This window comes from Lactuca serriola, chromosome 6 (genome assembly GCF_051521515.1).
Source record: "Lactuca serriola cultivar US96UC23 chromosome 6, Lser_US96UC23_V15, whole genome shotgun sequence".
Lineage (NCBI taxonomy): Eukaryota > Viridiplantae > Streptophyta > Magnoliopsida > Asterales > Asteraceae > Lactuca > Lactuca serriola.
This window is the reverse complement of record NC_136413.1, coordinates 24,705,119-24,766,066: the sequence shown is the minus strand read 5'-3', so window position 1 is coordinate 24,766,066 and position 60,948 is coordinate 24,705,119. Positions and strand designations below refer to the sequence as shown.

General features: G+C 36.5%; 1 protein-coding gene across 1 annotated transcript; it reads right to left on the bottom strand.

Moving 5' to 3' along the window:
- Positions 1–18,294: 18,294 nt before the first annotated feature.
- LOC145059586 (scarecrow-like protein 23) lies at positions 18,295–19,912 on the bottom strand. The gene is made up of 2 exons (XM_079007415.1): positions 19,012–19,912; positions 18,295–18,932 (listed from the first exon to the last, which is right to left on the bottom strand). The coding sequence occupies exons 1-2, from the start codon at positions 19,910–19,912 to the stop codon at positions 18,295–18,297; spliced, it is 1,539 nt and encodes a 512-aa protein (XP_078863541.1).
- Between the last annotated feature and the right edge of the window lie 41,036 nt (positions 19,913–60,948).

Sequence of the window (60,948 nt, the reverse complement as noted above, 5' to 3'; positions counted from 1 at the left end):
CTCCTTAATGGAACACGGATGTTTTTTCATTCTTAAGTGTGTTAGACATTTTTTTGTGTTGTTTCATGTGTTTCATTAATTTTAATTTACTAGTTTTGATGAGTAGGTGGTTGGTTGGCTTGTAACCACCAACTTTGTAATAAAGGCTTCATATAAGCCAGGTTTTTGCATAGAAAAAAGTTACACACGAATTTTTTTTATCAAAGAACCTTTGTTCACTTGGATTTATTGTTATTATTCACTACTTATCATTGTTGGCATGTGTTCTTGACTTGATACGAATTCAATCCAATAGGTCTTGGATTATTTTTACTGGTATACAACTTAATAAGTCTTGAGTTGATACTAATTTATCCGTTTCTTTCTACACACGTATCATTTGTGGTTTCCATTCTCTCTTAACTTATCTAGACACTACCCTACTCACTAAATCAAGCCCATACAGACATCATAAGTGGTATTAGAGCTTAGAATGGATATTGATGATCCTGAGTTCCTAAAAAATGTTTGTGAAGCCTTAAGCAACGTCCAAGATGGTGGTAATCGAAGGCAACCCCGATGTGATGAACATTAGGGCTGAGCATGGGTCGGTTTGGGTCGGTTTTGCCCCAAAACCGAATCCAAACCGATGACCATCGGTTTCTAAAAATTTGAACCCTAACCGACCCTAAACCCATGGGTTCGGTTTTATGGTTTATTGGTTTCTAAATCGGGTTTTCGGGTTCGGTTTCGGTTTATAAGATAAACCGAACCTTAAACTATTTTTCTACAATCTCATATCCCCACTTATATAGAAGTGAAGATAGTTTCTACTTTGATCCCTCAATCGACGTGGGACAAATATAATTGCTTGATAAAACTGAAGAGGGTGTATGTTCTGCTTATGTACGCGAGCATGTGTAGCTAAGTTTCAATCATGTGTCGATGTGGGATGAGTTTAGCTAGCTGCAAAAATAAAAGAAGTTAAATATTGGACACAGGTTTCGAACTTGAGACCTTTTGAAAAACTCGCAAGCTCCTTACCCACCTGAACCAACTATTCCTTTTGACATTACTTCGCTAAACATATTTATATTTGAATATAAATTATATATTTTTATAAACAATATATATAATCGGTTCGGTTCGGTTTCTATCGGTTTTACCAAACCCAAAAACCGAACCCAAACCGAAATTTTCGGTTTTCAAAAAATCTAAACCCAACCCGTCGGTTTATGCTTCAGTTTCGGTTTCTCGGTTTCGGTTTTGTCGGTTTTTATCGGTTTTCCGGTTTCCGGGTTCGGTTTTGCTCGCCCCTAATGAACATAGGGCTGTGGAAGAATTCAAGGTGTCTGAATTGCCTGAATTTGTTGATGGAACTGACCCTGAAGGCTACCTGGAGTGGAAAAGGAAGATTTAAAGAGTGTTCGAGTTCAAGGTAGTCGATGACGAAAAAGATACAAGTATGCCATTCTTAAGTTAGGTGGTGGTGATTCATTGTGGTTTGAAGGGCTTAAGGCAAAGAAAACCCGTGAAGGCAAAGAAAAAAAATTGTTCATGGCTTTCTCTAAAACGAAAGCTAAGAAAAAGACATTTTCCTTCTACTCATAGAATTTCAACTTAAAAGAAGATTGCTGATCCGAGGAAAGAAAAAATAAGTATTGGAGAATTCATTGATGAATTTGAAAAGTTGTCCTTGATGGGGGATATTGAAGAAGTTAAAGGGATGATGATGGTGTGACAGGGGTATCTAAATAAGTGTGATTCGAAATGTCTCACATAAATGTCAAATTTTGAAGTTCCTTCAGAGGACGAGCAATAGGTTTCGGAAACTTGCTTCCGAGACCAAGTTCTATGAATCATGGATGACGAAAATTGTGTGTCATTCTCTCATTAGCTTCACGATCATCAATAGAGTTAGGAAGAACATCATTTTTTTTCTTTAAGAAGCATGTTATCTTTAACTAAGTTATTTCTTTCACTAATTGAAATTTCACATTTGTCATTAAGGATGATACATTCATCCTTAGCTATTACAAGTTCACGCTCTAAAGATTCAATCTTAAGCTTGTAGTCTTCGAATCGTAATCTAATACGGGTTAACTCACTATCCAGCTTCTCACTAACTTCTATGTCTGACTCATTAACTTAAAGAATAACTATCATATCTGATTGAATTTGAGTTAGATAAGGTTCAAACATAGATAAATAAAAGTTATTATCAGTAATCATGGTTTTTACTTGCTGAATAATGCTTCTGCCACGTGAATTGTTGTCATGTAGTAGTAGTTTGTCTTAACACCCTCATCATCTGCTTCAAAACCGGAACACCAGTAGCCTGTATCACACTTAGTCATCTGTCTAGCCACAAGACACATGTTTCTCCTAGATTTTCCTTCACGCTCATCACCATATGAACAATACCCATTAATATTTCTTGAAATGGTAGTGGCATATGCCTTTTAACTTTTAGCAAGTTCTTGTGCTCGTCGAGCATAATAGGCAGAATCTTTCACCTTTGGTTTTGGACGAACATCAGCTAGAAAGTCCTTTTCATAGTGGTTTCTGAGACCACATTTTCACATAAAATCTTGGGTTTGGTTGAGTTTGGAACTTCTTGAGGTTTCGGGGAATGTTTAGGACTGTTGGGAAGATATGCTGGGGGATTCTCAGTTGGTTTAGGGTAAGGGTGATGATTGCTTTGGTGAGGAGCTTGAAAGAGGTTCTAAGTAGGTTTTTGATTCAGATTCCATGATCTCCTATATTTCATCAATAAAAGAGAAAAATCTTGTTGAAACCTAAGTTCAGAATCAACAACTTGTAGGTCAAATTTTTCTTCATATGGATAGTTCGGAACTGGTGGAACAGGTGCAATAGGTGGAACGGGTTGTGGAGGTTAAACAGGTGGAATATGTGGGGCAGCTTTGAAAGGATCTGAGACAATTGGGTTCAGAATAAGTGGATTGACCAAACTGACTAGAGTGGGTCGACCTCCAAAGAGTTCTTTAATGTTTGAGCAACATTAGATTCACTACCCTGCAGTTCGTCGAACAACTGGTAGAGCTTCAATTTATTCACAGATCCATTGCTTTGAATATAGGATTTGACATTCCTCCAACCTTTTCCAAGGTTGTTAATAAACTTTAAGTTGTACTCAAGTAGAGTAAGAACAAACCCATGTGCAGTCATGTTGTTCACAACAATTCTATACTGATTTGATGTATATGCAACCTATTCATGCATCTAGTGTGGTAGTGAAAGTGTCGAAGTCATTCACCATAAATGTCAAACACTTATCTTTCATATTCTCTGATCCTTTAAACAAGTCTTGTAGTTATCCCAAATCTCTTTAGCATATTTGCACAATGTAATGCGCTCAAAGAGAGATGGTCGAACACTAAATACCATATCAAAGAAAGTGATCCGATTTACATGAAGCTTTTTGAAGTCATTAGCAGTTAGTGGTGCTAGACAACATTCTTCTTGTCCCATGAGAGTGGTAACAACATCTTTAACTACTTTCCTGATAGGAACATGAGGACCTTCTTTTACCAACCTCCATACTTCTTCGCATTTTTCCTTGCCAAGCAAAAATCTCTCCATTCTAACTTTCTAGTGATCATAACCTTCGAAAACTAGTAATGGAGCATGCGATGGGCAACCCAGGATATTTGTGATTGACATTGAATACATTTGTTGCGTTTAAATAGATGTAGCCATTGATGTTAAGATATTAGAGCTGAAGTGCTATATGTAAGAACTTTATCCTGAACACATAAATGATTGTGATACCAATTTAATCTACAATCAACTATAATATGTTCTTATGGATTCAAAGGAGAACCACTTATGCTCTAATTCCAGTCGTGAATTTAAGGATTTGCATGGACAAGGTTTGAAAAATCAAACCTTGAATTAAATTAATATCAATGATTTCATTTAATAGAGTTCCAATTAAGTCTGGTAAACCAGTCAAGTCATGAAAATGATTAACTCAAAAAATGCTCAATATAAAATAATATGAAGTATGAACAACGTAAAGCAAAATAAGAACAAGAAGAATGTAAGAGATGATGATTGACTAAATGAATCTTTGATTTGATGGGAGTGAAAAAGGTACACTGCTTGATGGATGATCCTAATAAAAAGGTTGACAACTCTTTATATAGCCAAAGACTTACCTAAAAACAAATACTAAGAAAAGTGTGAATGGACTGAAGCGGGACTGGAGATCAGTAGCCTAACATAACCGTTGTTGTTGATGTTGTCTCCTTTACTATACTAAAAAAAAAATACTTAGTACAATACAAAATAGTACTTGATATATCAAATGCATTACACAATCAAAATACTTCCAAACATAAAATAATTTCAGACATAGTCTTCATTTCAGATAAGTTTTTACTTTAGAGTTCTCTCTACCTCGGTTATTCTTTAATCTCGTACATACTTCATCTCAGATTTCATAAGGATCACTTTCATGTTCTATAAAAACTTGGCCTCTCTGGGTCATCTGCACTTGATCCTAAACTTCTCGTAACCACCATATTGAAAAACAAACTGGGAATACATCATAAATCACATTATACCTTAACACATCACTACTGGACTACTAAAAACTTGAAACCTGTGACTTCTTAATATGCGTCCGAGTCCCATGCTTCCAGTAGTATGAAACGATACTACCTTCCACACCTAACTATATTCATCTCGAAGGATTGCTAAGAAATCCTAGACCATTAGGCACAAAAATAACTAGGGTATGCATACACCCTACATTTACTCTCTCAAGAGTATCTACCACCAATTCTCTACTTTTGTTAGCACTATCACAATCACACACCCAACTCATGAAACTTTCACTAGCATTACAGTCGCCTTGTGTATGATAATGATATATATAATGCATTAGTCAAGAGATAGTCGTACAATTGATTCTACCCTAAGCCCACAACCAAATAAGGAGCATGAAAAAAGGCTAAATTGAGCATTCCCAGTATGTATAATCATGATGCATACACTTAGTAAGTGCAAGAATTATGTCAGTTTCATATGGCACAATAAGAAACCCCCTAAGCTATCAGGGATCATAAATCAGAAAATTATATAATGCAATTCCTGAAGACCCCTAGCCTTTTAACTATCATACAATTCTAACATATCACCAATATACATATAACCTATATGGGTATATTGGGGTGGAACTTTCTCTTGAGCTCTGGATGATTGTACACATTATATCCTCCTTTTTAGTTGTTTAGAAATTATTTATGAAAAATATTTTGCAAATCCATAGTTTAAGTTTGGAATTCCATGAGTGTACATTCAAAGCCCTCAAACCATGACTCTAATACCAACTTGTAAGGTCCCAAAACCATAGTAAAATTTTTCATTTTTAAAAGACATTTTCATAGAAATCATATGTCACTAAAACATTGTTTTACAACCTTGTCAAAATGAAAATAATAATATCAGAGTATCTCTCAAAATGTAGAACTACTGGATGATGTGTACAATCTTGTCATCGCCTTTCCCCGATCATCTAAGGTACCTGAAACATTTAAATAGACATATGTAAGCCAAATCTTAGTAAGTTCCTCCAAAATATAACACACAATAATATAATACACATACAATGCATGCACACATGAACCTACAATCTGAGTAGACCACCTCTCAAGGCCTATAATACACTTGGACAGCTACCTTGGGCCTACAGTTTGACTAGACAGTCTCACAAGGACTACAATACACCAGGACATGGATGTCTAAGGCATATATTGAATTTGGTTAGGTTAAAACATCATGCTGGAACCAAAACTCAACCAATATTTAGAGCTGAAACACTAAACCTCAAAAGAACCTCAAGGATACATAAAGTTGATAACTTTATGGAATCCAATCATACAAAATAACCCAAACATGAAGAACAATTCGTAAAAGCCTAGATTTAGAAGCATAACACATAAAGATTGGAACTTGAAGACTAACAATGGTCCAAAATATGTGCTAGAATGTGAAGGAGGAGCTTGCTTGCTGGATCAATAGTCAATGGACATCTTCTTCTCCTGCATGGCACCAAAAATCACTACAAAAGCTTCAAGAATACACAAAAGGAGGCTAAGATGTTCTTGGGATGAAAGGGAGGTGACAGAGCCTGTGGGTGTGCAAACCCTACCTGTTACATCCTTAAATAGGGTCACTAATCCTGGAAATTAGGATTTTGCATGCAAGCAGCCGCCATGTCGTGGCCAATATCCTGTCACGTCGTGTCACACATAAGGAATGTGCGTTTTTAATGGATGAGACCACACGGTGGTGTTTTCCCTCACCACACCATGGCCAACCAAACTCCATGATTAAAATCATTAAATGCCTAGAACACAAAGGGAAATAAATACTTGGAATTGGTGTTACAATAGTGAACAAGTAGTATGCAAATTAGACAAGTCATTAAAGTAAAATTCGTAAAATGTAGTAATGCACATGTATTTAGGTGATCATCGACACTATCGGCCAATATGAATGTTATTGCATTTCAAATTTCAAGTTAAACGTGCAGGTTAGTTAATATTTTTAGGCAAAATTACATGTTTGGTCCTTAACTTTTTTGTATCATTGCATTGTTTTCCCAACTATATCAAACATTACAAGAACAATCCCTAATCTAAACTAAACTAGCAAGGTTGGCCTCTAGCAGTTGACACCTTTTCATTCTTCCCGATAACCTCCCTTATGTGCACGCCACATGAGAGAATTTTCGTCTTTTTGCCACACTCTTACTCACTCTTACCACCTTTATCTTATTAGCCTAAAGAGAAGGGTTTCAACATTGATCTGAATGTTTGTAAGGAAGAAGCTAAGATAATCTTGAAATATACAATAATTATATGGGATCATAAACTTGTTATTTACTTTGAAAATGAATATTCAAGCTCTCTTTAGTGATTTAAATCTACAAGTCAGTTATGGTAATTTGATCATGTGGGAATGATAAAGATTCTCTGTTATGTTGATATTTTTCGATTTTTTATTTTCATTTATTTTGTTATTTTTATGATCTAAAGGTAATCCAAGGCTCTTTATTATCAAAATGCATTGTTAGAGGCACGTCTCCAAAGCGATAGGAAGAATTTCTATTTGTGGTTGCTTGTAGATAAATATCTTATAATGTACACTACTAAAAAAACAGCCTTTTACGACGCTCATTGCGCGTCGTAAAAGGCTCAGATGACGCGCAAATGCGCGTCAAGGAAGGCCCTGTCATAAAGAGAGACGACGCGCTTTTGTGCGTCGTCTATAGACGACGCGCATTTACGACGCTCATTTACGACGCGCAATTACGACGCGCGTTTACGACATGCAATGCATATCAAGGAAGGCCTTGTCATAAAGGAAGACGACACGCATTCGCGTGTCGTAACCTTACGACGCGCATGTTAATGACACACAATGCGTTTCAAGAAAGCCCCTGTCAAGAAAGGCCATGTCATAAATGAAGATGACACACATTTTTGCGTATCATAATTTTAAATGTTTAAAAAAAAATATTATTTATAGATTTACTACTTTTCAAATTAAATAATACAATAAAAATCTCATAATACAAAATAAAATACTATAAATAACAAAGATAATTCATTTCACTAATATGTCAAATACAAATAAGTATTCCAAAAATGAGTAAATGTTATAAAAAATGAACTCATTTATATACAATTGCATCATCTAGCTTACTATGTGCCAACAACTCTCTGTGTGTTTACTTTTGCTTGAGTCTTGTTTCCTCCAAAGCTTTTAGCCATGCCAAAATATGATATCTTGAGTCTCGTATGAATAGATCGCGCGTAATAGGTCTAGCTTGTATCATTCCAAATAATTCCAATGTTGGTCTCTATACAAGCCAATAATTTGAGAACTTAATTTTACCATTATTTTATAATTAATCAAATAAGAAAACAATAAATAACTTCTGCCATATATGAAAGAGAACAAGATAAACAAGATCAGTATCGCCACTTTCAGTTGCCTTAGTCAGGGCTGTATCTTCTTCCCCAATGCCTAGTAAAAAGGAACCTGGAAAAGTGCTAATTTCTTCCCGCTAGTCTGATCGGCATGAGCAGCAACTGCAGCATAAGAAATGCTTCTGCACAATTTTAACTGAAAAATCCCAAAAAGTTAGCCGTTGACATTTTTTAGTGTACTTTAATTCTATAAAACTTTGAACAAACCTTATCAAGTATGATATATCCTAATAACCAATTCATGCAGAATAAGCCTTAAAAAGAATCAATCCACCAATCAAAACTTGTAAGCTTTTTTAAGTTTCAAGCTCCATATTTCAAGTACGTTGCTATTTTCTGCAAGTTGATGAAATAACACTTACAAGACAGCCTTGTTCTTGTTGATGATCAAATTTTCAAAAATAAAAATAAAAACCCTCTCCTAACTATTACTATTTTATCATGTGGAAGAAAGCCAATTGTAAACAGGTTACAACAACAAAGATATCATGTAATGTAACACAACATTGATCTGCATGCATTTACACACTAAAACGACTAGCAGTATTTACATAATTCCCCCACCCCACCTAAGGCTTAGGCTTTAATTTGGTTTGGTTTGGCCAACAACAATGACAACTATACCCCTACTACTATTACTACTGCTACTACTAAAGGGGCATTAGTTAATACAATGGGTTCCAAAAATATGAGAGAAATAAACAAAATCTTTTAACAAAGGAAATGAGAGATGGGAAGAAATTATGTACACACATACCTCTATATCTTTCTCCATCCATCTCCATGGCGTGGCTCTCATCAAAGACTGAGACTGAGACTGAGAGATCCTACTTTGAAATTTCAATCGAAAACAATATTGCAACCTGTATTCATCTTCCTACTAACCACCTGACAGAATGCAACTATGAACGCCATCTGCAACCAAGATTAAGAATCACCACTCATATAATGAGATATGTTATACAGAATTTCAATCACCATTTTACCCTTGCAATCTAACAAATAATATTCATCAATTTTAACGTGATGAAAAAAGTAGAAAACCAAATAGGTAATGAGTGTGTATCAGAATAGATTAAACCAGGTTTTAACGTGAGGAAAAAAGTAGAAAAACAAATAGGTAAAGAGTGTGTATCAAAATAGATTAAACCAAGTTTTTTGGTTTAATCTGTTATGTCATGCTGTATAGATTAAGTCAAATAAAGAACAGCCATGTGTCTAGATTAAGCTCGGTCAATCAAAAGAAATAGAAACAACCCCTTAATCTGGTAAAGCTATATTATATAAGTGTGTATTTCATTGACCTAATAATGCAAACACAAGTAACACAACTTACCACAAAGTAGAAAACAAGGCTTTCTTACATACAAACATCCTTGTTACAAGAACACACACAGAGAGAAAGACAACAAACACCTAGTCTGCATTTGTTACAAGGGATGGGATTGGACAAGCTCTTTAGGTCTATTTCTATGAGATAATGAGAAGGGCATTCATGTCATTTGCACAGAGAGAGAAAATTTCCCAACTGGTTCTACCTTTTTGGTTGGGAGTGACAAAAAATTGCAATTTCTATCTCATTAGTCCAACCTGTGTCTATGCAATATTGCTATGTAGACCTCTCGTGGTGCTCGAATTCTTGATGGTACTTTCATGACTCAAGAACTATGCTTTTTAAGACAGTCAAAAATAAAATATGCTGTGATTTCAAAATTAGTTTATTGATAAAATAAATTGAAAATTACGATTCTGGTTCCTGTGGCATATTGTTTTCTTCAGGTTTTGTCCAAATTATTTGCTGAGTGGTTAGATTTAACAAAATTAGGACCAAATTCCTTACGAAACATGAAAATAAAGACCAAAAAAATTCAGATTTGGACCAAAACCGAAAGTTTTTGCTGAACACAAGGACCAAAATTGAAATTTCTCATTGGCTGTGGTAGGTTTTGCATGTTCTTCAAGTAAATGTGAAAAATCTGTTGTTGTTGATGCTTACAAACCCCTCAACATGCACCATGAGTATCAACAGCTTGGCTGCATTTCAAAACTCCAAGAAAGTAATAGCTTGATGTACACTGTATCATGATAGAGGAACAGAGCCATGGCTAAGAAAGACAAGTACAGATGGAACGGACAAGTGTTACCTAGGTCATCAAAGAACTTGGTTGGGAAATAATGAGTGGGCCAAAATTAGATCTATGGACACACGCAAATTGAATCAGCCAGGGGATTGGCCCATGAATGTTAAAGAGAAATCAGGCCCATGTGAAGTTAAATCTACGACAACAAAAGTAACCCAGTCGGCATCAATATCGCCCAATCGTATCAGTGCCTCACCCTTACCGCCGTGCAATTCTTCATCTTCCTCATTCTATCGAGAAAGCTTGTCTACAGATACTTCATTAAAGAGGAGCAAGGAAAATATTCACACTAGCATCGACATTATTGGACATGTCGACTCCAGCAAGTCTACAACCACCTACAAGCTGGGAGGTATCAAGAAGGAAGCCTTCAACTTAATCGATAAGGATGGCTACAGTTGCATCACAACAAAGGAACTTGGAACAATTATGAAATTGCTTGGGAAAAATAGAACTGAAGTTGAACTTCAGGATATGATCAATGAATTAGAAGTAGAAGGTAATGGAACCATCGATTTCCCAGAATTTCTAAACCTGTTAACAAGGAAGATGAACACTCAAAGGGGTGCAATATTCATAGAGATAAAGAATAATGTTAACAAGATAGCTAAATGGACCACTCCAGCAATTGTGACTAGTGCTAACATGATGAGAATGGGTTATACAACCAGGGTTCATCCTTGTGATCATTTTGATTTGGTGATATTAGCAATTGTTGGAAACAAGCAGAAGGGAATTGATGGTCAGATTGGAACAAAATTTGATGATCAGTTTACCCCGCATGAAAAGTTTCTCCAATTACCATTGAATCTTAAAATAGCAAAACTCAAAGAAAAGCTCACAACCAGCCGGGAAATACAAGCATCATTGGTGGAGATAGAAGATAGAAACGCTTCATTTAATGGATTACCATAATGGATTAGTGCCTTTGAGGTAAGTTTTGTTTTGAATAAACTCATTGGTGTAAGCTACAAGTTCGAAGATACCAGATCGGGGGATGGATTAACAGAAAAATATAGAGAATTCGTGTTGCATTTTGAGATCCCGGGAACACCATTCAAGATTTATGGCAAGGCAAAGGGCAAGACAAAGAGGTCACCAAGGAGCGTTTGGATGCTATACACAATTTCTATCCACCTTGAGGACAAGGTGGTTCTTTTTGGGGTGGGGTATTGCTATGCATCAACTTCTGCAATATATGACAGGTAAGGGCAATATGGGAAATTCAACAAATAAAAGGACATTAGGGACAGTTTAGGTATTTTATATTATTTAGTTTGTTATGCCAGATAGTATAATAGAGGGTAGTGGGAAGGGAGTGATAAATCAATCTTTTTGTGAAATCTGGAATTTATTCCTCGGGAGATTGGCTATCTCGAATCAGCTATCCTATCTTCAACCTTGTAATCATTTGGTATTATAGAGGTTTCTCAATCCATATTAGAATCTTTTGATTGTTTTATGTTATTGAATCTGGTCTTAGAATCCAGTTCATAACAATCTCTCTTCTGCTCTCTTATGTACATCATTCAAACCAAATAATCAATGGGGGCAAATATGTAAAAAGTCGGGAATTAATGGTTCTCTCTAATCTTTCTGATACAGATGTAAAGTCTTCAGTTTTCTAGATTTGTTCTCTATTTTTGTAATCTTCCATACCATCACAAATTGGATTGTAATTTTTTCAATTTATAAAGATGCCAGAGGCTAGGATTGAGGCAAGGCAGAACTACAATGGTTATGGTTGTGTGTTGGTGCTGAGATTAGGAGTTTTAAAAGTGGGAATTGTGTCTATCCTATTAAATAAAACACCTAAGAAAGTGTTTGACATGACTTATAATCATACATTGTAATCAGCCACTTTCACATACTCCGTAGACACGAGAAGTATGTTTTGTGTACCTGAATGATACAAGAATCAATCAGATTAGTCAATATATATAATGATATATTACAAACAATTAGATGTAATTTGTTCATAAATTGTACTCACCTTCTCCCATTTTCCCATGAATCTTATCTGCAAGTCATGCAATCAAACAAAGAAAGAAAAGAATTAGTATGTACAAGTTTAGCTGTTTAGGGGTTATAACTTATAAATATCAGATTATGTCAAATAAAGTTTTTATAAACTCGAGATGTCGGATTTGGAAATGATTATCAGATTATTTCAAATAAAGTTTTATTGTATAGGTTTAGCTGTTTAGGGGTTATAACTTATAAATATCCAAGAAATGAATATTTGATTCTAATTATTCACCAAATCATTTTCAAATGCCATCTCCTGATTAAATAAAATAAAAAGCATAAATAGATAGTAAATAATAATATAAGCAATATGATGCTGGTAAATTTAAAGAAGAAAAGGGGAGCAAAGGCAAGAGGTGTATTACATGAACCATGGTGTGAAAAGCTTCATAATAACAGAGTCTTCAAATACTGGGTCATTTGGGATAGCATACATGAATCTTTGCATATTCTTTACCACCACACAATAGCTGTGATAAGTACTTCCTACTTTGACCTTGATTCAAATGAAAGTTATTAAAGATCAAGATCAATCTTTATCTTAGTAAGAATGATAAAATAATGAGTCTTATATAATTACTCAAGCTTTATAATACATATGTACATGGTCAACTGAGATGTAACTGAATTAGCTAAAATACCTTCCCAAATAGAATGATATTGCCAGCATTAGAGCCAAAAAACTCCTCATATGCATCGAGCATGTAGAAAGGAAGAGATCCATCAAGTTCCATCACAAATGGTGGTTTTTCATCAGAATATACACCATGAACGATCTCAGCATTCAAATAAGAGCTTATGTTCGTCTTCAATCCCGCTGTTGCACCGAGAGTTGGATCCTATTCCACTTTAATTTTAACATTTAAAGTCCAACCGTCAGCCTCCTTCATCACTGGCTCAACTTTCAGTTCACTATTATCCTTAGATGCTTCAACTTCACTTGCCACCACCGGTGGCTCCTCCACAACACCCAAATCTGTTTCATTTTTAGGAAATTCTAGCACTTCCTCCCTTCTTCTATTATGTCGTGTTTATGGAAACTATTTGACGATGGAGTATTCACAGCCACCACACTTGGAAATCTCAAAAGACCAAAACTTGTAGTAAGATGAAATTGAATACAGATCGAGCTCAGATTGGTACGTATCTCTTCAAAATATGCTTCCCTGTTACGCTAATCCCACCGCTATTCCACCAATAGCTCCGGCAACAGCCGCTGACCTAGGGCCCGCCGCCGCCTTGTAAGGCGCTCCGGTCACTAATCCAGCCAATACGCTCTAGTCGCTAATCCAGCCACCACGAATTTCATTCCGATTAACCCTAAGTTTCATGGTGTCTCTAGCCTCAGAAGCCTTCACGCCCTCTACTAAACCCTTCCCGGTGCCAACTACTGCGCCGTTGAGGTAACCGATGCCGGTGTAGTATATCAGGTTTTCACCCCATGAACGTCATTGAGCGATCGATTCCTCTTGATAGAGGTATTCAGGAGATGTGGGAAGTTTGTACAGGGACTCTAAGATCTTGGTAAGGTTTGTATAGCCGACTGTTGTCGTGGTGGTCGTCGTTTATGATGCGATTTGAAGATAACGGTTGGTAAGATATGTCGTAATTAGGGCTAAAATTAGGGTTTCGATCTTTCAAGAATCTGATTCCAAGAGAGAGATGTTTGATGATACTGAAGATGAAGATGAGGGATCTAGGGCTTTTTCTTGCTAAGTAGAAGAGGCGGGGGATTAACTTTTTGGGATTCAATAGGCAGGGGTAATTTTCGTTGATTTCATTTCCCGCCTAAAACGCGTGTTTCACTTAAAAATTATAAAGCGACATATTTACATGACGCACATTTTATGAAAGGCGCCCTCCGCATTTATTTACTTTTCTTTTCTGACACTAATTTTAGGGCGCGCACAAATGCGTGCCCTCTATCCTTCAAATTTTGCAAAACTGACATTATCTTTTAGGGCACTTACAAATGCGCGTCGTCTATTAGCGAGTGTCATTGTTTGCGCGTCATTAAAGGGCTGTTTTCTTGTAGTGGTAAAAGTTAGGACTGAGTGGTTATAACCCTGTTTGCTTTTGATTCTTAAAACAAGAGCTCTTTATCACAAAGATTTTACTAGAAAATCATCGCTTAGCATTCTTTGTATAAGATATTAAATTGGTAATACCTTGATGCTCAAGGCCAAAGAAAAGAGGAATAGGAAAAACTATGACAAAAGGATTTTATTGCTCTAATTCTCTATCTAAACTAACGAATACATGTCCTTATTTATACTAATGAAAGAAGTAACCTAAACCAATACGTAATACTTGTTAAGCAAGCAGACAACTTCCTAATCTAAATCAAATACTTAGAATAAAAAGTTTTTTTTTTCCTAAAATACCCATACACTTATAAATTCGATTAACGCAACAATCACCCCTTAATTGGATTTGTTATATCTCTCGTTCACAACAGTGTTGAATCACCATATTTCCGAACCATCCCGACTTTTCCCGGACAGTTGACGTGCATCTTGGTCATTTCCAAAGTCCTCCATACCCTTTTGATTGTTCACAATACACGTAACATGTAACATGGCATCCCGTTGAATAAGTTCATTACCATCTAGATTTTTTCTTGATTCACGGCCTCTCCCTGGCCATATCCAAAGTTATCGGATTTGAACTTCCAACGCCATAATGTCCACACCGTGTTGTTTCTTCAATCTCTTCCTTTGTTCCGATCACTCTTGCTCAATGAGGCATCTTAATCGAATACATGTCCTTATTTATACTAATGAAAGCAGTAACCTAAACCAATACGTAACACTTGCTAAGCAAGCATACAACTACCTAATCTAAATCAAATACATAGAATAAAAAGGTTTTTCCCAAAATACCCCTACACTCATAAATCCGATTAAGCCAACAATCACCCACTTAATCGGATTGGTCATATCTCTTGTTCACAACAGTGTTGAATCACCATCTTCCCGAAGCATCTGACTTTTCTCGGACACCTGACCTCCATCTTAGTCATGTCTAAAGTCCTCCATACCCTTTTGATTGTTCACAATACACGTAACATGTAACATGACATCCCGTTGGATACGTTCATTACCATCTAGACTTTTCCAGGATTCACGACCTCTCCCCAGCCAGATCCAAAGCCATCTGATTTGAACTTCCACCGCCATAATGTCCATATCATGTTGTTTCTCCAATCTCTTCCTTCATTCCTATCACCTTTGCTCAAAGTGGCATCTGCATCTACTAAGAAAATAAAGCCATCTGCTTCACCGTTTTCTTTCACTCATGCCAAACGAATTGAATCTAAAGCCACTTGCTATGACAAATCCTTCATGTCCGCTTTTCACACACCTATATCGGTATCCCTTATCACGAACAAGTCGAATTTTCTTCCTCGTTAATCATTGTTGTCGATTAATGTAGACACAACTCTTTGATTTTTCTGACTTTTGATTTCAATCGATCAATGTCTTATTATCTTTTTTGACAACCCCGACCTAATCAAACTTGTTCTGAGAACACTTTTCCATAGAACAACAAGACAAGGTCACAACTATCTTTACCGTCTTCTTTCACCCGCAAAACGAACCGAATCAAAGCCATCCACTTTGATATCTTCCGGTCTATTTATTCTGCGCCTCAGGTTAGTCACTCTCTACCTTAGAGCAAGCTCGACCAAGAGAAATCGGGGTTGCTATTGAGATGCTTCAACTCGCGCTCAAAAGCAATCCACACCCGTTTAAACCGATCCCGGTTCTTGATGCGTCTGTCCCGAAAGGCTACAGCTTTCTTGAAACCGATTCTCAAACCGGCTGTCGTACCTCTTCACGAGCCCTAGGCTCTGATACCAAGTGTCGGTATAAACAAACCAGGTAATACCTTGATCCCCAAGACCAAACAAAGGAGGAACAAGAAAAACTGTGACAAAAGGATTTTATTGCTGTAATTCTTTATCTAAACTAACTAATACATGTCCTTATTTATACTAATGAAAACAGTAATCTAAACCAATACGTAATACTTGTTAAACAAACAGCCAACTTCCTAATCTAAAACAAATACTTAGAATAAAAAGCTTTTTTCCAAAATATCCCTATACTCGTTAACCCACGAGTTTGTTATTGAAACAAAATTTTCAGCATCCATTATATGTTATTTATTTTTCTGGGCTGATCTATTCAACAAGACATCACGTTATACAAACTTCCAAGCAGAAACAGAAAAGATTGGTATGTCTTTCCAATCAATGAGCAAACACCTACCATGAACACGAATTGAACAACAACTCTCACAGTCAAGGCTGTCAATCAACAATTTCGCTTCAGATAACGACTCGGTGCTCAGTTCGATCTCCACCATTCCAAATCGTGCAAAATACGTCCTCCAAACATCAACACTAATATGTCGAATCGTGCGCTCGTCTCCATCAGCTGCCACAATATTGCGTATAGTTTGACCTAAAAATACAGACTCTGAAACCCTTCTGCTTGGATCATCGTTGGCTAAACAATAAGACATACTGTCGAAAAGTGCACCATAGAAGAAAAGGGCTTCAATGAAACGATGAGAAAAGGCAGGTGAAGTATGGTTTGCTTCAATTTCAGCAATCACTGTTATGCAAGGATTAATCGTTCGTATCACACCCATTAGATATTCAAGATCGTTTGGTTTCACGATTAGGCCTGATAAAAAGACTGGCGCATAGACTGCAACCTCTTCATCATCATTGAGTTCGAGAAGATCTATGTTGAGATCTAACACGTCAGCTACCATAACAATCTTGAATGTAAATGGGATGTTCATCGACTTTGCAAAATCATCAAGACGCCTTCCTGTAGAAACCAAAAACCATGTTTAAATTTTAGAGAAATGGAAAACATTATGTTGTAAGACATGATGTAGGAGTTACCTGTATCTTTTATCTTTGATTCGGCTATTGTACCGATAGCAGTAATCTTGACATGTTCAAGATGCCTGTTGTAGTGAGTGGCAAGAGCTTGCAACATAGCTATATATTTCATACCATTCCTGATTTGGAGATCGATTACATGGATTTTTCTTGCTTTTTTTACGTTTTCGATTATCGTATCAACCACACTAATTTGGCAAATACGCGATAATGGATGCCTGTGATGAAATGATGTAATGCTTGCATCAACGCTCATTAACGCTTCTTGAACATCAAACATATGAAACTTATCAAGTCTATCGTGAGCGGCTGTTCCAGTTTCACGGTTTATTTTCTCACGGATTGCTTCTGAAAAGTAGTAAACTAATCTTTCGATGGCATTTCCTTCGGCTGAAGAAGTGTAATTGCATGATTCAATGAGTTTGGTTGCATGGTCAAACTGTCGTTGACCTGTTTTCTCAGCGGAATCAAGAAGAGTAAGCAGAAGTTTGATGTCTTTAGCTTCATCATCCGATAGCCCAGAGAATGAAGGTTGGCTAGCTTCGGAGGTTTTATCATTTTCTGAAGAATGATTATCGATAAACCACTGTCCAGCTAGCCGAATTTTTTCATTTGTCGACAGTTTTTGGCCATTCAACTCATCGGATTCTGGTGCACTATCTTTAAGAATCTCAACAGACACAATGGGCGAACCTTTCTCAATGTTGGTCGATTGGACAGGTGTCCCCTTTACGATAGTTTGATCAGGTTGAGAGGCAACATCGATAGAAACACTCTGTAAATCTTCCGAGTCACCACTGAGACATGGTTCCTGTTCATCTTTTCTGAGTTCCTCAAGCTTGGAAGAACGATCATCATCTTCAGGTTTACAGATATGCAATTGCTTAGAAGAAAACATCACTAGCCTGAGTGCGATACAATCACGAATCTTGCGATTAAAATACAGTTGAAATGTACAACTGGATAGTAGCCCTGCAGTTATCGATTTCTTCAATGGCGATTAGATGCCAATTAGCCTGCTTAAAAGGACAAACATATCAGATCAGATGTTATCATTATAATAAACTTTATTAAACCGTTTGTCAACAAGAATATATGAAACACAGAGTTTACAAGAAATACGATAATGTTTCCATTAAGGTTACTAAGCGTCAACAAGAAACTACAATAAAATTTTTGTTGGTTGTGTTTGAACTATCTGTCATATAAACTTCCAAGCAGAAACAGAGAAGATTGATACACCTTTCCATCCAACAAGGAAACATCCACGATCAACAAGAAGCGAACAAGAATCCCCACGTTTGAAGTTATCGATCAGCAACTTGGCTTCATTCAGTGTCGCATCACTCAATTCTATTTCCAGCATCCCAAATCGCTGAAAGAATTTCCTCCAAACATCAACGCCAATGTGTCGAATTGTTCTCTCATCTCCTTCAGCTGCCACAATATTTCGTATACAGTGACCATAGAATACAGACTCCATAACCTTTCTGTTCAGATCATCGTTGCTCAAACAATCCGACACACTGTCGAAAAGTGCACCATAGAAGAAAAGAGCTTCAATGAAACGATCCACAAAAGCTGGTGAAGTATGGTTTGCTTCGACTTCGGTGATGACCATTACACAAGGATTGATCTTCCGAATCTCCCGCATAAGATATTCGAGACTTTTCGGTTTCACAATTAGGGTTGATAAAATGAATGGCGCGTAGACGGCAACCTTTTCGTCTCCATCAAGTTCAAGAAGATCGATATTAAAATCCATTATATCAGCTACCATAACTATCTTGAAACTAAGTATGATGTTCATCGTCTTCGCAAAATCAGCAAGATTCTTACCTGCACAAAGGCGCCAAAGATTTCAAAATGTATATACACTGGAAATATTTTGTTAACTCAGCGATTAGAGCTTACGTACAGGTATCTTTTATCTTGGACTCCGATCTTGTACCAATAGCAGTTATTTTGATATGATCGATATGACATTCACTTTGACTTGCTAGAGCTTGCATCATAACTACATACTGCATCCCTGTTCTAATCTCGAGATCAATTACGTGAATTTTTGTAGCTTTTGTCAAGTTTTCGATTATTGTATGAAACGAACTGAACTGGCAAACTTGCGATAAAGGAACTTTCTGGTGAAATGCAAAGATGCATGAGTCCACGTTCATCAAGGCTTCTTGAAGATCAAACTGCATACTTTCAAGTCCATTACGTGCGACACTTCCCAATTCGCTGTTTATTTTCATTCGAATAGCTTCAGAAAAATAGTAAACCAATCTTTCGACGGGGTTTCCTTCATTGAAAGACATATCGCTGCATAACCGAATGAGTTTTTTTGCTTGATTAAACTGTTTTTGACCCGTTTTTTCAGCGGAAGCTAGAAGGGTAACCAGAAGTTGGATGTCTTTAGTTTCATCATTAGAGAGCCCAGAAAACGAAACCTTAAAGGGATGGCTGAGTTGGCAGATTTCATCAGCTTTTGAAGAATACGAATCAATAAACTGTTGTCCAGCAATTCGAATTCTTTCAGGAGTCGACAGTGTTTGCTCATTTGCCTCAGGTTCTTCGACATTACAGCTTAGAACATGAATCTTTTCGCCATTCATTTTTCTTGATCTGCTTGAGAAGTCTTTAACAATTCCAAGTGATGCAAAAGGGTTGTCCTTTTCATCTTCTTCCAACTGGAAATCTGTAGCATTTAATGTATTTTGACCAGGTGGTGAGGTGAATTGGAAACAAAGGTTATCAAGATCTTCAGAAGAATGATTCTCCTCTGCAAGTTTAGCAAGATCAAATTGCTCAGAATGAAACATCGTTATGATCCTGAATGCATGAATGTCCCAGTTAAAATACATTCTAGATCCATGCCTGTAAACAATCTCAAGCAACATGATAGTAACAGGTCGATTAGTTCAATGTGTTCTAGATGCTAATCAGCCTGCTTAAAGGGTAAAACACATATCTTTAAGATAAAAACTTCCTAGCTACCGAATCAAAGTAGAGGTCAAGTACGGCAACCAATTGAATAAAACTAAAAACGCTAGTGTAAACATCTATATGTCATTACTAGAGATTAGCCGATGGAAAACACCAAATAAAATACATTTATTAGAAATACCTGTACTTTAATAAAATTACAGTTTTGAAACAATAGCCGTATCTAATTATAAAAATTACAAGCAATTTACCAATACAAGTGTCATTTGACCATTTCTCTCTTTCACCCTCTCTAAGACTGCCTCACCACCACCAAATATTTCAAACCAGCAAACACCGTCACTCTCAACTATCAAAGAGATGACAGCCACCACCGGGAGAGACGAACCGCCACCGCTACTAATTTCTTGATCATCTTCTCTGCACATTGTCTGCTTAATTGCTCTCATAATTTTTTAGTTGAATTCATTTATTCTTTTGTTGATGTTTGATTTTTTGTTAACTCTTTATTTGTGGCAAATTGATTACATCAATTATGTACTTCTCTTTATATGGATTATTAATGGTAATGACAAATTAAATATGCTCTTATTTTTCTTACTACTTATGATAAACGTCATAAAATGATTCGCAATTTTTTAATCTAACTTTAATGAAATTTCAAATATGAAGGAGTCTATATTGAGTAACACCAACATCAGACAATGTTTCTGTAAGGTTGCCGATGGGCATTTTACTGCAACAGTGAAAGTGTTATGTTCATCGGGTGTTGCCCCATACAATGGTGATACTATTTAAGCTTTTGGGGGACAAACACCCTTTCAGGCCACCTCCATCCATGCCGAGCCCCATAATTTCTGAACCTCCCCTGATAGAAGACTATGATTGTGTATTTGGCTGCATGAAATCTTTCCCTAAAGGAACTTCATGCGGAAGAGATGGTTTGAGGGCTCAACACATTTTGGATGCCCTTTGTGAAGAAGGGTCTGCTATAGCCACAAATCTTATACGTGCTATCACTGCAGTGGTTAATTTATGGTTAGCGGGAAGATGTTTGTCCATTTTGGCAGAGTTTGTTGCATCTGCTCCTCTCACGCTTCTGATTAAACCAGACAATGGGATCCGTCCAATTGCAGTAGGCATTTATGGAGATGTCTGGTCTCCAAGGTTGCCATGAAAGGTGTGGGTAAAGAAATGGCCAGGTACCTTAATGATTTTCAGTTTCGGGTTGGTGTCTCCGGGGGTGTTGACGCTGTGTTACACAATGCCAATAGGGTGTTGATTGAACACCACACTGATGGATCTCTTGCAATGCTTACAGTGGATTTCTCGAACGCCTTTAACCTGGTTGATAGATCAGCCTTGCTCCACGAGGTTAGGAGGATGTGCCATTCTATTTCTTTGTGCGTGAATTTCTTATACGGGCAAGCAGCGAGACTTTATATAGGAGACCAACATATATGGTCTGCCACTGGGGTGCAGTAAGGCGACCCTTTGGGCACTCTTTTTTTGCCCTCATTTTGCATCCTCTTGTGCACAAGATTAGAGACAATTGCAATCCCCTTCTCCATGCTTGATATCTAGATGATGGAACTATCACTGGGGATTCAGAGGAGGTGGCTAGAGCGGTGAACATTATTCGGGTGAATGGTACAGGTTTGAGTCTTGAAATGAACATTAAGAAAACGGAGATTTTTGGCCCTCATGTAATGGTAGGAACCTTTCTGCCGATTTATTCCCATCGAATATAGGGAGACCGTCTTTAAGGGTGAAGCTCCTTAGGGGGGCTGTTAGCAGAGACGCGGGGTTATTAGAGGACTGGCCATGAAGAGAGCGACCAATGCTGTTGATTTGATGGGTCTTCTTGCACAACTATGTGACCCACCGAGTGAGCTCCTTTTGCTTCAATCATGTATGGACATTGAAAAAATTTCCTTTGGTTTAAGGACATGCCAACCAGTTCACATAGAAGAGGCGGTTTTGTTCTTTGACAAAGGATTGTGCGGGTCTATCGAGGATATGGTGGTATGTGGAGGCCCCTTTTGTGGAGACATCTAGTGGCGTCTGGCTTCCTTGCCTATTCATTTCGGAGGTTTGGGTTTCTACTCAGCTTACAAGGTTTCCTCCTATGCATTCGACTGTAGCGGTTTCACTAATAAGGACACCACCCCCTAAATCCCAAAAAAAACATTGTCGTGTACCCTTTTTAGCAAAACCATCAAAAATATGGAAGTCGGCTTCGACATGACTGTTAGATAGAAAGCAGTTTTTGAGTCTCTTTGAGCACCTCATGCATAAGATTTTCTGCTAACCATCCCTATTGATGGCCTTGGCCAACATATGTCTCCCGTGGAGTACCGAACCATCCTTCGTTACCGCCTCGTGATTCATCTATTCCCAATTAACAATATATCCCCAGTTTGCCGCAAGGCATGTTTGGACACTTTTAGGGAAGATGTTGTTCATTGTAGAGAGCTTCCTGATTTCAAGTACCGGCATGTTGTGGTTAAGGATGTTCTCTTTGATGCTTGTCGGCGTGCTGGTATTTTCATGAGGAAAGAAGCATCAGTGAGCTTTTTGACGGACCCGTTGGATGGAAGATCCACCTACAGACCGACTGTCATTTTGGTCTTTAGACGGTAGGAGGGAAGCACACTTGTGTGGATCTTACTGGGGTCTCTCCTCTTGTTGATTTAAGGAGTGGGGGTTTTATAGCAGAGAATGTCGCTTTGAAGGACAATGCGTGCAAAGTGGCAAAGCACAAGAATTCATGTATAGAAAATTAACATGTGTTTGTACCCTTTGCATTTGATACATTTGGTTTTCTCGCACCAGAGGTGTTGGAGCTCCTCAACAGAATTCAATGGGTCATGTATTCTAATGTAATATCTCATAGATTCGTTGATGTTGTTTTCAAAAGAATTGGTTTTACCATCTAGAAAGGGCTAACAACGCAACTTTTTGCTCAGTTGCCTTCCGCCGATATGTATTGACCTATTTTATGTTATGTTAATATTTGTTTAAAAAAAATCCTCCTATATAATGTTCATACTTATTTTCATTCATATATAAATAATAACATGTGTAATCCACCAATTTCTCTTTTGATTAATTGTTTTGATTTTGACATTTGTTTTAATTTAATGAGTATGAAGATGGATAACAGAAGGCAGGAGGATTTTGTTTTCTCTATTTTAATTAACCCATACAACTTTTAGATACTTCATCCGTAAAATTTAAATTACAATCTTGAGCAGTAACTATAAATTAGAATAGAACATGTCGTTGTACTTTTCTTTGCTTGTGACGAAGTAGAGATGGTGGAACGATTACTACATCATAATAAAGTGTGTTTTCTGTTTATGGATTGTTCTAAAACTGAAAAAATGATTATGTGATAACTGTGAGGGAGGGGGAAGGGGGCGAAATCTCCCTATACTAATAAAAGAGTAGTTATTTTGCCATGTGTCACAATGTTAGGCATTGTAATAAATATCATGACACTTATCAATCTATTAATTCTCTATTTCAAATTTCAAATTTCCAAATTTAAATCACATTTTAATCACATTAAATTAATAATATTAGAATAAAAATAAAATAAAAATTATACAAATTATAATAAAATAAAATTTATACAAATTATAAGATGATATATTTTATATATTTAATTGAATCAACAATTATAATTTTATATATAACTAAAAAATATCTTTTAATTAATAAGTTATTTAAAATTATTAATTAATAGTTTTGAGTTTTTACTTAGAAATTTAATTAATTTTCTAACCGTGATTCTCATGGGTTATAAACTAGTGATGACAATATTCAAACACAAAAAGAACATACTCTACAAATTACTTGCTCTCCAAATTACTTAGTCGAACTAAAGCTTACAATCCACTACATTTGATGTGTGATTTATAAATATATTTTAAATTTATAAAATGGTTTATCACAACTAGACTAATACCCACCAGACAATATATCAAACACTATAGGAACACGTATAATCTTGATTCTAAAATTAAAACTATTAATTAAACTATAAAACAAAAAAGTAAAAAAGATATTTGTTTAAATTTAGCTATGTTATCAAATGATTTTTTCCCATAAACTTCAATAATGCATTCCACTAAAATATATGCAATACCAAAGATTAAAGGGCTAATACAGTGGACTAACATAGGCTACACATTAATATAATACAACATAAGTGCACATATACATAAATTTACATAAATTTACATAAATAATGATAATATGCAAACACAAAAGAATATACTCTACATTTTATTTATAGTAACTATTTGACCTTTTTTTTAGAAGTGGCCCATGACATATTTGGCTCACGATGGGAGACTTGCTCTCCAAATTACCTAGCGGAACAAATGCTTACAATCCATTACATTTGATGTGTGATTTATAAACATGTTATAAATTTATAAAATGGTTAATCACAATTGGACTGTTACACACCATACAATATGTTAAACACACCCCCCCCCCCCCCCCCCCGGTAGTTCGAATGGGAGGTCTCTAACAAACATTGCGGCTGGATCTAAAGCCATGAACAAAGTTGAGGGAATCCCTTTGGTGAATATGTCAGCATACTGAGATGAAGATGGGACATGAAAAACACGAATTTGACCCATTAAAACTGTCTCGCACAAAGTGAATATCGATATGTATGTGTTTGGTGTGTTGATGTTGAACGTGATTGGTGGACACATAAACGACACTGACGTTGTCACAGTACACAAGAGTAGCGGAAAGATGTGGATAATGAAGCTCACGAAGTAAGTTACGCAGTGCACAGGTCTCAGTGACTGCACTTGCTACACCTCGATACTCGGCTCCGATACTTGTGACATCCCATAATTTAGGTCATAGACCATGAAGGATTAAATTACAGTAAATCTCGTAATTTGGTCGATTGTGAGGGTTGAGGACTTGGAAGGGAAAAATGGTCTTTGGCCCAAATAGGGATTATAATCAGCTTTTGGACCCGTTAAGTAGAGTATTACCTTAATTTTTAATATGGATTTGGTTTATGGATATGTTTAGTAGGAGATACATTAGCACCAATGACTCGTGTATGAGATCTATTTGTTTACCGATTAAGGTGAGTCTCTCCACTGTACTCATGAGTCAAAGGCACCAATGCCAGCCTACTAGATTATGTTATGAAGGAAGACCATGTGGTGGGGCTTGACAAATGTACGAAAGAACTAGATATGGCTCCCAACAAACTGTATGCAAGACTTGGGTTTGGACCCTGACAATTATATGTAGGATGCTAGTTTTCTTTGTTATACTGCATGGTAGACCAAGAGGTGGCTCTTGGCACTTGTTTGTAAGACCTGATTTTTGGCCCCTGGCTTGGCAAGAAAAGGCCATGATATGGCTTATAGAATGATAGTAATTGTAAGACTATGGTTGACACATATCAATCTCCATTCTATGCATGGTATGGGGTGCTTTAGGGAACTCACTAAGCTTTGTTCTGACGGTTTTATGTTTATGGATTCAGATACTTTCGGTTCCAAAGGGAGGGCCCGATATGACTGCACAACATCCCCCAGAGCTTTCCTCATTGGTTATTTGTGATTTTCACTATTATGATTAAATGATATATTCACTTTGATTGCTTTTAGAACAACTCATTTGTATGGTTTATTCTTTTACAAATGAAAAGTTTACTATGAATTTTTTAGGATGTTACAAGTTTCTATCAGAGCCCTGGTTTGAGGGATTTCGGCACACTCTCAGGTGTGTCTGAAATCAAACTGAGGAATTGGTAATCTTTCTGAAAGAAAATGAATTTTCCAAGAAATTTTTATAAAGAAAAGGAGTGCGATGTGTGCAATTAGTCGAGCTCAAGTAAGTAATTCCTAGAATACCCATACATGATGTTATTTTATATATTATGAGAATTGCATGCTAGATTAGGGCTAAGGATCTACTCGGGATTACATGATAGAATGCTAGGAGAGATGCTTTTATATACCTGTTGGTTGAGCATTTAGAACTGCATGCTAGTATGGATTTCAGATGATCAGATAGAATGACCTGTTTAGGTCATGCGCTGGTTTAGATTTCTCAATGCCTGAACGTTGATTGCTTTGTGCTTTATGGGACCCATATTGATGAGAGTTAATTATTTCATGAATATGTTAAGTTACATGTTGTAATGGTTAAATAATCTCAGAGTGGTGGCTTTGGCTGTATTGCACAACTCCCGTCTAAGTGTAACCGTTGTAGGGTTGAATCTTTTAGTCGAAGGATTATTTATGCCTTGTTGCATGTAGTTGTATTAATGAAGTAATTAGCTAACATTAGTATAGGTCCTTCAATAGATAATGGTAGGGTGGAGTGAGGAACCTAGGAGAGCTGAGGAAGTGTTTTTTTTGGCTTTGGATACGTTGTTCAGCGGGTAATTGGAGTACCAATTCAAGAAGATAACTTAAAGAATTCAGGATGATTCTTGAGGAAAGTATGGATAGGTGCGCAATATAGTATTGGTCCCATGCAATGAAAAGTATAAGCTCCACACTCGAATCAAAGAAAGTCAAGGAGAATCTAGGACGCCCGTGGAATGAGGAGTCTTTGCGTATGTTCTGGTCATTGTTTTACTTTTTCAGAATGTTGACGACATGTTGTGGAGCGAGAGGTTCAAGATCTAGTTCCGGTTCAGGATTTGGTACTAAACTAGTTAATGAGGGATTACGCGAGTTCATTGCATCGAAGATTATGCGAGTTATCCTTGATGCGACCTAGATGATGCTCAGGACGATCACGGGAGGGATTAATGAGATGATGGACGAGCGCCTTTGAGCCTATTGAGCTGAGATGTCCGTCAGACGATACAGAGCATGTGCTCTCACGTTTAAGGAATTTCGAGGATTTGGGGCACAATATTTCTTCAGGGTAAAAGACCCTATTTTTGCCAGACATTGGATAATGGACATGGAGTGTGCCCAGATGAAGATCATTTTCCCCGAGGGGTCGAATGTGAGGTTCACTACAAGGTGTTTGAGGGAGCGAGCCCGGGATTGGTAGGAGGAGGTTGGATATACTCTGGGAACACCAACTATTGAGGCCATGACCTGGCTTGAATTTGTGATGTAATTTGGAGAGGAGTTTGCACTAGCTGTCGAGGTGCAATAGCTGGCGATGGAGTTTCAGTACCAGCACCATACGACTAAGATCGTGGTGGAGATCACTGCCAAGTTTAGGGAGAGAACTTTGATGGTCCCACAGTATGCCTCAGATGAGGTGATGAAGAAGACTTGGTACCATGACATGCCGAGGGAAGATATTAAGGAGTTTGTTAGCTTTCAACTTGTCAGACATTGGAGGACATGATAGCTAGAGCCTGAGAGTGGGAGATTAACTTGAAGCACCTCTTAAAGAGGAAGGAAAAGTAGGTGCAGAGAGTTAGGGATCATATGAAGAGACCCAAGACTTCTGGTCAGCGGTCAAAGGGGTAGTAGGGTCAAGGTCATTGCGGTGCATGCGGGAAACAACACAATGGGATATGCCGATCTAGGGGAATGCGTTGTTACGAGTTTTGTGAGATTAGTCATTTCAGTACCGATTGGCCCCAGGTATCGAATTTTATATGTTTCTATTGCAACCAAGTGGGCCACAAGAAGGTTGATTATCCACTTTTGAAAAGTGGAGCGGTGAAGACACTAGCTCCAGTCTCTAACGATTACTGATGTTTGCGAGGGCAGAGTGGAGGCTCCCATGGTAAGGACCTGAGCGTTTTACTTGTAGGCCGAGGAGATCCAAGTTCCATCAGTTGACGTTGCGGGTATGTATTGTATTCACTTCCTTCATGATCTATTACTATTTATGTCCATGATTACGTAATTACGTGTGCGAGACGCTATGTTCAATTTACTTAAGTCTCCACCTAGAAATCAAAATTTCCTTATGATGATTTAGTTATTATATTTTCAAGAATCTTCAAATGTAAATTTTCATACTCAGAGCCATACTTATAGGGTATTTAGTTGAGCTAGTTTAAGGCTTCGATGTTGGAGACATCGACCAAGCTATGGAGCAAGCCTTAAGAGGGAGACGCTAAGTGTTATGCTTGCAGACCCAGCAGCCGAGTTGATTTTGGTGGTTCAACAAGAAGTTTGAGGAAGCTGTAATATGAATGTATTGAATTTGAATGCATGGCTCATAGGGATCTTCTGTGGTTGTGATGTAGGGAAAGACTAGTCTAATCACGGGTGTAAGATTAGTTTTTAAATTCATACCAACAGAGTGTGGTCGATTGCATGTTCGGATGGGAATTTCTCCATAGTATGTAGGTTGTTGGATTGGTTACTTACACGTCTCGATGGTTGGGTTATTCGTTCTTCATCATTCGTTTAATGTAACCTGAGGTTTTTAAGTTGTATTAGTGGAAAATACTTTGAGATATTGGTGTATATTTATCTGGTTTTGGGTTGTGTGTATGCTAGGTCGGCTGGTCAAGGAATGCTAGTTGTTGTAAGCTCAGGTTGATGATAGCTTTGAGTGGTGAAATTGTAGATGGCTTGGAAACACGAATGGGAATGAGATTAATAGGGTACAAATGATTCCGGGTGGGGGAGCATTGCTTGAGATTAATGGAAATATTCCCAATACGTGTCAAATTTGAATGTCATGCAAATGGCAAGTGGAAAGCCAATTCTAATTGTGAAAACAGCCAAAATTTATGCAAGGAATAATGTTCGTTGGGTGCTTGTAGTTAGAGAAGAAAAGTTAGGAACCAAGTTATCTCGTATGAGGAGAAGAAGCATAGTTAATTAGTGGCGTATGTTGGGTTTGTGCCTAGTCTCAAGTTGAGGGTTGTGTTAGGACCTCTCTGTCTATTCTTGTTTGATAAAGGCTTTTAGGTTTGAAGCATGACCCAAATACATGATGGGAATTAGCAGATTGGAGTTTCGACTTGTAATGATTATTGGCTGAGTATTCTCATGGATAGTTGGAAGGCCATGGGTTGGGGACATGGTAGCATGGAAGTATTTTTAGACTGTGGAGTGGCCTATAGCATTCACTATATTGATAGATAGTGGTAGAAGTATTATAACACTACAGGGTGGCCTGTAGCATTCATTAGGATGGTAGACGGTATGGGAGTGTTGTAAGACTGTGGGGTGGCCCGTAGTATTCACTAGGATGGTATACAAAAGTGTTGTAAGACATCAGGGTATCCCATATCATTTGCTAGGTTGGTAGGCAGTATAGAAGTATTGTATGACTACGCTATGGCCTGTAACATTCACTAGGTTGTTGAGTAGTTGTGAGAGTGTTGGGAATCTATGATTTCGATCATCTCCATCATTAGGTAGAATTAGAACATGGTAGGAAGGGTTGTGAGACTCTGGAAGGGCCACAACATTCATGGGATTGAGGAGGGTTGTAGGTCGATTTAGGATCGGGTGGGATGTAAGACTATGGTTGGGTTGTTAGCATTCACCTAGAGTGAAGTGGACTATCTTATGTTTGTGTGTTGGTTATTTATGTAGCCCTGGTCAGAACAGAACGGATGCTGGAGCCGTGTTGGCAAACATACTATGTTAACTTTTGTTAGATAGACTCTGGGATGAAGTCTCGTGTTCCAAACGTGTGTGAGGCTATCAACTATAGTACTCAGTTGGAAATCTGATACTTCAGTTAATTGATGGGTTAGAACGAGACTTGAGAGATCTTGGATAAATCAAAATGTGAATGTTGTTGAGCAGAATGTGATTTTATTTTGGTATGACACCAATGACTGTGACTAGTGTTAGGAGTAGCTTTTTTATTTAAATGTGAGGTTTCAACAGTGACAGCTGGTCGGGGATTCTATTTTCCAGTTATCAGCAAGACAATTCAGGGTCAGAAGGGTTTCGTTTGGTTCGGGTTGCGAATTCGAGTAATTATGGATGTGGGATGAGATGATTTTGTATGTTAGGAAGTCAGACACTATTTAGGGTTTTCATTTTTAGGGTAGAGTAGTTGGGTCTTCTTTCGTTGGTTAAGAACTGAATGATAGGGTTCATTTCTTCATTGGGATGAGTTATTTTTTATAAGAATGGGATTTGATAGGAGTATTGGAAGGGGTCGTCTGGTGTCGGCTTTTGGGTCGTTTCTTAGTTTGGGGTTGTCGACCAAAATTCGATCATGAAAAGGCTTTGTGCTCTGAGAAATTACAGTTGGACCTTATTAAAGGTTGATAACATTGGTTGTGTGATCTAAACCCTTCATTTCATTTGTGTGCTGGACCGAAGGGTGGAAAAGGAAAAACTATATCGTGGGTTTCATGCATGGTTTAGGGTTTTAGTTCAATATGTGTTAAAAAAAAGTAAGTAGATAAGAGTGTGTGGCTCTTCAATGCCTTTCTATGCATATAACGAATGCCGAAAACAGAGTTGAAATGAAGAAGTTATAGCTGCTAGAAGTTCAGCTAGAAATGAGAGCTTTGCACTACGCATGGCGTAATGGCTGAAGGGTGGGACATTTTTAGTGGACTATGCAGGGTGTAACTACACAAAGTAAAAACCATAATTGCAAGTTTCTTAGCCCTGTTTAAGGAAACTAATCCCCTGGGGTTCTTATTATCACCAGCCTCCACCCTTTTGATCAAAAAACTTGAAACCCTAGCCATCTTGTGATGATTTTAAAGCATCGAAGTGTTTTCTTGTGTGTATTGTGAATATAGAGGTCATTGAAGGTATATATGGGGAGTCCATAAATTTTACATCCATATTGTACCCTTCTTCAACATCCTCCAGGAGGTATAGAGCTTGAACCTTGATGATTCATTAGATAGATCATGCTTATTATGGGATTTATGAGCTTTTTGGTCCCTTGATTTTGGGTCTAGTGAGTATGGGCTACTCCAGACCTCATGAGTGGTAGTTTCTAGCATTTTTGAGCTTATAGAGTGATAAAAATTCGAGCTTGGTCACTCCCATCCTTCCATGCGTGAGTATTTGGGCATTAGAGTTCATTTTAGACTTGAGATTTGGTTTTGTTTTCTTTTAAGACATGCAAAGGCATAAAGTTAGGAACTTTATCAATCTATATGTTTATTAGGACCATATTTGAGCAATAGATGGTTGGTCTATACGGATTAAGAGCTAAAATAGAAAGCGGTTAATAGCATAGTACGTAGGGGGTACACTTAATACGCATGGCGTAGACTGAGTACGCATGGTGTAAGTTCCTTGCCATTGACCGTTGAATTTTTGACTTGTTTAGCTCTTGGTCAATTGTGAGGGGTTGAGGACTTGGAAAGGCAAAATGTTCTTTTTCCTGAATGGAGATTAGCATTGGCTTTTGGATTCGTTAAGTAGAGTATTACCTTAATTGCTATGTAGGGTTTGGGTTGTGGATATGTCTAGTACGAGAGACTTTAGCACCAACGACTCGTGTATGACATCTATCCATTTACCGTTTGAGGTGAGTCTCATCACTATATTCGTGGGTTGAAGGCACCATTTCCAACCCACTATATTATGGCCACTATATTATGTTATGTAGGAAGACCAAGTGGTGGCCCCTTGCAAATATATAAGCACTTGGATATGGCTCCAAACAAACTGTATGCAAGAATAGGGCCTGGAACCTAGCAATTATATGTAGGATGGTAGTTGTCTTTGTGATACTGCATGGCAGACTAGGAGGTGGCTTTTATCACTTATTTGAAAGATTGGGGTTTTGGCCCTCGCTTGGCAAGAAAAGACCATGATATAGCTCATGGCATGATAATAATTATAAGACTATGTTTGGCACATATCAATCTCCATTCTATGTATGGTATAGGGTATTTTAGGGAACTCACTAAGCTTTGTTCTTACGATGTTATGTTTTTGGTTTCAGGTACATCCGGTTCCAATGGGAAGGGCCCAACGTGACTGCACAACGTCCCCCACAGTTTTCCGCATTGACTATTTGTGATTTTTACTTTACTTTTTAAATGATATATTCACTTTGATTGGTTATGGAACAAATCATTATTATGGTTGATTGTTTTAAAAATGAAAATTTAATATGAATTTTTGGGACTTTATGGCATGAGAAACAGCAAGGCGAGTACATCTCATTGCATACATAATCGATCCTATAGCAAAAGCATATGGGACTCAACTCACGTCAGCTATCTCTGCATATGTACTGGGACTTTGAGTCTTACACAACTTAAATGAACAAGCAATTCTCCTTTCTTGGAAACCTCCATACTAAAATGCTTCGCTATTTTATCCAAACATCAACTCTAGCTAAAACCAATAAGGTTATGTTTTATACACCGTTGAATTCTGATTTAAAGAATATAGGTCACATCCTCTATATCCTTCATAGTGAAGCACTTTCCTCGCAAAGACTTAACTTCTTGCTCAGTTGAAATGTTGATTCCTATAAGGTGTATGTCATTGACACACAAAACAAGGAAGGTCACTATACTCCTATTAGCTTTGAAATATATGTAGGACTTATTTTCAGTTATAGGGAATCCAAACTCTTTGATTTTCTAATGGAAGCAAATATTTCAGCTTCGAGATACTTGTTTCAATCCATAAACCGAGTCCTTAAGCTTACACACTTTTTCAGGAAACATGACATGTAAAAAACCCCCTGGCTGACTCATTAAGACATCTTCCTATGACTTCCTACCAATGAAAGCGATTTTAACATCCATCTGCTACATTTCATATTCTCAAAACGTATCTATAGCAAGTATTATCCTAATAGACTTTATCTTAGCTACTGGTGAAAATTTCTCATCATAGTCAATTCCTTAGGTTTGAGTAAACCAATTAGCAACCAACCTTAGCTTTGAAAGTGTGTACTTTCCCATCCATGTTATCCTTCTTCTTGAAGATTTGTTTTCCCCGACTGTCTTTGGACTAGGTATGTTATCAAGCAATTTCCACACTTGGTTATAATACATGGATTGAATCTCACTGTAGATCACCTCTTTCCATTTAGCAGCCTCGGGGTCTACCATTACTTCCTCATAGTTAGCAATTTCATATAAATTTACTAGTGTAAGATCACTGATAAACACATCACCATCTGTAGTTATATGGAAACCATATAACTCAAGTGGCATGCTAACCGTACTGCATCAATGAAGGGGTAATGAGTTTTCAACTTGCTAAACTGTAATTTCTTCCTCATGTTAAATGATAGTGTTGTTTGAGGTTCATTCATTAGTTGAATGTTGAATTTCTTTAAGATCAATGACACTCCCACTGTCCTATTTGAATATGAGCTCTCTCTCGTGAAAAACTCCGTCGAGCTACAAAGACCACATTCTCACTTGGTCTGTAAAAAATTATCCAAAGGATTTCTTTGGATATCTAATGAAATAACAATTCTCTGGGTTCAAGTTTGTTGTGAGTCTCTCATCTTAGGAGCAATTCACAACCCCATACCTTGATATGTACGGGGAAGGGAGCTTTCCCTATCTACATCTCATGAGATGTTTTGGCAACCTTCTTTGATGGAATTAGATTCACGATATGGGTGGTTGTCTCTAAGGCATACCCCCAGAAATAAATAGGAAGAGAAGCTCAAATCATTATGGGCTGTACAATATCTAGTAAGGTTCGATTATGCCTCTCAGCCACACCATTCAATTCTAATTGATTTCATATTAATTTATTAATCATATAAATTAACAAATAAATCATTTAAAAATTTATTTGATATTAATTTGTTAATTACATAATAAATTAACAAATCAACTGTCTATTTCCACCTTTCGTGCTCCACTTCCTTACTTTCTCTTAGCCCCTGCAAATTAGAACAAATGTGGAAATGATATCATGTGTCAGGGAACCAAGAATGAAAATTTTGTGTATTATTCACTTAAATAATGTAAATACTTAAAGAGGAGGGCTTGATATTTCCATTTTTCAAATCATGCAAGTAGTTTAGGTAGCTTCTTCTCCAATGACCCTTTTTTGCACAATGGAAGTAAGTGGCCTCTTTGGGATCATTGGTCATAGGTACATCAAAGTTAGGCTTCGTCTTGGACCCTCTACTAGACCCTCCAGTATGGGCCTTTCTTTTCCAGTTGGATTGTGAAGGAGCCTTTCTCTTTTTCCCATTTCTAGATCTAATAGCCAGGACAGGAGCACTCATTGCAGAAGGAGCTTGATTTTTCTTCATCCATGATTCATCAGTTTGTAAAAAGTTGTCGAGTTGGGTCAATGTCGTCTCTGTGTTGGTAAGATGATAAATTAGAGCAAACTAATCATAACTTGGAGGAAAAGAGTTAAGGACCATGTCAATGGCCAACTCCTTCTCACACGATGCATTAAGCTTTTCCAGCTGCTACGCATACATCTGCATTCTCTGTACTTGAGCACATACAAATTCCCTTTCCTTAAGCTTGCTTTCCATAAGAGACTTAACCATTTTGTAGCGTTCTTTTCTCACTTTCTTGTGAAACTATTTAGGAAGATTAATGCACATTTCATAAGGTCAATAGTCCTCATAGAAGTTTGCCAGTTTACGTACCATTGTGGCTAGCATGATGCAAACGACCTTAGTGGTGTCATCAGAGTGTTTGTTGTAGGAAGCAATTTCCTCAAGAGTAGAGGCGGAATGATCGATTTTAAGAAGAGGTTTTTTTAGAACGTTTTCCTTTTTCTCATATCGAAGAGTCATTTTTATATTTTGCATCCAGTCCTTGTAGTTTGGACAAGTTCACTTCTATTTTGACAAAATCGAGAGTATAGTGAATGTCGATTGGGGAGTGGTAGTTTGAGCAATAGCAAGATCACCGTTTCCAGACATCTATATAAATAGACGTAGTTTTTAGTTACTGATATAAATCCTTAATATGTTAACCGAAAACAAATATTCAAGGCTAGGATCTAAAATACAATTCAAAATAAGGAAAGGGATGTCGTAATCTAATTGCCTATTTATCAAGGTAGGTAATACAAATTTAGCAATTTCAATATAAAATGAAATTTCTAGATCAATTGAGATTCATTTAATTTTATCAGTTTCATGTTATTCTTAGATTATACTCTTCAATTTATGATTGTCATGCCGAGATCACAAACAAGATGTGAATAACCATGCAAACCCGTTAGAAAACCTCGAGATCATTTATCATCTCAAATTGATATGCTGGTAAACCACACACACGCTCCATCAACAATGATAATTGTTGATTTGTCCATCACTCAACTTCATAGTTCCAAATTAGTGTGTTGGTGAACCACACATGCTTCATTAATGACTTATAAATAGTGATGTGTGTTTCATGGAATAACATACACTTCACATTTTTCCTAAAGTAACTTGAGTGAGATTTTTATTAAAGTGGGTTCTAGAACTTTATAGTCGTATACTTTTAATGAGGTTATGTCCTATCAAATTGGTTTAGGCTAAGGACCCTACGCCAAACAGGGGAACAGTGGGTCAGAGTAGACACCCATTCAATGGTCATTTTATAGGTCATTTTGTTATACCCCCTTATAGTATGGATTCATGAGGCATACTAGCGATCTAATTGACTTTTCTTAAACATAAAGTATTAGACTATTACTATTACATAGTATAAGGTGTATTTTAAAATTTTTCAAAATACTAGGTCTAAAATTAATTCTCGAAATTAACAATTAATTAATTAATGCTAACTAGTTAATGATTTACTAAATATATTTAAATTAATCAATTAATAAATATAATTTAAATCATTAAAGATTAAATAATTGTCTTCAACTAAAAAGTTAATAAAATAACTCATATTTAAAGCATGAGGGATTAAATAATTTTCTTGAATTATAAAATGAATAAAATAATTCAAATTTAATCCTAATCATTAACATTATAATTTTTGAAAATATGGATAAGGGTTATCAGGTTTTAATTGTTCTAAATTTAAGGCATTTAAAATAATAATTAAAGGATTCCAGAAACCCTAATGGAGGCCTTAGCATTTTCGAAAATAAGGTAGGGATGCTAGGGTTTCTAAAAACCCTAGAAATGTTTGAATCTGAAAAGTATAGCGTTTATTTTCAATAAACCATAATTTGATCAATTCATGTAATGCACTAATAGCATAAAATAATGTCAGGATGGATCTGATACCACTGATGAGTTTTCTAAGTTATAAAAATTACATGTAAGCGAGAAAAAATTTTGACCCTTAATTTCACATGCAACCTTGATTAGATGTACGTTTTCTCTATTAATAGCAATTATTTATCAAAATCAAGAAGCCCTAAGGAAAGTCTATAAAAATCGAAATTCATACAAGATTAGGGTAAAATATATTTTGATTACTGTAGTAAATAATCACACCAAATCTACTTGATGTTCCTTGGAAAAAAAGCACCAAAATCTTAGTGCCTCTAATAGATTGTACTCAAAACCCTAGAAACTAAAAGACTCAATGAGAGAGGAGGAAACAACAAAATCTCAGCTCTATGAGAGTATGAAGAAGTGGATGAAAATCGATACACTAAGGGTCCTAATAGCTGATAAGGAACCCTTGAAACTCTACTTTATAGTCACACCCCGAAACCCAGGGCGGAAACATTTCGTCCTATCCTACCCGTTCGGCTAACGACCCTCCACTAGTCAAGAGTGCGGTGGGTAAGAGTGGATATCCATTCAATCGCCATTTTATAGGCAATTTCCTTAAACACCCCTTATAGACTAGCTTCGTGAATGAGGCCTACTAACGGTAAGACTGACTTTTACTCATACATATATATAATGTTAGACCTTTAATGTTATATATAGTATAGGGTGTATTTTATACTTTTAAAATACTAGGTGGTCTAATTTAACAATTATACTTTTAATTCAATTAAATTGTAAACCTAAACTTTTATGGATTTACTAAACCTCTTTTAATTATACACCTTAATTAATTAATAAAACCATAAGGGTGTGATGTGAACTTTTTCAAAACAATACTAGAGTTTTAGAATTTAACATTCCTAATTAAACTTTTAATCAACTTTTAAATTCCAAAACTTGAGGGCAAGTTTTGAAACATTTCAACACGTTAGGGTTTAGAATTTAAATATGCATCAAAATTAAACTATTTAATCAAAATTTAAATTCCAAAACTTGAGGGCAAGTTTTGATACATTTTTCAAAACATTAGGGTTTCAACTATTTAAATTTCAAAACAACAAAACTTTTGGGGTTCAAATTTAAACTATAAAACCTAAAGGGCAAAATATGAAACTTTTAATAACAACAAGGATCAAATAACAAATAATTCAAATTAACATTTAATCACATAATTATCCATATTTGATGATTTCTTGCAAAATAATTTATCAATTTTCTTAAAATAATTAATCAATTATCTTATAAGGAAACAATTATCCTATTAATTGATAAATATCTTCAATTAGATTAAAATTATAGTCAAATATATCATATAATCGGATTAATATTAATCTAACATGATAAGGTAATTATCCCAATGCAAAAACAACAAGAAATCCCGAGATAAGCACTGTCTGACGCACCGACTCGCCGAGTCACCCCCTGGAACTCGCCGAGTAGGGCTGACTCGCCGAGTCCAAGAGTGACTCGCCGAGTCAGGTCGAACAGTGAGGCCAAAACACGATTTTCAGTTACATCAAGCATCAATACAATAGAAACCATCATGGCTCTGATACCACTGATGGGTTTTGGTCATAAGACATCCTATGTGCTCATACAAACCCTAATGCTTGGATCTAGGTTTCTCTATTGTACATGCTTTGAATCCAAGACTATAAACCCTAATTCTAGCATATGGAAATCAGAATTCACATGTAATTAGGTTTAAGAACATACCTTGATTGTTATATAGCAATAACAATCCAATTCCTCCTTGAATTGACCTTGGAAGGCTTAGAGTCACAAGTGTCACTCCTCTAATGGCTTACAAACACCATAAGCAAGTGGAGAAGGTATAAAGAGAGAGGAGTGAGGTTAGAATTCGTCCTTAGGACCTCTTGGGAAGGGTTGGCCGAATTCACAAGCCTTAGGGGGTTTAAATAGGTGTAAAGATTAGGGTTTTAGTCCTTATCCTTATTTAGTTGCTTGTCCACCAAGCAACCATAAGATAAGTCCTAGAAATCCTTATCCTAGTCAAATTCTAAGGGATTTACACCTCAAATTCGTTCACCATATATATAAGATAATCCTTACCTTATTTTGTAACTATCACATAATTACAATTCAGCCCCTCTAGTTTAATTAATTACACTTGATCTAAAAATTATTTCTTAATTAATTATTGACCAATATTAATTAAACAAATATGATTTCTCCTTTAATATATTATCCTTATAACATATTAATAAATCATAATAACCTCTCTCTCTTTATTTATTTCTCCAATCAAGTTGCTTTGGTGAAGGCAACCCAAAAGGACCATGCACCATCGGGTCAAGTACATACCAAAATAGTTATGGACTTAGACACTAATCCAACAGTCTCCCACTTGGATAAGTCTAACAACTATTCTGCGTATGACTTCGGATCCCGATCTGCAATCGTAGCTTTCCAAAGCCGCTGTCAACTCTGATCATATCAAATACGCGTGTCCTTAGATAAGGGATCATATATTCCTCTATTCTAGATATCATATGAGACATGATTTCAGATCATTCTCTTTGTACTATATCTCGATTTCCGATTTATGACGACTGACTAATTAAACAAATCAAATTAGCCCTAGCCCGGCTGAGCATTTACGTTTGTCATCACTAAACCATCAAGGGGCCCAAAGATATCGCTTTTATCCTACTTTGAATAAAAGGAATGGATAAACTTTGATACAATGCTCGCTTTCACTCACGCACCGAATCACACACAACAATATGTTTTATAACACCAAGTTACTGGTGTGTTTACATATTATCAATGTGCAACCGATTCGCAAGATACAACTCACACATCTCAGTTTCAAGAATATAAGATGTTATCGTCTCACCAATCACTCGTGATACAATTCATGGAGTGATCCAAGTGAGCGTGGGTTTAATCCAATGCTCAAATCACATTCATAAGCACTCATGAACGTTGCAGCAAACATTTGCTTATGTCTAATACTCTTTTAGACAATCCACACACCAATTCACGACAGTCTTCATTCATATCTACTTCCAACATATGAACGACTGTGGCCCGTTCGAATAATTCGATTATTCTTAATAAATTCAATTATTCTGGAAGTCAAAACATGCAAATGTGAAACACAAGAATAATACTAATCCCATATGGCCTCAACCCTTTGAGCATAAATAAAACACCTTTTATTTATCACCATATTGATTACTCATTTTTTGTAGTTTCGGGTAATCAACTTCTTACTTGAATTACAACACTTGTCCCATGCTCCTAGCATGCACACAATGTTTACCTATGGTTCTTACTTTGTGAAATAGATCACATTGAACACATTTCCAATCATTCTCATTTCACAACTCCAAATCCTTTTCATAAGTGAAAGAATATCAAATATTTGCCACTTATAGAATATGCTAGATTCTAACACTTTATGCAATGATCCTTTTGTAATGTCACTGCACCAAAGTCACAAAGACTATTGCCAATGATATTACAAAGTCTTCTATCGGAGATTGTTACAAGACAATTCCATAGATGTGATGTCTCTCACTCAAAGTACTTTCTTTGAACATCCTTTTGCATAGAAGTTTCTAATCTAGTCATAGATTTCTCAATATTCAATTCCCAATATGGACACACTTCCATATGTTCCATATGACAACTCATTCTTAATAGAATCTTATCTATTCGTAATGATGTCGATATGGTCCATCCAATATGGAAACATTTCCATATTTTCCACTACTATACTTCCAACTACTCATAAGCGACCAATCCTCGTCGAACTTGGATTGTCCTTTGATAGTTGTTTAATTATTTTAGTCTAAACGGATTCTAGTCCTTTTCCCTCTAAATGCGCTAGACATTTGGAAAATTTTAGAATGGTCAAACATTAAAGCATTTGCAATCAATCCTATACCCGAAGCGTATGGGACACGACGCATAATGTTTTATTTGCTATGTTCTCAAATTTCGAATTATGAAGAGGGATACCGTAATCATAATCGAAATTTTAAGAACACACTTTGTACCTTTGACTAAATTTTATTAACATTTCTCAACCTAAACCTTTAGATTTGAAATGAAGCATAATATTCTCTCTCTTAATTATAGCAAAACAACTCTTCAACTATTGCGACTTTGCAAAGTATGACTCTTGTTTTCTATAATTAATATTGCTAATCTTGCAATACTTTCCTTAATAATCATACAATCATAACTTTTATGCTCCCACTATCTTGATGATTATTATAAAACATAACACTTATGCTCCCACTAGCTTCGACATGTATTCATAAACTTCTTAACTTTCAGAAAAACATTGCTTATTGAATTTCTTAAGTTCATGTTTTTAATACTTAGTGCTTTGATAATCTTTTATCAAGGTTTCTTGAACTTATACACATTTGCCTTCGATAGTTCATATGTGTGTCTAAACAATTAAGACTAATTGCCAAACCTCACAATTCAAATTATGGAAAGGGATACCGTAACCATAATCGAATTTGAGAATGAAATTTTACAATCACTATCTTCTTAAATCTTTCTTAGTGAAAGCATTTCCTCACAATCATTTTCATGAAGGAGGAAATCTTATGACACTTAGATTTGAGCGGCGTATGTGTTCTTTTCCATGTGAATTTGTTAAAACTAAAGTTTACGACAAATTCAAACTCATATGGACCGAGCTTTCTTAATCTTGATTTCTTGCCTTATGGTAGCACAACTGCCCACCATGTCTTCCAAGTAGTTAAGCAGCTCACCTTTTCTTATCAATGTACCTTTCATTGATTAAGGTGCTTTGCCTTTTATGCATTCAAAATGAGAACTCATAGAACTCTCATGCATAATTAACTTGATTGGATTGGCACAGAAACAAAATAATGTCAACACGATGGGTTGTCAACCTCAACTCGTGTGCTAGTGATGATCGATTAGGTTTATTTGATTTGTTCTTGAAACCTTTCAAGACCATTAAGGCTCCTACTGACTCCTTGACATATACGACTCTCTTGCCAAAACATTTCTTGACAAACAAATATTCAAGAGTTAGTGTAGCTTTTACCAAAACACTTCATAAATTGGTACTAGTTGGTCTTTGTCTTATCCAAGATATCACAACTTACCACATTTATTGAATGTTGTAAACCTTCTTAATACTTTTTCACTCAATGCCACAATCTTAACTTTAAGACTTGTTTTGGAACGAAGTATGATTGACTTTTTAATTTAACCATTTCTTCAATTCTTGATTCCTCTTCTCGGACATACAATTGTACCAAGACTCACTTAGAGGATCAATTGAGATATGGTTCTTAATCATTAAGACCTATCATAAAGCATAAAAGGTACTCTCCCTTCTTCTTAGAATGGAGAAACTTTTATCGCTCTGCCTTCTTGATTCTTCTTATTCATTCTGCTATTGATTTAAACTTTTTCAATCAACTAAGAATTACACTTAATCTTATAAGTATAATCATATTTACTAAACCTTTAGTAAATCATGACGGATATCTTGTTAATATTATGATGGACTTGATCAATACGCAACTTTGTGTACTCGATCTCCTAGTCCTTCACTTGACTCTTTGTCAACAAATTAGTCTAATTTCCAAATACGAAATTTCTCATTCATCGTGCAATCAAGTTGCAAGATTCCAAGTTTCTGTCCAATTGAAACTTGGGCGATGAGAAACTCTCCCTATTTGGTAAATTCTCAACTTTCCATAAATAACACAATAAGAACCAAATCCAATTATTGCTAATAATAGAAACATTTTAACATCAATTTTTCATACACGCCATTGCAAGGATAAATAAATAAAATTTAAAATCAAAATTTATTTTATTGCGGAAAAATTTGTCCTTACAATGCAATTCATTGAAAAATTTATGCTAATACATCTTTCTTAGCAATCTAACTCTAACTCTAAGTAGTAGCTTAAGAATCTAATCTTTGAGAAATACGATCGAAATCCATTCCTTCATGGTTAGATTCTGCTCACTTCTTCCTTTAAGCTCCCTTTCTTTTCTTCGATTCTACAAAACATCAATTGTAATCTTATCACATTATGTATTAAGAATCTAGAATGAAGCTTAAAAAAGTTAGTCAATGGATTTTACCAATATTAGAGCCATACGTTTTGACTCTCCCATCTCTTAGATCTCTTAGGTAAATGGGGCTGCTTCGTCTCCAATGCCCTTTCTCTTGGCAATAAAAGCAAATTAACTCTTTTGGAGCATGACATGGAACTACTTTAGACATTGCCTTTCTCTTATGATCAAACTTTTCTATCATAGCATGTCTTTCGTTGTCATAGTCTATATCCATAGAGGTCTTGAAGGAAGATTCCCCAATCAACTTTGCTTTTCTATTGCGCCAAATCATTGCAGATTCAGTAGCAATAAGCATATAGGTGAGATCTATAAGGGTCACGTCGTAGTTCATCATATAGTACTCTCTTACGAACTCACTATATGAGTTGGGAAGTGACTGAAGAACCCAATCAACAGCCATTTCCTCACAGACAATGGATCCCAACATTCTTAACTTATTAATGTGTGACTTCATCCCTAGGACGTGCACACACACGGACTTTCCTTCTTTATGTTTACTTGCCAAAAGGGCTTGAGTGATCTTGAACTTTTCAAGTCTTTGAACTTGTGGGTTAGGGAGAATAATTGGAGGAGGAGGAGGAAGTGAAGCATGATCTCTTGTTCCTCGATCGAATCGTGGAATATCATCTTCATGTGGAATGCTTGTTCCACGGGATTTGAGAAGACCATAGTTGTCGAACTTTGACATCTACAAAACGGGAGAAAAATGAATTCAAGTTAGTTGATAGATTGAGTCCTTGGTAGATCACCCAAATGAAATTCCAAGGCTAGGACCCAACACAATACGCTACAACCTAGAAAAGGGATGCCGTAATCTAGTTGCAGAATATTTGAAGGTAAGTGAATGACGATTCACTAATTTCCACCATGAAAAACGAAAAAGAAATTTAAGTTTTAAATCTATGAAAACTCCTAGATCCTTTGAGATACATTGAACTTTCAATGGCATGTTTATATCTCGATATGCCCCTCTCGTTTGTGACTGGGATGCCGAGGATCACAAAGCGGGTGTGAATAACCATACAAACTTACATGGTGCCCTCACATGTTACAGTCACCTATTCGATGTGCCGGTAAACCACACACGCTCCACCGAACTATGACAAACATTGAGTCACCCTTTGCTACCTTTGCTTAGAACCAATTAGTGTGTCGGTTAACCACACACGCTCCACTAACGTCTTCGCAAGGGCACAAAGTGTAATTTCATGGAATTGCATCAATTCACTTTTGCCTAAGTAACTAAGATTGGGAATTTTATGAAAACATTTAGTTACTTTAATAATTCATTATACTTATGATGGAAGGTTTCGTCCTATCCTACCCGTTCGGCTAACGACCCTCCACTAGTCAAGAGTGCGGTGGGTAAGAGTGGATATCCATTCAATCGCCATTTTATAGGCAATTTCCTTAAACACCCCTTATAGACTAGCTTCGTGAATGAGGCCTACTAACGGTAAGACTGACTTTTACTCATACATATATATAATGTTAGACCTTTAATGTTATATATAGTATAGGGTGTATTTTATACTTTTAAAATACTAGGTGGTCTAATTTAACAATTATACTTTTAATTCAATTAAATTGTAAACCTAAACTTTTATGGATTTACTAAACCTCTTTTAATTATACACCTTAATTAATTAATAAAACCATAAGGGTGTGATGTGAACTTTTTCAAAACAATACTAGAGTTTTAGAATTTAACATTCCTAATTAAACTTTTAATCAACTTTTAAATTCCAAAACTTGAGGGCAAGTTTTGAAACATTTCAACACGTTAGGGTTTAGAATTTAAATATGCATCAAAATTAAACTATTTAATCAAAATTTAAATTCCAAAACTTGAGGGCAAGTTTTGATACATTTTTCAAAACATTAGGGTTTCAACTATTTAAATTTCAAAACAACAAAACTTTTGGGGTTCAAATTTAAACTATAAAACCTAAAGGGCAAAATATGAAACTTTTAATAACAACAAGGATCAAATAACAAATAATTCAAATTAACATTTAATCACATAATTATCCATATTTGATGATTTCTTGCAAAATAATTTATCAATTTTCTTAAAATAATTAATCAATTATCTTATAAGGAAACAATTATCCTATTAATTGATAAATATCTTCAATTAGATTAAAATTATAGTCAAATATATCATATAATCGGATTAATATTAATCTAACATGATAAGGTAATTATCCCAATGCAAAAACAACAAGAAATCCCGAGATAAGCACTGTCTGACGCACCGACTCGCCGAGTCACCCCCTGGAACTCGCCGAGTAGGGCTGACTCGCCGAGTCCAAGAGTGACTCGCCGAGTCAGGTCGAACAGTGAGGCCAAAACACGATTTTCAGTTACATCAAGCATCAATACAATAGAAACCATCATGGCTCTGATACCACTGATGGGTTTTGGTCATAAGACATCCTATGTGCTCATACAAACCCTAATGCTTGGATCTAGGTTTCTCTATTGTACATGCTTTGAATCCAAGACTATAAACCCTAATTCTAGCATATGGAAATCAGAATTCACATGTAATTAGGTTTAAGAACATACCTTGATTGTTATATAGCAATAACAATCCAATTCCTCCTTGAATTGACCTTGGAAGGCTTAGAGTCACAAGTGTCACTCCTCTAATGGCTTACAAACACCATAAGCAAGTGGAGAAGGTATAAAGAGAGAGGAGTGAGGTTAGAATTCGTCCTTAGGACCTCTTGGGAAGGGTTGGCCGAATTCACAAGCCTTAGGGGGTTTAAATAGGTGTAAAGATTAGGGTTTTAGTCCTTATCCTTATTTAGTTGCTTGTCCACCAAGCAACCATAAGATAAGTCCTAGAAATCCTTATCCTAGTCAAATTCTAAGGGATTTACACCTTAAATTCGTTCACCATATATATAAGATAATCCTTACCTTATTTTGTAACTATCACATAATTACAATTCAGCCCCTCTAGTTTAATTAATTACACTTGATCACAAAATTAATTCTTAATTAATTATTGACCAATATTAATTAAACAAATATGATTTCTCCTTTAATATATTCTCCTTATAACATATTAATAAATCATAATAACCTCTCTCTCTTTATTTATTTCTCCAATCAAGTTGCTTTGGTGAAGGCAACCCAAAAGGACCATGCACCATCGGGTCAAGTACATACCAAAATAGTTATGGACTTAGACACTAATCCAACATATATATTCCTCCATTCTCAAGATATCGTATAGACAAAAGACATGAATTTCAATCATTCTCTCTATACTGTTTCTTGGCTTCCGATTTATGATGACTGATAACAGACTACAATTGAACACATCAACTTAGTCCCGGCTTGGCCAAGCGCTTAGGTGTCATCATTAAATCATCGAGAGGCCAACATATATCGCTTTTATCCCACTTTGGGTAAAAGGAATGGATAAACTTCGACTCAAATGCTCGCTTGCATTTACTGATCGAATTACAGACAACAATAAGTTTTATAACACCAAGTTACTGGTGAGTTTACTTATTATCAATGTGCAACCGACCAACAAATAACAACTCACATGTCTCGGTTTCAAGAATATACAATATTATTGTCTCACTAATCACTCGTGATAAATCTATGAAGTGATCCAAGTGAGCGTGGGTTTAATCCAATACTCTAATCTTATCAAAGCACTCATGAACTCTGCAGCAAACTTGTGCTATGTCTAAACACTCCAGACAATCTACAGACAGATTCATGACAGTCTTTATTCATACCTACTCCCAACGTATGACCGACTGTGGATGTTTGAATAACCTAGTTATTATGGAAGTCAAAACATGCAAATTGAAACATAACAATAATACTTAATCCTATATGGCCCCAAACTTGTGAGAGTAAATAAAACACTTCTATTTATCCACCATATTGATCACTCATTATTTATCATTTAATGTTTCGGATAATCAACTCATTACTTGAATTACAACAACAATTGTCCCATGCTCTAAGCATGCACACTTTGTTTCCTATGGTCCATGCTTTGTGAAATAGATCAATTGAAAAACTTTCCCAATGATTCTCATTTCACAATTCCTTAATCCCCATAGTTAGTGTAAGAACACAAGGTTCTTTGCTACCATTAGAATATGCTAGATTCTAACATCTTATGCAACGATCCTTTCATAAAGTCATAGCACAAAAGTCACCAAGACTTGGCTAATAAAATTACAAAGTACTCTCTCAGAAATTGTTGCAAGACAATTCCATAGACGCGAAGTCTCACATTCAAAGTACATTCCTTTGGACATCCTTCTTGCATAAAAGTTTCTAATCTAGACATAGACTCTCAACATCCAACTCCCAATATGGAAACATTTCCACATTTGCCATATGACAACTCATTCTTAATAGAATCTTATCTATTCATAATAATGTCTATATGGTTCATCCAATACCATACTTCCAACTACTCACAAGCGACCAATCCTCAGCAAACTTTGGATCATCCTTTGATAGTTGTTTAATTATTTTAGTCAAAACCAATTCTAGTCCTTTTTCCCTCTTAATGCGCTAGACATTTGGAAAATTTTTAGAATGGTAAAATACTATAGCATTTGCAATTGATCCTATACCCGAAGCGTATGGGACACGATGCATAATGTCTTACATAAAGATATGATACTTTACCAATCTTTTGCCATAATATATTATGTGTCATGTTCTCATAATTCGAACTATGAAGAGGGATGCCGTAATCATAATCGAATTTTAAGAACACACAATGTATCCTTTGACTGAAAAATATTAAAATTTCTTAATCTAAGCTTTAGATTTTGAAAACGGAGTATAATATTCTCTCCCTTAATTATAGCAAAACAACTTTTCAACCCATGCAACTTTGCAAATTGAATCTTCGTTTTTCTATAATTAATATTGTTAACTGCAATACTCGCCATAATAATCATACAATCATAACACTTAAGCTCCCACTATCATGATGATTATTATCATATAAGCATAACACTTATGCTCCCACTAGCTTCGACATGTATTTAGAAAACAAATGAACTTCCAAAAAACAATGCCTATTGAATTTCTGAAATTCATATTTCTAATACCAGATGCTTCGATAAGCCTTTATCTAAGCTTCTTAAACTTATACACCTTTTGCTTAGATAGCTCATATGTGTGCTTAAACAATTTAGAACTTATGTTACTAAGTTCCAAATGTTCAAACTAATTGCCAAATCTCACAATTCGAACTATGGAAAGGGATGTCGTAACCATAATCGAATTTGAGAATACAATTTTCACAATTGCTATCTTCTTAAGATCTCTCTTAGTGAAAGCATTTCCTCACAGTCATTTTCATGAAGGAGGGAATCTTATGACACTTTGATTTTACGGTGTATGAGTTCCTATCCATGTGAATTTGCCAAAACCAAAGTTTGTGACAAATTCAACCTCATATGGACTGAACTTTCTTAATCTTGATTTCTTGCCTTATGGTAACACGAGTGCCCACCATGTCTTCCAAGTAGTTTAGTAATTTGTCCTTACATATCAATGTACTTTCCATCGACTAAGGCTCTAGTATGCATTCAAATGAGAACTCATAGAACTCACACACACAATTAATTCAATTGGAATGGCATAGAAACAAAATAATGTCAACACGACAGGTTGTAAACCTCAAGTCGTGTGCTAGCGATGATCGATAAGGTATATTCTTGATTTGTTCTTGAAACCTTTCAAGACCATTAAGACTCCCACTGACTCCTTGACATATAAGATTCTCTTGTCAAGAAACATTTCTTGACAAAGCAATTGTTCAAGAGTTAGTGTAGTTCTTATCAAGACAAAACACTTCACAAATTGGTCCTAGTTGGTCTTTGTCTTATCCAAGACATCACAACTTACCAATTTCTAATGTGTAAGAATAAGAAAACTTTTCCAAATTCCACATTTGTTAAGTGTTATAAAGCTACTTAAGACTTTTCACTCAATGTCACAATCTTGACTCTAAGACTTGATATTGGAACGAAGTATGATTGACTTATTGATTTAACCATTTATACAACACTCGATTCCTCTTCTTAGACATGCAATTGCACTAAGACTCACTTAGAGGATCTATTGAGACATGGTTCTTAATCTTTAAGACTTATCATAAAACACAATAAAAGGTACTCTCCCTTCTTCTTAGAAAAGAGAAACTTTTATCTTTCTGCCTACTTGATTCTTCTTTATTCGTTCTACTATTCATTGAAACCTTTTCAATCAACTCAGAATTACATTCAATCTTATAAGTATAATCATATTTACTAAAATTTAGTAAATCATGACGAATATCTTTGTCACTCTTGTGGTGGACTTGATCAACGCAAAACCTAGTGTACTTGATCTTCCTAGTCCTTCAATTTGACACTTTGTTAAAGAATTAGTCTAAGTTTCCCAAATGTGAAAGTTTTTCATTCATCATACAATACACATTGCATGATTCCAAGTTTTTGTCCAATTGAAACTTGGGCGATGAGAAACTCTCCCTATTTGGAAAACTTTTGATATTTCCACAAATAATACATAATTAAGAATCAAATTCCATTGTTGCTAATAATAGAAACATCAAACATCAATTCTTTCATACATGCCATCGCAAGGATAAATAAATAAGATAAAGTCAAAATTCATTTTATTGCGGAAAAATTTGTCCTTACAATGCAATTCAATTGAAAAACTATGTTATTACATATTTCTTAACAATCTATTCTAACTCCATGTAGTAGCTCAAGAATCCATTCTTCAAGTAATGCGATCGAAATCCATTTCTTCACGATTAGATTCAGCTCACTTCTTCCCTTAAGCTTCCTCTCTTTTCTTCGATCCTACAAAACATCAAAATGCAATCTTATCACATCATGTATTAAGAATCTAGAATAGGAACTTAAAAGAGTTAGATAATGGATTTTACCTGAAGTAGAGCCAAACGTGTTGACTCTCCCATCTCTTAGATCTCTCAGGTAATTAGGGCAGTTTCGTCTCCAATGCCCCTTCTCTTGGCAATAAAAGCAAATGGACTCCTTTGGCACAACACATTGGACAATCACAGACTTAGTTCTTTCTGGACTTCCAATGTTGCCAGTGTCCATTGAAGTTTGGGAGTTTGATTCACCAGACAAATTTGCTTGATTAGCACACCAAATCATTGCTGATTCAGCAACTATAAGCAAATAGGTGAGATCAATAAGGGTCACGTCGTGGTCCATCATATAGTACTCTCTAACGAACTCACTATATGATTCAGGAAGTGACTAAAGAACCCAGTCAACAGCCAACTCACTTGAAATCTCGACACCCAACATGTTTAACCTATCAATGTGTGTTTTCATCTCTAAGACGTGCGCACACACAGGTTTCCCATCTTTGTGTTTACTTGCCAAAAGGGCTTGAGTGAGCTTGAACTTTTCAAGCCTTTGAACTTGTGGGTCAAGGAGAACAATTGGATGAGGTGGAGGAAGTGAAATCAAGCTAGTCCACAGTGATCCTTCACTTTGAATCAAGTTTCCACTTTCATAAGGAACACCTTTTCCTTGGGATTCGGGAATACCACAGTTAGAGTCAGACATCTACAAAACGGGAGAAAATTCAAGTTAAGTTGATTAGAATTCTTGATGTAACACCCAAATGAAACATCAAGCTAGGATCCAACACAATATTCTACAACCTAGAAAAGGGATGCCGTAATTTAGTTGCAAAATATTTGAAGGTAGGTAAATGACGATTTACCAATTTCCACCATGAAAAACGAAAAGGAAGATTAAGTTTTAAATGAATTGAAACTCCTAGATCTTTTGAGATTCATTGAACTTTTCAATGGCATGTTTAATCTCGATTATGCCCTACTATTTGTGACTGGGATGCCGAGGATCACAAACAAGGTGTGAATAACCATACGAATCACGTAGTGCACCCAATGCTACAATCACCTAATCAATGTGCCGGTTAGCCACACACGCTCCATTGACCTATGACAAACATCGAGTCACCCTTCGCTACCAATGTCTTCCCCAAATTAGTGTGCCGGTTAACCACACACGCTCCACTAACGTTTGACAAGGGTACGAAGTGTAATTCCATGGGTTAGCATACAATTTCACATTTTGCCTAAAGTAACTATGATTTGGGAATTTGAAAAAATATTTAGTTACTTTGTACTTCATTATACTTATAATGGAAGGTTTCTGTCCTATCCTACCCGTCCGGCTAACGACCCTCCACTAGTCAAGAGTGCGGTGGGTAAGAATGGATACCCATTCAATCGCCATTTTATAGGCAATTTCCTTAAACACCCCTTATAGACCAGCTTCGTGAATGAGGCCTACTAACGGTAAAACTGACTGTTTACTGATACATATATAATATTAGACTTTTAATGTTATATATAGTATAGGGTGTATTTTACATTTTAAAATACTAGGTGGTTTAACTTAGTAAATAATACTTTTAATTTAATTAAAAGTAAACCAAAACTTTGTGGGTTTATTAAATCACTCTTAATTATACACTTTAATTAATTAATAAAACCATAAGGGTGTGATTTGAACTTTTCAAATTACTAGGGTTTTAGAATTTAACATTTCAAAATTAAACTTTTAGTCAAATTTTAAATTCCAAAACTTGAGGGCAAGTTTTGAAACATTTCAAAACATTAGGGTTTAACTTATTTAAATTTCATAAACAAAAACTTTTAAGTTCAAATTTAAACTATAAAATCTAAAGGGTGCAATTGAAACTTTTTCACATCACAAAGGATCAAATAACAAATAATATAAGTTAAACAATTAATTTATTCATTATCTATATTTGACCTAATCTTATTTTAGTCATTAGATAATTACCAATTAAATTTAAATAATCCATATTTATCACATAAACAACCAATATTTAAAAGATTTGAAATTATCTATTGTTTTGGCATGGATAAACACTTAATTAAGATAAAATTCGGATTTTAACTTTATAAAACAAATTAAGCATCAAGTCCAAGTCAAAACAGCAGCAAAAACCCGAAATTCCCTCTGTCTGACCCCTGGACTCGTCGAGTTCATCCACTGACTCGCCGAGTCATGTCGGGCAGAGGCCAAAAATCATTTTTTCAGTAAATAAAACATATAAGCATCAAATACAACTGAAACCAATCAAGGATCTGATACCACTGATGGGTTTTAGGCATAAGAACAATCCTATGTGCTCATACAAACCCTAATGCTTGGATCTAGGTTTCTCTATTGTACATGCTTTGAATCCAAGACTAATAAACTTAGATCTAACATGTTATAAACTAAATTAGGGTTTAGAGAATTACCTTTGATTGTTATATAGCAATAACAATCAATTCCTTGCTTGGATTGGCCTTAGAAAGCTTAGTGCCTCAAGTGTTGCACCTCTAATGGAGTCACAAACACCATATACAACTTGGATGAAGAGGAGAAGAAAGGAGAGGCACCAAAAACGGTTGGAAACCCTAGAGAATCAGTTGTTCACATTTTTGGAGCCTAAGGGGTCCTTTATATACTTGTGTGGGCTGCTAGGGTTTCAGTCAAAACCCTAATGGACAGCTTAAACTCTAAGCAGCCCATGGAACCTTCTGGATAAGGCCATGGACGAAAATATGATGGGCTTCCATCATAATTTCGTTCACCCCTTGAACCTTTAGTATTCCTTAGCCCAATAACTCAATTACCCAATAATTGCAGTCCAGTCCCCTAAGTTTAATTAATCTCTTTTAGCCACAAAATTAACTCTTAATTAATTCTTGACTAATATTAATTAAACAATATGATTTCTCCTTTAATATATTATTCTCATAATATATTAATAAATCATATTTAAACCTCTCTCTCCTTAATTGATCCTACATATTGCTATGGTGAAGGCAACCCAAAAGGACCATGCTCATAATCGGGTCAAGTACACACCAAAATAGTTATGGACTTAGACACTAATCCAACATATATATATATATATATATATATATATATATATATATATATATATGAACAAAAGTAAGACGTGACTTCTAAGCTCCGTCTTCTCCAAAAGATCACGGGTACCTGTCTAAAGCGGACCTGAGAATACAAGCAGTTTGAAAATCAGCATAAAGCTGGTGAGTTCATAAGCGGTTTTGTTTTCTGAAAATGAACAAGTTTCCTTCTGGTTTTCTGAAAAAGTTTCGAACCCAAGAAAATCCCATATTTTCTTAGACGTTTAATAACCCGTTTGTTACCCAGTTTGATTAAGAGCAGTTTGTTATCTGATTTTTACACACTTTGACTAAGAACAAGTTCAGTTATCCCAGGAAAAACCCTTATTTTCCTAAAATGTTTGTGAAGTGTTATCAAATCTGAAAGTAACGAACAAGTATCTACCATACTTAAAGTGTGTGTGTGAAGTTTCCTGAAATTTTGGTTACCTTTAAATGTACATTAGTTTTAACACGTATGTAAAAGTAATAAATAAGTATAAAGCTTTCATAGTCTTGATTGCGAGTTCCTTAACCATACTTCAGACTAGATATGACTCGGAACGGGGCCAATATCTTTTTATGACTTTTGTCACCCTTGAACCTTTCGGTTCGGCTGTAGCTAGCAGCCAGGTGCATGATAGTCAATCCCGTATAGATCTATACACTCAAGTCACGCTTTCCCTTCCGAAGATTCTGGTTACAGGGATAGTCCTCCACTCTCGTATCTAGGGGAAGTGTTACAAAGGACGTGTCTCCAATCTTAAGATTTATGAATTTAAAACTGAAATTATTAATACGGAAACCCTGTTTTATTGGTCCTTTACTCTCGTATCTAGGGGAAGTACTGTCTAGGACCTTACTAAGTTCTAATGATACCTGTCCTTCACACTCGTATCTAGGGGGCGTTTTATTTAGGACAACACAAAAGTTCTATGATTTCCAAACAGTATATGTGTGAACAATCAATTGTGAAGTATAAAGTATAACACTAAATAATAAGAATTGAAATCGATTTGAAAAACAACTCTGCAAGTTAAACAATTTGTTAATATGTTTTTAATTCTTAAAAGTGTACGGATTATGAAACCATTCAAATGAAATAATGAATTTAAGTACAAGATATTTTTGTACTTTTGCTTGTATTCCCCCCCCCCCCCCCCGAAAACATTGAAAAACATTGAAAAAGGGTAGGGGTATGAACTCAGAAGTCAAGGAACATGTCGTCTAGGATGCTAAGTGTCAGATCTGGGCTTGATAATGCATGAGGTTCCTATGTAATATGAAATGGTACACGATTGTATCTAATTAGACTTTGAATCACTAATTAGATAAGATTAAACACTCCAAGACACGAAAACACTTCAAAATAAGTGTTTGGAGTGACCCGGGGGACATCTAAGGACGTATATGGCTTGGAAATGGAGTTTACTCTTCAAGAGTAAACTCATAAGAGAGTTTACGGACCTAATGAACCACTCCCCATGAGTTTACAGCCGTAAATTCATGGTGGGGTGTTCTATGGTGTTAAATGGCCTTATATCACTTGGGAAAATTAGCTAGGATCAAATCTAGGGCATAGGAATGGATTTAACCCTCATATGGACCATCTAATGGAGTTTACGACAATAAACTAGGAGTTTACGGCCGTAAACTCCCCCACACTCAATCCTTTGATATTATGGTGGTCCTTGGTCATAACAATGCACATAGGAAGGTTCTAGGGTTGATTCCATGGCTTAGGAAGTGATTGGGACTTGAATTAACCTTGGAAAAGTAGTTTATGGTCTATGAAGATGTTCTTGGGAGTTTACTACCTTAAACACATGATTTTACAACCGTATACTCATGTTTGTCCAAGATTCATGGGTTTTGGTGGTTGAAAGTCAAGCATACTAAGTTCTAGGTTCAATTCCAAGCCATACAAGGTGTTAAGGGCACTTTAACACCCATTGGATGTGTTTAAGGTCTAAGGAGATGAGTTTACGGTCCAAGAATGTTCTTGGGCTGTAAACTCAAGCTTGTCCCATTTGTGTAAGTTTTGGTGCATTTCTTGAAGGATTATAAGGTTCTAAACTCTCATGGAAGCTTGTTGGAGGTGTTTAGGGGCAAACTAACACCTTAAAATGAGTTTACTTCTTATGAGTAGGTGTTTACGGTCCAAGAATGTGTTTGGGTCGTAAACTCATGCTTATGCCCCAAATGATGAGTTCAAGGTGTTCTATGTCCATGCAAAAGAGTCCTTAAGTCATATCTAAGCTCCAAATGAGGTTTGGAAGGGTTTTATGGCTCAAAAACCCCTTTTATGTGAGTTCACGGCCTAGGGATGTTCTAGGACCGTAAAATCATGCTAATGGTCCTATTTCTCATATAATTCATGAATTTGAAGGCTAAAGGTGCTATACTAGGAGTTAGGATAGTTACCTTGATGATTTGGAGCTTGATTTGGGTGATTTTGGATCAAAATCGGAATTTAGAGAGAGATAGTAGAGAGAGAAAGTAGAGAGAGAGAGTGGAAAGGCTTCAAATGAGGCTCTCTCAACTTTATATATGCTTGAAGTTTGGGACACGGTGGAATTCTACCCGATACTGATGCTTGACGAGGCTTTTGGTCGCACCCGATTAATTTACTATAATTACGACTTGGATGAAACTAAATATTTTCTAAATAAAAATAGAAAATATTTTAATGTTTTAAAATGTATCCCGCCACTTACGAAACCTAAATACAAGTCGCAATTAAATTAAAATAAAGTTAACGGAAAAATGAACGTAACGGCTTTATTAACGGAACCGGGTTATGACGACGGAACGAACTTCGGGTTGTCACATTATCCCCCCGTTAGAGGGAATTTCGTCCCGAAATTCAAACTTTAGATGTGACTCGCGGATTTGAAAAGAGAATACAGATACTTCTGTTTTATCGGATCATCGCGCTTCCAAGTGAATTCGGACTCTCGATGGCATTTTGGGGAACCTTTCACTTATCGGGATATGGCTTGTTTCATATGTTTAACCTCTTGATCTATGTTTTCGATTGGTTCTACCATGAAGTTCAGACTTTCGTTGACTTCGGTCTCATTAAAGGGATTACTATGGTTTCATCGGGTAGGCACTTCTTATGGACAGAGACGTGAAATACCGGATGGATGTTGCTAAATTCTGAAGGTAATCGGAGTTTGAAGGTTACGGAATCGATCCTAACGAGGATTCCGAAGGGTATAATGTACCACGAGTTAAGTTTTCCGCGCTTTCCAAGGCGTACCATGTCTTTCTAGAGTAAGACCTCCAACAAGAGGGTACATCTTTCTGTGTCAGAATGGTTAGGGTTTTGGCGATTCAGGAAAAATTTTGGATGAACCTGTAATAATAGCCAGCGAGACCCAAGAATTGATGGGTTCTGTGGGTACCTTCGATGCCTACTAACTCTCTATTGCTTTGATCTTAGGAGGATCCCACATGTATGTCTTCATCGTCTACTACATGACCAAGGAAAATAGTTCGACCAATGGGCATCACTACGAATTATAGTGATTATATCGAGTCCGACATACTGTCTACGGAACATCACTCTCATGGATTTGTAGCTGATGGTACCTTGACCTAAAGTTTATCTTTGAGAAGTGGCTGGTTCTCTGAAGTGCATCGAAAAGGTCATCTATTCGAGGAAAGAGGATATCGGTTTTTGACGGTCAACTCATCAAGCTGACTGGATAATTCCTGCATGTCTGCTGGAGCTAAGCGATACGGAGATTTGGCTACTGAGGTAGTTCTAGGAATTAGGTCGATGCGAAATTCAACCTGATGTTCGGAAGGAATTCCCGGAAGCTATATAGGAAATACATCAGGAAATTCACAAACTTAGGGGACGTTCTCGAGATCTCTAACTTCCTTTTACTTGCGGATCACATGGGCTAGGAATGCATGTCACTCCTTTCGTGGAAAACTCTTGAGTTTTGATGCACGAAATGATACGAAGGTTGGAACCGAATTTATCGCCGTAGATCATGAGGGTCTGATCAGAGAGAAGATTGGGACGGATGGAATTTTCAATGCGAGGGTATCAGCACGATTGGGACTCAACCAGTCCATGCCACAGATAACATCAAAACTATTTACGGAAACTGGCATAAGATCAACGGATGAAGGATGGTCGTTCAGAGTAAGGGTACAACCTATGGATGTATCAATAAAGTTTTCTTTCCCACTGTTAGTTGTCTCGATGGTGAATGTTTCATTTACTAGTGGAGGGCTAAGATTAAGAAGATGTATGAATGAATAGTTAACAAATTTTTCTTTTAGCACTAGAATCGATAAGGATTGCAGGCGTAAGAGTTGTTGAGGAGTAATATACCTGAGGCGACGGAGGGATCAGTGGCTGCCTCAACTTGTCCCATAGCTAGGACTCTTCCGGTGTTGCCAGTCGTTGCTGCCTTGGGGCAGTTTCGCTTAAGATGCCCGACTTCTCCGCAACCATAGAAGGCCTGACCAATGCCCGCTCCGAAAGCTTGATTGGTTGATTAAGTTGGTGTCTTGCAGTTTTTCGCAGTGTGACCCTTTTTGCCACAACTGTTGCAAAACACCTCTAGACATGGGCTGGAAGTGAGGTGATGATAGTTGCACTTGTCACAACTAGGGAGGGTTCCAGCATACCTACTGGTAGCTGTTCAAGCTGAGGATCCAACAACAGAAACAGCTGCAGGGGTAGTAGCAGCGTGAACTGCCACAGTTTGCTTCCTCTTCGAAGACTCCTGCGATCTCTGACTTTTCTTCTTCTTCCCAAATTTTCTTTTCTCGCCACTCATCTCTGTCGGCTCAAGAGTGGTAGCTGCTTCCGCAAGGTCATCACTATGGTCGATTAAGGTTTGTGCTAAGCATTTGGCGCTGTTGTATGTATCCGGCCTCGCATCTAAGACGTTTCCTTCTGTTGGCTGGGTCAGCCCCCAAATGAATCTCTCTATCTTCTTACTCTCTGGGGTAACCATTCCCGGGCAGAGTAGCACCAAGTCATCGAACCTGGAGGTGTAAGCGGCAATATCTGAACCTTTCATCTTCAGGTTCCAGAGTTCGTGTTCTAATTTCTGCATTTCGCCTTGAGGGCAGTACTCAGATAACAGAAGTTCCTTCATAGCTTCCCAACCCATGGCGTTGGCTATAGGTAAAGTTAGGGATTTGACTCGGCCATTCCACCAAGTCAGGGCTTTGTCGATGAAGGTGCAAGCGGCGAATTTCACCTTATCAGATTCTGAACAGGCACAAATTTCAAAGATAGATTTGATTTTCTCGAACCATCGGGTGAGGGAAACGACACCTCCAGTGCCATCAAAGGACGTGGGTTTTGCGTTCATGAAATGTTTATAGGAACCCTCTTTTCGGTGTCCCTGACTGCCTTCTTGGTTTTGGGGTTGGGGACCACCTTCTAAACCACTGGGGTTCCTTTGAGACATGACAGCTGCCACCGCGGCAGCAACAACTGCTTGGAACATTACAGGATCAAATTGGGGAGGAGGTGGTGGCGGAGGAGGATTGTTGTTGTTCTTTGAGCTGGGTCTCTTTCTTGGAGGCATCTTGATCTAAAAAGATCAGGAAATAGAGGATGGTAAGTCCTCTGAATTGGATTCAAGAGATATGACAGATATTAAATTCTATTAAGCGATAAGTCAGGAATGAGTTATCAAAGCAGATAAATTATCGCTAAAAGAATGATTGAGGAGTAACGTTGGAATAAGGATTTCTATAACGAAGCTGGCTCTAGAAATACTACCATAGTATTTCATGATTTATTGCGACGACGGCTCATTGATTGGTATTGGGTAAGTTTTAGGCATGTCGTATACCACAGTCACTCCCAAGCACATGTTGTTCGTGTCTCGAATGAATATAGTTGGCCAGGCTATATTGATCCTAGACACGACTACATAACTGCCCAGGTTTAACCGCAGCATACAACACCCATTTACTTATGTTTTGTTCTACTTGTAGTTACGGATCTCGACGGTTAGGTATACTTATATACTTTTGGAAAATACTTATAGTTTAAACTATACTTTTAGTTCAGAGCACTTAGGCCCCTTAGTGTTTATAGTATTATACCATGTAAGGTTTGGTATACTAGTTCACTATAAACAAGGGCTCTGATACCAATCGGTCACACCCTGAAACCCAGGGCGGAAACGTTCTGGGGCGGATGACATCATGAATATCGCAACCAATGTACATAGTAAGCAACGTAAACAACCATTACATTACATATTAGAATTTACATTTGTTTAAAAGTAAAGTATTACAGGTGTGATACATATGTGTGTGTGTGTATATATATATATATATATATATATATATATATATATATATGAACAATAGTAAGACGTGACTTCTAAGCTCCGTCTTCTCCAAAAGATCGCGGGTACCTGTCTAAAGCGGACCTGAGAATACAAGCAGTTTGAAAATCAGCATAAAGCTGGTGAGTTCATAAGCGGTTTTTTTTTCTGAAAATGAACAAGTTTCCTTCCGGTTTTCTGAAAAAGTTACGAACCCAAGAAAATCCCATATTTTCTTAGAAGTAAAGTTTAATTACCCGTTTGTTAACCAGTTTGATTAAGAGCAGTTTGTTATCTGATTTTTACACACTCTGATTAATAACAAGTTCAGTTATCCCAGGAAAAACCCTTATTTTCCTAAAATGTTTGTGAAGTGTTATCGAATCTGAAAGTAACGAACAAGTATATACCATACTTAAAGTGTGTGTGTGAAGTTTCCTGAAAGTTTGGTTACCTTTAAATGTACATTAGTTTAACACGTATGTAAAACTAATAAATAAGTATAAAGCTTTCATAATCTGGATTGCGAGTTCCTTAACCATACTTCAGACTAGATATGACTCGGAACGGGGCCAATATCTTTTTATGACTTTTGTCACCCTTGAACCTTTCGGTTCGGCTGCAGCTAGCAGCCATGTGCGGGATAGTCAATCCCGTATAGATCTATACACTCAAGTCATGCTTTCCCTTCCGGAGATTCTGGTTACAAGGATAGTCCTCCACTCACGTATCTATGGGAAGTGTTACAAAGGATGTGTCTCCAATCTTAAGATTTATGAATTTAAAACTGAAACTATTAATACGGAAACCCTGTTTTATTGATCATTTACTCTCGTATCTAGGGGAAGTACTATCTAGGACCTGACTAAGTTCTAATGATACCTGTCCTTCACACTCGTATCTAGGGGGTGTTTTATTAAGGACAACACAAAAGTTCTATGATTTCCAAACACTATATGTGTGACCAATCAATTGCGAAGTATAAAGTATAACACTATATAATAAGAATTGAAATCGGTTTGAAAAACAACTCTGCAAGTTAAACAATTTGTTAATATGTTTTTAATTCTTAAAAGTGTACGGATTATAAAACCATTCAAATGAAATAATGAATTTAAGTACAAGATATTTTTGTACTTTTGCTTTTATTCCCCCCCCCCCCCGAAAACATTGAAAAACATTGAAAAATGGTAGGGGTATGAACTCACCAGTCGAGGAACATGTCGTCTAGGATGCTAAGTGTCAGATTTGGGCTTGATAATGCGTGAGGTTCCTATGTAATATGAAATGATACACGATTGTATCTAATTAGACTTTGAATCACTAATTAGATAAGATTAAACACTCCAAGACACAAAAACACTTCAAAATAAGTGTTTGGAGTGACCCGGGTGACATCTAAGGACGTATATGGCTTGGAAATGGAGTTTACTCATAAGAGAGTTTACGGACCTAATGACCCACTCCCCATGAGTTTATGGCCATAAACTCATGGTGGGGTGTTCTATGGTGTTAAATGGCCTTATATCACTTGGGAAAATTAGCTAGGATCAAATCTAAGGCATATGAATGGATTTAACCCTCATATGGACCATCTAATGGAGTTTGCGGTAGTAAAATAGGAGTTTACGGCCGTAAACTCCCCCACACTCAATCCTTTGATGTTTTGGTGGTCCTTGGTCATTACAATGCACATAGGAAGGTTCTAGGGTTGATTCCATGGCTTAGGAAGTGATTGGAACTTGAATGAACCTTGGAAAAGTAGTTTATGGTCTATGAAGATGTTCTTGGGAGTTTACTACCTTACACACATGAGTTTACAATCGTAAACTCATGTTTGTCCAAGATTCATGGGTTTTGGTGGTTGAAAGTCAAGCATACTAAGTTCTAGGTTCAATTCCAAGCCATACAAGGTGTTAAGGACACTTTAACACCCATTAGATGAGTTTAAGTTCTAAGGATATGAATTTACGGTAAACTCAAGCTTGTCCCATTTGTGTAAGTTTTGGTGGATTTCTTGAAGGATTATAAGGTTCTAAACTCTCATGGAAGCTTGTTGGAGGTGTTTAGGGGCAAACTAACACCTTAAAATGAGTTTACTTCTTATGAATAGGTGTTTACGGTCCAAGCATGATCTTGGGCCATAAACTCATGCTTGTGCCCCAAATGATGAGTTCAAGGTGTTCTAAGTCCATGCAAAAGAGTCCTTAAGTCATATCTAAGCTCCAAATGAGGTTTGGAAGGGTTTTATGGCTCAAAAACCCCTTTTATGTGAGTTCACGTCCTAGGGATGTTCTAGGACCGTAAAATCATGCTAATGGTCCTATTTCTCATATAATTCATGAATTTGAAGGCCAAAGGTGTTATA

Excerpts from the sequence above, each read along its gene's own strand:
- LOC145059586 (XM_079007415.1), bottom strand. The coding sequence starts at position 19,912 with ATGTTTCATTCTGAGCAATTTGATCTTGCTAAACTTGCAGAGGAGAAT. Across the intron at positions 18,933-19,011 it reads GTCCAAGATAAAAGATACCT|GTAAGAATCTTGCTGATTTT; the intron begins GTACGTAAGCTC and ends GCCTTTGTGCAG.